Consider the following 72,089-nt stretch of genomic DNA (forward strand, 5'->3'; position numbering starts at 1 on the left):
GATGTGCCTGGTCTTCTTGTGAAACCTGGGCTCCTTGGCAAGGGCAATAGCTCCAGTGTTGTCACAGAAGAGTTTGATCGGCCCCGACGCATTGGGTATGACTCCTAGGTCGCTGATGAACTCCTTCACCCAGATTGCTTCATGTGCTGCCTCCGAGGCTGCCATGTACTCCGCTTCACATGTAGATCCCGCCACGACGCTCAGCTTGTAGCTGCACCATCTTACTGCCCCACCATTCAATATATACACGTATCCGGTTTGTGACTTAGAGTCATCCAGATATGTGTCGAAGCTAGCGTCGACGTAACCCTTTACGACGAGCTCTTCGTCACCTCCATAAACGAGAAACATGTCCTTTGTCCTTTTCAGGTACTTCAAGATATTCTTGACCGCTGTCCAGTGTTCCTTGCCGGGATTACTTTGGTACCTTCCTACCAAACTTACGGCAAGGTTTACATCAGGTCTGGTACACAGCATGGCATACATAATAGATCCTATGGGTGAGGCATAGGGGATGACTCTCATCTCTTCTTTATCTTTTGCCGCGGTCGGGCATTGAGCCGAGCTCAATTTCACACCTTGCAATACATGCAAGAACCCTTTCTTGGACTGATCCATTTTGAACTTCTTCAAAATCTTATCAAGGTATGTGCTTTCTGAAAGACCTATGAGGCGTCTCGATCTATCCCTATAGATCTTGATGCCTAATATGTAAGCAGCTTCTCCAAGGTCCTTCATTGAAAAACACTTATTCAAGTAGGCCTTAATGCTGTCCAAGAATTCTATATCATTTTCCATCAAAAGTATGTCATCTACATATAATATGAGAAATGCTACAGAGCTCCCACTCACTTTCTTGTAAACGCAGGCTTCTCCATATGTCTGCATAAACCCAAATGCTTTGATCATCTCATCAAAGCAAATGTTCCAACTCCTAGATGCTTGCACCAGCCCATAAATGGATCGCTGGAGCTTGCATACTTTGTTAGCATTCTTAGGATCGACAAAACCTTCCGGCTGCATCATATATAGCTCTTCCTTAAGATAACCGTTAAGGAATGCCGTTTTGACGTCCATCTGCCATATCTCATAATCATAGTATGCGGCAATTGCTAACATGATTCGGACGGACTTAAGCTTCGCTACGGGAGAGAAAGTCTCATCATAGTCAATCCCTTGAACTTGTCTATAACCCTTAGCGACAAGTAGAGCTTTATAGATGGTGACATTACCATCCGCGTCCGTCTTCTTCTTAAAGATCCATTTGTTTTCTATCGCTCGCCGATCATCGGGCAAGTCAGTCAAAGTCCATACTTTGTTTTCATACATGGATTCTATCTCGGATTGCATGGCTTCTAGCCATTTGTTGGAATCTGGGCCCGCCATTGCTTCTTCATAGTTCGAAGGTTCACCATTGTCTAACAACATGATTTCCAGGACAGGGTTGCCATACCACTCTAGTGTGGAACGTGTCCTTGTGGACCTACGAAGTTCAGTACCAACTTGATCCGAAGTACCTTGATCATCACCATTAATTTCCTGTCCAGTCGGTGTAGGCACCACAGGAACATTTTCCTGAGCTGCACTACTTTCCGGTTAGGTAGTACTTCATCGAGTTCTACTTTCCTCCCACTTACTCCTTTCGAGAGAAAATCTTTTTCCAGAAAGGATCCGTTCTTGGCAATAAAGATCTTGCCTTCGGATCTAAGGTATAAGGTATACCCAATGGTTTCCTTAGGGTATCCTATGAAGACGCATTTTTCCGACTTGGGTTCGAGCTTTTTAGGTTGAAGTTTCTTGACATAAGCATCGCATCCCCAAACTTTTAGAAACGACATATTAGGTTTCTTCCCAAACCATTATTCATATGGTGTCGTCTCAACGGATTTAGACGGTGCCCTATTTAAAGTGAATGTGGCTGTCTCTAGAGCATATCCCCAAAATGATAGCGGTAAATCGGTAAGAGACATCATAGATCGCACCATATCCAATAGAGTGCGATTACGACGTTCGGACACACCGTTACGCTGAGGTGTTCTAGGCGGCGTGAGTTGTGAAACGATTCCACATTTCCTTAAGTGTGTACCAAATTCGTGACTTAAATATTCTCCTCCATGATCCGATCGTAAGAATTTTATCTTTCGGTCACGTTGATTCTCTACTTCATTCTGAAATTCCTTGAACTTTTCAAAGGTCTCAGACTTGTGTTTCATCAAGTAGACATACCCATATCTACTTAAGTCATCAGTGAGATTGAGAACATAACAGTATCCTCCGCGAGCCTCAACGCTCATTGGACCACACACATCAGTATGTATGATTTCCAATAAGTTAGTTGCTCGCTCCATTGTTCCGGAGAATGGAGTCTTGGTCATTTTTCCGATGAGGCATGGTTCGCATGTGTCAAATGATTCATAATCGAGAGACTCTAAAAGTCCATCAGCATGGAGCTTCTTCATGCGCTTGACACCAATGTGACCAAGGCGGCAGTGCCACAAGTATGTGGGACTATCATTATCAACTTTACATCTTTTGGTATTCACACTATGAATATGTGTAACATTACGTTCGAGATTCATTAAGAATAAACCATTGACCATCGGGGCATGACCATAAAACATATCTCTCATATAAATAGAACAACCATTATTCTCGGATTTAAATGAGTAGCCATCTCGTATTAAACGAGATCCAGATACAATGTTCATGCTCAAACTTGGCACTAAATAACAATTATTGAGGTTCATAACTAATCCCGTGGGTAAATGTAGGGGTAGCGTGCCGACAGTGATCACATCGACCTTGGAACCATTTCCGACGCGCATCGTCACCTCATCCTTCGCCAATCTCCGCTTATTCCGCAGCTCCTGCTGTGAGTTACAAATATGAGCAACGGCACCGGTATCAAATACCCAGGAGTTACTACGAGTACTGGTAAGGTACACATCAATTACATGTATATCACATATACCTTTAGTGTTGCCGGCCTTCTTGTCCGCTAAGTATTTGGGGCAGTTCCGCTTCCAGTGACCCTTCCCTTTGCAATAAAAGCACTCAGTCTCAGGCTTGGGTCCATTCTTTGACTTCTTCCTGGCAACTGGCTTACCGGGCGCGGAAACATCTTTGCCGTCCTTCTTGAAGTTCTTCTTACCCTTGCCCTTCTTGAACTTAGTGGTCTTATTGACCATCAACACTTGATGTTCTTTCTTGATTTCAACCTCTGCTGACTTTAGCATTGAAAATACTTCAGGAATGGTCTTCACCATCCCCTGCATATTGTAGTTCAACACAAAGCTCTTATAGCTCGGTGGGAGCGACTGAAGGATTCTGTCAATGACCGGCTCGTCCGGGAGGTTGATCTCCAGCTGGGGCAGGAGGTTGTGCAACCCAGACATTTTGAGTATGTGCTCACTGACAGAACAGTTTTCCTCCATCTTACAACTACAGAACTTGTCGGAGAATTCATATCTCTCGACCCGAGCATGAGCTTGAAAAATCATTTTTAGCTCCTCGAACATCTCATATGCTCCGTGTCGCTCAAAACGCTTTTGAAGCCCCGGTTCTAAGCTGTAAAGCATGCTGCACTGAACGAGGTAGTAATCATCAGCACATGACTGCCAAGCATTCATAATGTCTTGGTTCTCTGGGATGGGTGCTTCACCTAGCGGTGCTTCTAGGACATAATCTTTCTTGGCTGCTATGAGGATGATCCTCAGGTTCCGGACCCAGTCGGAATAGTTGCTGCCATCATCTTTCAGCTTGGTTTTCTCTAGGAACGCGTTGAAGTTCATGTTGACATGAGCGTTGGCCATTTGATCTACAAGACATATTTTGCAAAGGTTTTAGACTAAGTTCATGATAATTTAGTTCATCTAATCAAATTATTTAATGAACTCCCACTCAGATTGACATCCCTCTAGTCATCTAAGTGTTACATGATCCGAGTCGACTAGGCCGTGTCCGATCATCACGTGAGACGGACTAGTCATCATCGGTGAACATCCCCATGTTGATCGCATCTTCCATACGACTCATGTTCGACCTTTCGGTCTCTTGTGTTCCGAGGCCATGTCTGTACATGCTAGGCTCGTCAAGTTAACCCAAAGTGTTTCTGCATGTGTAAAACTGTCTTACACCCATTGTATGTGAACGTAAGGATCTATCACACCCGATCATCGCGTGGTGCTTCGAAACGACGAACTTTAGCAACGGCGCACAGTTAGGGGGAACACATTCTTGAAATTATTATAAGGGATCATCATATTTACTACCGTCGTTCTAAGTAAACAAGATGCATAAACATAATAAACATCACATGCAATTATATAATAGTGACATGATATGGCCAATATCATATAGCTCCTTTGATCTCCATCTTCGGGGCTCCATGATCATCTTCGTCACTGGCATGACACCATGATCTCCATCATCATGATCTCCATCATCGTGTCTTCATGAAGTTGTCACGCCAATGACTACTTCTACTTTTATGGCTAACGCATTTAGCAATAAAGTAAAGTAATTTACATGGCGTTCTTCAATGACACGCAGGTCATACAAAAATAAAGACAACTCCTATGGCTCCTGCCGGTTTTCATACTCATCGACATGCAAGTCATGATTCCTATTACAAGAACATGATCTCATACATCACAATATATCATTCATCATTCATCACAACTTCTGGCCAGATCACATCACATGACAATTGCTGCAAAAACAAGTTAGACGTCCTCTAATTGTTGTTGCATCTTTTACGTGGCTGCAATTGGGTTCTAGCAAGAATGTTTTCTTACCTACGAATAACCACAACGTGATTTTGTCAACTTCTATTTACCCTTCATAAGGACCCTTTTCGTCGAATCCGCTCCAACTAAAGTAGGAGAGACAGACACCCGCTAGCCACCTTATGCAACTAGTGCATGTCAGTCGGTGGAACCTGTCTCACGTAAGCGTACGTGTAAGGTCGGTCCCGGCCGCTTCATCCCACAATACCGCTGAAGCAAGAAAAGACTATTAGTGGCAAGCAAGTTGACAAGATCTATGCCCACAACAAAATTGTGTTCTACTCGTGCAATAGAGAACTACGCATAGACCTAGCTCATGATGCCACTGTTGGGGAACATTGCAGAAAATAAAAAATTTCCTACGGTTTCACCAAGATCCATCTATGAGTTCATCTAAGCAAAGAGTCATCAGAGAGGGATTGCATCTACATACCACTTGTAGATCGCATGCGGAAGCGTTCACCAGAACGGTGATGATGAAGTCGTACTCGCCGTGATCCAAATCACCGATGACCAAGTGCCAAACGGACAACACCTCCACGTTCAACACACGTACGGAGCGGATGACATCTCCTCCTTCTTGATCCAGCAAGGGGAAGGAGAGGTTGATGAAGATCCAGTAGCACAACGGCGTGGTGGTGGATGCAGCAGGACTCCGGCAGGGCTTCGCCAAGCTGCTGCGGGAGGAGGAAGAGTTGTAGCAGGGGAAGGGAGGCGCCAAGTGTCGGTGTACTAGAGTAGGGGTACCCTAGTATCCCGAACTTGTGCACGGGCAGTCGCAGCACCCCGCGGCAAGGCTTGCCGGGTGACCGCCAAGATCCTCCGTGGTTCTTTTGGAGCCATTCAAGAACAAAGTATTCAAGCCAAGGAGACAAGGCCCCGGCAAGAGGAGCTTGCCGGGAAGGCCAACCAAGGCATCTCAAGGAACTTGCCGCGACGCGCCACGCGTCCCGGCAAGGCCCAGTGAGCGACAAGCTTCCGGACGCAACAAGACAACGACCACGGCAAGGCGCTTGCCGCAGCAAGCTACCACTCTGTACCCGCGCTCCAGCACATCCACCAATGTGTCGCCCTGGGGCCTTTCCAGGCGCGCGTGGCAAGAGGCTGTGCAGCTAGCGGTGCACGGTGGCAAGCGACGCTGACAAGACTGCCATCGTGGCGAGCGGTGGCGTCCCTGATGGTCCCTTTTTGCACTATTTGGGCGACACAGACGGGCATTTAATGCCTTTGTCCCCTGCCGTCAGGGTTAGGTATGATACACTGTACAGGTAGTTGTACCAACCGCAATTCCTTTTCCATTTTTACCCTTGTCTACGTTGCCACCTGTCGGAGACCCCTTTAGCATATAAAAGGAGGCCCATGCGCAACGTAGAGGGGGGTTCGAAGGCAGAAAAACACTCACGCTCGGTCTCGTTGGCAGCTACTGTGTACTGTAGCACTCAGCGCTCCCGAGCAAGAACTCAATATACTCAGACATGCAGCAGTAGGAGTGTTATCTCTCCGGAGAGCTCCGAAGCTGGGTAAACTGCTCGTGTGCTCCGCCTCGATCCGCTCTTCGTGCGATCTCCGCCCCCCGCCGAACCGAAAGGGGCTCGGTCCGCCGGTCCCATAGGTGTTCGTGGATCAGTTTCCCCGACATCTTTGGCGCGCCAGGTAGGGGGCGTCGAGGTTGTGTGAACCTGATCCGGCATTCACATGAGCTAGATCTTCATTTTCTTCATCGACATGCCACCGAAGAAGAAGGCTTCGACGGCAGTTGTTCCGTCCACGTCGATCCCACCACCACCGGAGCAAACGGGTAGTGGGGTAGACGCCAGCGGAAGAACGGACGTCGACGAGGGAGCTCACGGTGCTGCCAGGTCCAAGGACAAGGCCGCGCAGACCTCGGCGTCCATGCATGCGCCGCGCCCATCTCAGGAGGCGCAGGACCGACAGCGTCATGGTATTCGCAGTGACATACGTTTGTTGGACCAAGATCGAGCTGGTGGATCTCGGGGTGCTCGAGACCAGCATGCACGCCAACATGCTGGCACGAGCGAGACAAGGTCGCCTGGACGGGGTACTGCTCCTTCTAACATAGTTAGAAGTCCGAGCATATCCCGCTCCTCACACCGTTCGCCACTGCCACCCACCACTCCAGCAGAAGCTTTGGCGCGAGCTCAACTACTCCTGGATTACCCTCCAACAGCAGACAAGATCGATGGATGGAGGGCCAGCATTCAGAGTCTCATCAGCTTTGCCAACGGCGACACTCCGCGGTAGCCGAGTACATCGCTGCCGTGGCAGGACTGCCAGGCACGAGCCGATGGTGATGAAACCGGTGGGGGTGCAACCACCATGCACTCTCCACCCCGAAGGCCAAGATCGCCGACTCGCCGGATCCATCTGGACAGCGACTCCACCGCATCATCAGATCCACGAGCTCGTCGCGATCAGCGCCAAGTTCTCCACGAACGACAGCAAGAAGACGCTCGTACTCGCATCGAGCGCCAAAGAGAAGCGCGGCGTCAATCGGACCAGCGCGTTGGGCCCTCTGTCGACATGCATGCGCCAGGGGAACCAGGCAACTTGCCGTACGCGGTAGGTTGCCCTGCGTTCACTCGTGAGCTGCGGCAAGTCCAGTGGCCCAGCATGAAGAATTTCAAGCCAGATGTACCAGAGAAGTACGACGGCAAGTCGCATCCGTCGGAGTTCCTCAGCATCTACACCATCGCGGTGCAAGCTGCCGGGGGGCGGGACGACAAGATCCTGGCCAACTACTTCCCGCTGGTGCTCAAGCCCAATGTCAGATCCTGGCTCATGCACTTGCCGGACAACTCCATATCCTCCTGGGCAGACCTATGCCATCAGTTTGTCGGTGCCTTTACAGGCGGCCACAAGCCTCATGGCCAAGAGAGCGACCTTCATCTGCTCGCCCAGAAGGAAGGAGAGCCCCTGCGCAAGTACATTCAGAGATTCAGCCGCGTACAGCACAACATCCCAGATGTCCACCCTGCCGCGGTAATCAGCGCGTTCCATCAGAACGTGCGAAACCGCAGGATGCGGGAGGAGATGGCGATGTGCAAGATCAGAGGCGTCAGTGAGCTATATGCCCTGGCCGACAAGTGTGCGCGTGCTGAGGAAGGGAGGAAACTCCCCAGAGAGAATACAGGAGCAGGAGGATCTGATAGTGAGGAGGCTGCCCCGGCAAAGAAAGACTGGCGGCGGAACAACACGAAGGCAGAAAAACACTCACGCTCGGTCTCGTTAGCAGCTAGTGTGTACTGTAGCACTCAGCGCTCCCGAGCAAGAACTCAATACACTCAGACATGCAGCAGTAGGAGTGTTATCTCTCCGGAGAGCTCCGAAGCTGGGTAAACTTCTCGTGTGCTTCGCCTCGATCCGCTCTTCGTGTGATCTCCGCCCCCCGCCGAACCGAAAGGGGCTCGGTCCGCTGGTCCCATAGGTGTTCATGGATCAGTTTCCCCGACATCATGCGAAACCGCAGGATGCGGGAGGAGATGGCGATGTGCAAGATCAGAGGCGTCAGTGAGCTATATGCCCTGGCCGACAAGTGTGCGCATGCTGAGGAAGGGAGGAACTCCCCGGAGAGAATACAGGAGCAGGAGGATCTGATAGTGAGGAGGCTGCCCCGGCAAAGAAAAACCGGCGGCGGAACAACAGGAAGAAGAAAGGCAAAGATGTGCTAGTCGTTGAGCAGTCCGGCAATGGAGGTGGCGCCAAGAAAGCCAAAGCTGGTAGCTCCGGCGAGGAGATTGTGGCGGTCACCGACAAGCAGGACGGCACCAACAAGCAGTACTGCAAGATCCACCGCACCAAGGGCCATGACCTCCAGAGCTGCAAGAAGGTCGAGCAGCTTGTCGAGCAGCAAAAGGCTGAATACGAGCGACGCGACAAGGAGAAAGCCCAGGAAGGTGCTAGAGGAGCCGGCAAGAAACGCCCCAGCCGAGGGGGATGCCACGGCAAGGCCAAGCAGCGGCAAGGAGACAGACCTCCCCGCGGCCGCGACAAAGATCAAGATGACGACGACGATGAAGATATGGATGATGATGAGACCGACGAGCAGGAGTTCCAGAAAGCCACAGAGATCCTGTGCGTTGACGGCGGTGCTTCTCTGCATACTTCACACTTCCAGCTCAAGCAGTGGGTGCGGGAAGTCAATGCGGCAGAACCACCCGTCGAGTCACGCAAGCCTCTGAAATGGTCCAGCACGCCTATCATCTTTGATATTGAGGACCACCCTGATCGCATAACTGCGGTCGGGTGCTTGCCGATGTTGGTTTCACCAACCATCCGCAACCTCAAGGTCACTAAGATGCTAGTTGACGGCGGGGCCGGCTTGAACCTGATCTCCTCCGCGGTACTCCAGAAACTCCAGATCCCTGATGGCGAGTTCGAAGAGACCGGCACATTCCAAGGAATCAATCCGGGAAGGAGCAAGCCGAAGGGAAAGATCACGTTGTCGGTGACATTTGGCAGCGAGTTGAACTTCAGGACTGAGAGGGTCACTTTTGACGTTGCTGACTTTCCATTGCCTTACAATGGGATACTCGGCCGTCCAGCACTCGCCAAATTCATGGCAGCCTCTCACTATGCATACAACATGCTGAAGATGCCAGGCCCGATGAGTGTCATCTCTGTCCCTGGCGACAAGAAGGATGCTCTTATCTGCGCCGACAAGATCTACCGAGAAGCAGCAGCCGCAACAGATCACAAGTCACTTGCCGTTGAAGCTCCCGGGGCGAAGAAGAAGACCAAGTCCGGCAAGAGTTCTGATGCCCACTCCGACAAGCGCACCTCTTCGGAGTGCTGCGCTACCGTCGAGGACGCACCATCGAGCTCCACCGGCAAGTGTAAGAAGACAATGGCAGCTCCACCGGAGACCAAGGGAGTGTCCGCCAAGGAGGATAGCACTGGTGGTACCTTCACCATCAGTGCCACTCTCGACCCTAAATAGGAAAGCGCGCTCGTTGCTTTCCTGCGGGCGGACGTCAACGTATTTGCGTGGCAGCCGTCTGACATCCCCGGTGTTCCCAGGAAAGTAATCGAGCACCATCTTTCCGTCTGTCCTCATGCGTGGCCCGTCAAGCAGAAAGTCAGGAAACAGGCAGTGGAGCGCCAAGAATTCATCGCAGAAGAAATCAAGAAATTGGAAGCAGCAGGCCTTGTCAGAGGAGTGCTCCATCCTACGTGGTTGGCCAACCCTGTAGTCATGCGCAAGGCAAACGGGAAATGGAGGCTTTGTATCGACTTTACCGATGTCAATAAAGCTTGTCCCAAAGACCCATTTCCCTTGCCGCGCATCGACCAGATTGTTGACTCCACGGCCGGATGTGACTTGCTTTCATTTCTTGATGCATACTCAGGATACCATCAGATCTTCATGGCAGAAGAGGATGAGGAGAAGACCGCATTCATCACCCCATGTGGCACATACTGTTTCGTACGGATGCCTTTCAGTTTAAAGAATGCTGGTTCAACATTTGCAAGGGTAGTCCATGACGCTTTTGAGCCGCAAATACACAGAAATGTGGAAGCCTACATGGATGACATAGTGGTCAAGAGCAAGGACAAGGCAACTCTGATTCAAGATTTAGATGAAACCTTTGCAAATCTGCGCAAGATCAACCTCAAGCTTAACCCCGAGAAGTGTGTGTTTGGAGTCCCCTCCGGCAAGCTTCTCGGGTTCTTCATGTCTCAGCGGGGAATTGAAGCCAATCCCGACAAGATCAAGGCCATTAAGCAGATTGAAGCACCAAAGCGTGTCAAGGATGTACGAAGACTTGCCGGTTGCGTAGCTGCTCTCAGCAGGTTTATCTCTAGGTCTGCTGAGCGCGCCCTGCCATTTTTCAAAATATTGAAAAAGGCAGGTCCAATGAAATGGACTCCGGAAGCGGAGGTTGCACTGCAGGACTTAAAGAGATACCTGTCCTCCACTCCAACACTTGCCGCACCTAAGCCACAATAGAAGTTGCTGTTGTATATAGCGGCAACCAATCAAGTGGTTAGTGCTGCGTTAGTAGCGGAGAGGGAGGCGGATGATGAGCCAGCAACCACGGCAGATGCATCCAGCGACAAGCAGGAGACTTCGCCGGCAAGCTCTGGTCCCGACAAAGATGGATCTGCGCAGGAGCGTGAGAAGATGCAGAAAAGAATGGTGCAGCGCCCAGTTTACTTTGTCAGTTCCCTTCTGCAGGGAGCTAGGTCAAGGTACTCTGGTGTGCAGAAATTGCTTTTCGGCCTTCTCATGGCCTCGAGAAAGCTGCGCCATTACTTCCAAGCACATGAGATCACAGTCGTCACTCGTTTTCCGCTGAAGAGGATACTGCAAAATCCAGAAGCAACAGGCAGGATTGTCGAGTGGGCACTGGAACTGTCAAGCTTTGGCCTCAAGTTTGGGAGCACTTCAACTATCCAAAGCAGAGCATTGGCGGAGTTCATAGCAGAATGGACACCAACACAAGATGAAGAAATTCCAGAAACGAGCATCCCCGTCAAGGAGGCAAGCAAAGAGTGGCTAATGTACTTTGATGGTGCCTTCTCGCTACAAGGCGCCGGTGCGGGCGTGCTACTTGTTGCACCACTGGACAGCACCTCAAGTACGTAGTCCAGATGCACTTTCCCAAGGAGCAAGCAACGAACAATACCATAGAGTATGAAGGTTTGCTTGCCGGTCTCAGGATCGCAGCAGACCTTGGGATCAAGAAGCTCATTGTCAGGGGTGACTCACAGCTTGTCGTCCGCCAAGTGAACAAGAATTATCAGAGTCCGTTGATGGAAGCTTACGTTGATGAAGTGAGAAAGTTAGAAGAGCACTTTGACGGCCTACAAATGGAACATGTTCCAAGAGCTCAGAACGACATTGTCGATGGCCTGTCGAAGTGCGCCGCACTTAAGTTACCTGTGGAACCAGGGATCTTTGTGCTCAAACTGACTCAACCGTCTGTAACGCCATCAACTGGACAAAGCAAGAAGAGGAAGTTGATTTTTGGTGACTATTTTCCGGCAGAGCTCCCTGAAGCCGCCGCCAAGAAGGTCCTCAAAATCAACACCAAGGGTGCTGAGGAGCAGTCTGCTCCGGCAAGCCCTAGGGTTTGTTCCGTTGAAGCAGATGCTCCCGACAAGTTTTGCTCCGGCAAGCTTGCCGGGGAACGTCAAGCTCCGGCTGAGCCGCAGGTTCTCGCCGTAGAAGCGGATGTTCCCGCAGCAGCAGATGTGCCTTTAGTCCTTGCTGTCGAGCCGCAAGCTCCAGCATGGGCACAGCAGATTGTCCGTTTCCTTCAGACAGGAGAACTTCCCTAAGAGCAAGAAGAAGCGGAAAGAGTAGCCCGGCAGTCAAGTATGTACCAGTTTGTCGACAACACACTGTACAGAAGAAGACTCAACGGCGTGAAATTGAAGTGTATTCACCGGGAAGACGGACAAAAGCTGTTGGCAGAGATACATGGAGGCATATGTGGTCACCACATTGGCGCAAGAGCACTTGCCGGCAAAGCATTCCGGCAAGGTTTCCTTTGGCTGACAGCCCTCCAGGATGCAACTGCACAAGTAACCAAGTGTGAAGCGTGCCAGTTCCATTCCAAGCAGATACACCAGCCAGCTCAAGCTCTCCAGACGATCCCTTTATCCTGGCCATTTTCGGTCTGGGGGCTCGACATCCTCGGCCCCTTTCCCCGAGCTGTCGGGGGCTTTGAGTACTTGTACGTCGCAATCGACAAGTTCACAAAGTGGCCGGAAGTGGAACCAGTGAGGAAGGTGACAGCACAGTAAGCAGTCAAGTTCTTTAGGTCGATTGTTTGCCGTTTCGGGATCCCTAACAGGATCGTCACCGATAACGGCACACAATTCACGAGCCGCACCTTCATGCAGTACGTCCAAGATCTTGGCGCCAAGGTCTGCTTCACTTATGTTGCTCATCCGAGAAGCAACAGTCAAGTGGAGAGGGCAAATGCTGAAGTGCTGCGAGGGCTCAAGACCAAGACTTTCGACAGGCTGCGCAAGTGCGGAAGGAACTGGATAGAGGAGCTGCCGGTGGTTCTTTGGTCGATCAGGACGACGCCAAATCGAGCCACTGGCCAGACACCTTTCGCTCTAGTCTATGGAGCAGAGGCAGTTCTCCCCATGGAACTCGTATACGGGTCACCTCGAGTGCTCGCTTATGATGAGCTTGAGCAAGAGCAGCTGCGACAAGATGACGCGCTGCTCCTTGAGGAGGACCGTCTTCAGGCTGTTGTACGAGCTACTCGATACCAGCAAGCTTTGCACCGCTACCATAGCCGCAAAGTTAATGCCAGAAGTTTCGAGGAAGGCGACCTTGTTCTTCGGCGCGTTCAGTCCGCCAAGAATTCCAACAAGTTGACGCCAAAGTGGGAAGGCCCTTACCGGGTGAAACGAGTCACTAGGCCTGGCGATGTCTGCCTTGAGACCGAAGATGGCATTCCGGTGAGCAACTCCTGGAACATTGAGCATCTTCGTAAGTTTTACCCGTAGGGCGCGGTTGTCGGAACCTGTTCCGGCAACCACCTTTTGTACAAGTCTTGCCGATGTTGCATATAATCCTTTGTACGAAGCCGGGCGCAGACCCCGTGCATAAGTAAAGCTCATGTGCTCCGCACATCTTGTCAATTTTATGCTTTTTTCTTTGCATGCATTATCTGACACTTTGTGCAGCGCCTACCCCCGATAAGCAATAGCGAGCCGTAAGGCTCCATATCTTTATTTTCTCTTCTTTCTTTTTCTCAAAAAGGAAAGGAAGGTTCCCTCGCCCACAAGTTTGCCGGGGGGAAAGGAGAAGATAATGGTGTGGACCAAGCGTCGTTCAAGGAAGTTTCGCCTTACCGGGAAGCAAATGACAGAAAAGCTAAGTTGCCAAAGTTTGAGAAATCAGTTAAAAATTTTAAGTTATCTTCCTCGAACGACCGTGCTTTGTATGGAAAACCTGTGCGCGGAGGAACCAACTCGTAGCTAGTTGCGCCCTTACTTTTTTTCGAGTCCGCTCTACAACTTAAGTGAGCTACGACTAGTTGCGACAAGGTTTCTTGTCGGTAGCGGCACCGCCAGCAGGCTGCTGACGTCCCGCACTCAGCGCTCGCGGCTAAGGTGCCTGCGCCGACAAGTTCCCTAAAAGCATAGGGCAAAAACATACAAAGGAAGGAATCAAGTAAAGGAAATAACATAGCAATCGCTACCCAAAATAGAGTCATATTACAAGATAGCTTGTCGCAGCTCTAACAGATTGTTCTCATAACATGACCAGCAGCGACAAGAAAAAGAGAAAACGGGCGGCCTAATCTACGCGATCGCCCTCAACCCTCTTGATCCCGCTCACCTTGTCCACAATGGGTGCGACAAGGGCCTTGAGCGCTTCCAGATCAGCATCCGGCGGCAGGGACCAGAGGACGTTGGTGAGGTTGAGGCCTGGGTTGCGGAAGGCCACCTTCACCAGCACCTTTTGAAGAGCTCCCGCGCAGATCTTGCGCGACTCGTCGGCCAGCTACTTTGGGATCTTCTCCCGGAGTCGCTGGAGGGCCGTCGCCACGCCTTTGAAGAACAAGCTGAGCTTGGCGCTGGGTTGGAGGTGCTCATCGGAGGAATACCCGAGATCCTCCATCCCCAGCTGCGCCAGCTCCCCGTGGATGGCTGCGGCAACATCCACGAGACCCTCGGTCCAGTGCTCCACATTCTCCCTAAAAGCGTTCTGGGCGGCAGCAGCACTCGCCAGCAGCGCCTCGTCGGCCTTGATCTTCTCCTTCAAGGCCACCTCCTGCTCCCTCACGGCGTCCAGCGTCTTGGTCAAAGTAGTCAGCTTCAACTCAAGATCTGCGTTGGAGTCCTTGGCGGTGCTAAGCTCTTTGCTCCTCTTAGCGAGACGACCCTGCAGCTCGCCATGAGCGGCGGCGTCCTTCTCGCGCTCACGCTTGAGAGCAGCAAGCTCCTCGCCGCTCGCCTTGAGATCGGCCTCCAGCTGCGCCATCTTCGTCTCCAGCTCCTTCTTGGCGGCCTCGGCAGCTGCGGCAGCATCCTCTGCTTCCTTGAGAGCCCCGCCAAATGTTTGCTCGCGCGCGGCAAGCTCCTCCTCGTGGCTGTCAAGGTTGACCTTGCGCTGCACCAACTCGCCGCTGTTGCTCTTCAACTTCAGCCTTCTCGAGGAGGAAGGCTTTCCGCTGCTCGGCGACTTGCTCCCGCTCCTCTGCCAGGGACCGGAGAGCTTCCTGCCTGAGACCCCGGAGCTCCTCCGCGCGCTTGTCGATGTCCACTCCCGCCTTCGCGACAAGCGCTTCTCGGGATTCCAGCTTGGCCTGTCGGGCGCGGTAAAGCGACAATAGCTTCCCCAGCATCCGCTCCTCCTCAGGCTCGTCGCTGCTGCTTCTTGGCGCGTTGAGCAGCGTCAGCCCAGCGGAGGCGAGCACCTCTCCATCCAAGATCTCTCCTTCGACCGGCGCCCTGGAGCTTGACGCCCAAGGGAGCTTGATGAAGATGCCGTCGCCGGCCTTCAAATAGGCGACGGGCTGGGGCTCTTCGGAGCCTGGCGCTGCAGCAGCGGCGGAGGGATCGGCGGTCGGCGTAGCGCCTGACGCTCCTGCGGCATCGGGGCCGTCAGTGCGATCGCCGGATCCCTCGCCGGCTTCTGCGGCGGCAGCTTAGGCAGCCTCTTCGCCGGCGGGATCATCAGCGCCGGCTTTTCCTTCGGTGGCAACGGCGTCGTCGGTATTGCTGCGCGCGTTCTCCTCGCCGGCGACCTCAGTTTCCATCGGCTCCGTGGTAGATGGATCTGACAAACGGAAAAAGAGAAAAGTCAAGCAAATATCCAAAAGGAAAATCAGAAGAAGAACCCAAGGGAAGTTTTCAAGCAAAAGGATTACCTGTACTAGGATCTGCAGTCATGGTCTCAACCACCGGAGGGTCGCCAGTGCTGTCCCTTGCCGGAGAACTGTCCCTTGCCGGAGAATTCTCCCTTGCCGGAGAACGCTCCCTTGCCGGGGAATCCTCCCTTGGCAGTGTAATCGAAGCAGATGGCATTTCGGGAGCGGCTTCCGGGCACTCCTGGTGAGGCTGCTCTGCTCCTAGACAAACCAACAGTCAGATATCAGCAAAGAAAGAGCACCCATGCGCGCCTGACAGCAGGAAGTAAACCATATACTTACACTGGGGGCTGCTTTGGGGAAAAGTTGCCGGGTCCGGCAAGGTGGTCTCGGACACGCCCCCTGCTGTCGCGGTGGGTTCGTCCTCGATGACAATCACCGGGACCTTGGCTCTCTTCGCCGCTCTCTGGGCCAGAGTCCTGAAAAGGAATGGGTTCAGAGTAAAGCAAATCAGATACAAGACAAAACAGCAAGAATTGAAGAACTACAAGTACAACAAAGAATCTTACTCTTCTTCTTCCTCGTCGGAGCTGAGCGCGGAGAGATCGAAGTCCGGCTCGCCTCCGGTGCGACGAGGCGGAGGAGTAGGTTCCCTTGTCCGCTTGGCAGGAGCAGTAGCGGTGGACCGGGAAGACCCCGCTCCAATTGCCGCAGCGGCGTGAGGCGCTCCCGCGGCAACGGTGCTTGCCGCGGTAGAGCGTGTCGCGCGGCACGGCGGCTGTTGACTCGTCTGCCGCCCCGCTACGTCCCCGGCCTTGCGGAGACGCCTTCTGGGTGGAGCTGGGGGCTCCGCTTGTGGCGAGCTGGCTGAAGGTGGGGAGGAGGAGGAGGCGATCTTCAATGAGTCGCTCGCGCCCTCGGCGGGCTCGCTCGACTCAGCTTCAGGCCCGACAAGCTCTTCCTCGCTGGCAAGCTCCTCTCGCTCGACAAGGCTTGCCGCCTCTGCTGCCTCTGCCTCCTCCACGGTGAATCCGAACTCGCCCGCAGCAGCGGCTGCCGCCGCCTCTTCCAGCCTAGTGGTGATGCGCTGCATCTCCGCATCGGTGGTGTCGCGAGTAAGGCTCTTCTGTTCATCGGGGCGGACCGGCACTTCTACCAGGCCGTCAAAGAACTCCTGCACGACGTCATCTGCAGGCTCTTGCCAAGTTGGGACAATTCCATGCGAGTCGCACAGCGGCATCATTGCACGGATGCGGTCGAGCGAGGAGTTGTTGCACAGCGGAATGACACCCCTCGGCAACATGAACGCTTCAGGATGTTGAGGATCGCGTTTGAACAGTTCCAGGATCATCGCGTCCAGTTCTAGGACAGTGAAGTTGAAGTTGAGGCCCGGGCGCAGCCTCATGATATCCGCCGCGTTCTGGAACTCCCAGGCGGGTCTCCTCCTCTCCTGCAGGGGGGCGATGCGGCGGCGAAGAAAATCTGCGCCAACGGCGCCTATGGTGAGCCCGACAAGCCTGAGGCGTAGGATCCGGGTGTCGGCAATCTTCAGTCTATCGTCTTCCGGGGCCACGTTGCTCCAATCGTTGCCGCGCGCTACTGGAGCTTGGCGCTAGGCGGTAAATGGCTGCGGGTTCTCCTCGACAATCCAGCACCATTCTGCTCTCCATTCCTCCCACTTGCTGCGGAGCTCTCCCTCCAGATAAGCTTCCTTCTTGCCAGCTCTCGAGATCCAGGCGATTCCGCCGGATAAAGGCTCCCCTCTCTCAACTCGGGGTATAAAGAAGTGGCGGAAAAGAGCTACGTTTGGATAGACTCTGACAAAGTTTTCGCAGAGATGTGCGAAAACTGCCATGGTCAGAACAGCATTGGGGGTGAAGTCAAGGAGGCAGAACCCGTAGGTGTTCATGATATCGCAGAAACATTCAGAGAAAGGCGGGCAGACCCCGTAGTAGAAGAACAGCGCGAAGAAAGGGTATCCATTCGGAGCCAGTTCCGAAGCGGCAGCTGGGAGTACCTTCGTACGCGGATGCGCTCGCGTCTCCGTCGACCAGAAGAGGTAGTAGTACTCCCTCAGCTCCTTCGCGGCGAGCTGGGGGGGAAAGATTGCCCGCTCCTTTCGCAGCACCGCGAGCCGCTGCGCCTCGGCCGACTTCACGACCTTCCCCTTGTCGGCTTTTGGAGCCATGGCAAAGGTGGTGGGGGAGATCGACGGCGTGGATGATGCTCGTGGCGATGGGGGGCGGAGCGTTGCTCTCTTTCAGCTTTGGGAAGAAGGGGGGAGCGGCGGAGATTTCTGAGATTGGAGTAGCAACCGGCGAGATGGGCAAACTGCCCCTGTTTCCCCTGCTTATAAAGAGGGAGGGGGCGGGCGTTCCGTCTTTCCGAATAAATAAACCACCCACGATCTCTCCCATGACGCCGCATTCGACGCGTGCCGTTCGGGGAGGGCGCGGTGGATACGGAGTAAGATACGGCGTAACCCAGGCCGCGCGTGCCCGTGCCCTGTTTTGGGCCTGGCCCAACAGCGCTCGGCGCCATGTGTGGCCCAGGCCCGGGGGCTCCTGTCGGTGTACTAGAGTAGGGGTACCCTAGTATCCCGAACTTGTGCATATAGTTGCAGCACCCCGCGGCAAGGCTTGCCGGGTGACCGCCAAGATCCTCCGTGGTTCTTTTGGAGCCATTCAAGAACAAAGTATTCAAGCCAAGGAGACAAGGCCCCGGCAAGAGGAGCTTGCCGGGAAGGCCAACCAAGGCATCTCAAGGAACTTGCCGCGACGCGCCACGCGTCCCTGCAAGGCCCGGTGAGCGACAAGCTTCCGGACACAACAAGACAACGACCGCGGCAAGGCGCTTGCCGCGGCAAGCTACCACTCTGTACCCGCGCTCCAGCACATCCACCAACATGTCGCCCTGGGGCCTTTCCAGGCGCGCGTGGCAAGAGGCTGTGCAGCCAGCGGTGCGCGGTGGCAAGCGACGCTGACAAGACTGCCATCATGGCGAGCGGTGGCGTCCCTGACGGTCCCTTTTTGCACTATTTAGGCGACACAGACGGGCATTTAATGCCTTTGTCCCCTGCCGTCAGGGTTAGGTATGATACACTGTACAGGTAGTTGTACCAACCGCAATTCCTTTTCCATTTTTACCCTTGTCTACGTTGCCACCTGTCGGAGACCCCTTTAGCATATAAAATGAGGCCCATGCACAACGTAGAGGGGGGTTTGAAGGCAAAAAACACTCACAATCGGTCTCGTTAGCAGCTAGTGTGTACTGTAGCACTCAACGCTCCCGAGCAAGAACTCAATACACTCAGACATGCAGCAGTAGGAGTGTTATCTCTCCGGAGAGCTCCGAAGCTGGGTAAACTGCTTGTGTGCTTCGCCTCGATCCGCTCTTCGTGCGATCTCCGCCCCCCCGCCGAACCGAAAGGGGCTCGGTCCGCCGGTCCCATAGGTGTTCGTGGATCAGTTTCCCCGACACCAAGACACAGGGTGTCGTTGCCCTACCCCTTGCCCTCCTTTATATAGGCCCCCAAGGGGAGCGCCGGCCCTGGGAGATCTAATCTCCCAAGGGGGCGGCGGCCAGGGGGGTGGAGTGCCCCCCAAGGCAAGTGGGGCGCCCCCCCCCCAACTAGGGTTTCCAACCCTAGGCGCAAGGGGGGGCCAAGGGGGGTGCACCATCCCACTAGGGGCTGGTTCCCCTCCCACTTCAGCACACGGGGCCCTCCGGGATAGGTGGCCCCACCCGGTGGACCCCAGGGCCCCTTCCGGTGGTCCCGGTACAATACCGGGTGACCCCGAAACTTTCCCGATGGCCAAAACAGCACTTCCTATATATAATTCTTTACCTCCAGACCATTACGGAACTCCTCGTGATGTCCGGGATCTCATACGGGACTCCGAACAAAATTCGGTTTGCTGCATACTCATATTCATACAACCCTAGCGTCACCGAACCTTAAGTGTGTAGACCCTACGGGTTCGGGAGACATGCAGACATGACCGAGACGGCTCTCCGGTCAATAACCAACAGCGGGATCTGGATACCCATGTTGGCTCCCACAAACTCCGCGATGATCTCATCGGATGAACCACGATGTCGAGGATTCAAGCAACCACGATCTCATCGTCAGTATCCCAATACCTCGTTCAATCTCGTTACCGGCAAGTCACTTTACTCGTATCGTAATGCTTGATCCCGTGACCAGACACTTGGTCACTTTGAGCTCATTATGATGATGCACTACCAAGTGGGCCCAGTGATACCTCTCCGTTATACGGAGTGACAAATCCCAGTCTTGATCCGTGTCAACCCAACAGACACTTTCGGAGATACCTGTAGTGCACCTTTATAGTCACCCAGTTACGTTGTGACGTTTGGTACACCCAAAGAACTCCTACGGTATCCGAGAGTTACACGATCTCATGGTCTAAGGAAGAGATACTTGACATTTGAAAAAGCTCTAGCAAAACGAACTACACGATCTTGTGCTATGCTTAGGATTGGGTCTTGTCCATCACATCATTCTCCTAATGATGTGATCCCGTTATCAACGACATCCAATGTCCATAGTCAGGAAACCATGACTATCTGTTGATCAATGAGCTAGTCAACTAGAGGCTCACTAGGGACATGTTGTGGTCTAAGTATTCACACGTGTATTACGATTTCCGGATAATACAATTATAGCATGAATAAAAGACAATTATCATGAACAAGGAAATATAATGATAATCATTTTATTATTGCCTCTAGGGCATATTTCCAACAGAAGGGCGAGACCTTCTGGCTGAAATTCATGCCGGACTTGGCGGGCACCACACCGCAGCCCAGGACCTTGTAAGTAAGGCCTTCCGTACCGGATTTTATAGGCCAACGGCCCGGGAAGACGCTCAGGACTTAGTGCAGCGATGCGTCGGTTGCCAGTTATTCGCCAACCAAAGCCACATGCCGCCTACCGCCCTACAAACTATATCCATTACCTGGCCTTTTGCGGTCTGGGGGCTTGACATGGTTGGACCCCTTAAAGGAGGAACCCACAAGCAAAAATATCTACTGGTCATGGTGGACAAATTCACCAAATGGATAGAGGCCAAGCCTGTAAAGACGGCCGAATCCGGACCGGTGATAGACTTCATATCCGGGGTCGTACACCGTTACGGTGTCCCCCACAGCATCATAACTGACAACAGCACAAACTTCACGGCCGATGAAGTTAAAGTCTGGTGCAAAAACATGGGCATTAAGCTCGACTACGCCTTAGTCTATCACCCTCAAACCAATGGTCAAGTCGAGCGAGCCAACGGTCTCATTATGAGCGGCATCAAACCCAGACTAGTGCGATCCATCAAGGAATCTAACACGCACTGGGTAGAGGATCTTGACTCCGTACTCTGGGGGCTGCGGACCACGCCGAATCGCACTACCGGATTCACACCATTTTTTATGCTATACGGCACAGAGGCAGTACTGCCATGCGACATAATTGATGACTCACCTCGAGTGCGCATGTATGAAGAAAGAGAAGCCGAGCTCGATCAGCAGGACAGCTTGGACGCATTGGAGGAGGAGCGCGATGTGGCAAAAGCTCGTTCCGCATTCTATCAACAGCAGGCTCGAAGATATCAAAGCAGAGAAGTACGAGCCAAAACTTATAACGTTGGCGAACTAGTTCTACGCCTGCCGGACAAGAAAAAGGACAAACTAAAGCCCAAATGGGAGGGTCCCTTCATAATTGACCAAGTACTGACTGGTGGAGCGTACCGTCTGCGAAACGCATCGGATAACCGACTCGAGCCGAACCCATGGAACGCAGCACGCCTACGAAGATTCTACGCCTAGCGTCGGACTACGTGTTCGTCTCCTTCCTCTGTCCCCTTTTTATTTATTTTTCATTTATTTTTTTCACATTAGCTGTCCGGGATTTCGCTCCCTCTCCCTACCTTTTTTATCCCAAGCCCTTAGGGGCTTGCATGTGCATTGTTCGCACATACTTGACGCGCCACCCGCGCTCATTTGCTTCTGTCACTCATGCCACCCACCATAAGCAAATCATGAACATATTGCAAACCCTACAGCGGGGATCGCTCACGCTTGCACAACATAGAGAGCACCATAGGACAGCACCAATAATACAACATCCAACTCAAACCAATCATAGAAATTCATCAATCACCGATAGGACAACAAAAATCTACTCAGACATCATAGGATGGCAACACATCATTGGATAATAATATGAAGCATAAAGCACCATGTTCAAGTAGAGGGTACAGCAGGTTGCGGGAGAGTGGACCACTGAATATAGATGGGGGAAGGTGATGGAGATGTTGGTGAAGATGGCGGAGGTGTTGGTGAAGATCGTGGTGATGATGATGGCCCCTGGCAGCGCTCCGACGCCACCGGAAGCAAGGGGGAGAGAGCCCCCCTTCTTCTTATACTTCCTTGACCTTCTCCCTAGAAGGGAGAAGGGTTTCCCCTCTGGTCCTTGGCTCCGATGGCTTGGGAGGGGCGAGAGCCCCTCCGATATTGGATCTATCTCTCTGTCTCTCTCAGTTTCTGCGTTCCCAGATTCTGCCCTTTCACCGTTTCTTATATTTCGGAGATCCGTAACTCCGATTAGGGTGAATCTTTCACCCAGATTTTTCTCATAAAATTAGCTTTCTTGCGGAAAAACAAGAGCGTCAACCGCCTTACGGGGTGCCCACGAGGGTCCAGGGCGTGCCTGCCCCCCTGGGGCGCGCGCCCCTGCCTCGTGGCCCCCTCGGGCACCGTCTCGCGTTGATTCTTCCTCCCAAAAATCACAAATATTCCAAAATAATTCTCCGTCCGTTTTTATCCCGTTTGGACTCCGTTTGATATTGAGTTTCTGTGAAACATAAAACATGCAACAAACAGGAACTGTCACTGGGCACTAGATCAATATGTTAGTCCCAAAAATAGTATAAAAAGTTGCCAAAAGTATATGAAAGTTGAATAATATTGGCATGGAACAATCAAAAATTATAGATACGACTGAGACGTATCACTTCTCCAATGGTACGACAATCTCTTCCTCGTATCCAACGCGTGTAGACTTGAGTTCCTCTTCTAGCTCGTTGTTTCTCTTCATCAGTTTCTTGATCTTCTTCATGTGGATAATTTGTTGATTCTCTTGTCGATGAATATGATCTCCCATCTCTTGAATGTAGGTTGCAATTGATCCATCTGTCACATCCCTAGTTCTGGTATGACCTAGGCTAGCTAGTCATTTGTGCATCATGTTTAAATTCCATTTAAATTTGAAATGGGGATTTGTGAAGCCCTCAGAATCATTTTTGGAAATGACCCAAATAAAAATTGCTCCAAAAAGTTCCAAGAAAATGCTCATGTTGCTCTCTGAAAATATTGGACAGAGATAAAAATCAAACCAATATTTTTAGGAGCTCATAAGTATTTATTTTGGGCATTTGGAATTAATGCATACTTATTTGCATTGGATATATATTTGTTATATATATAATATATGTCCAAAAATTATGCCATTTGTTGAGGAGCTCTGGAATAATACCACTAGTTCCTACAAAATTTGGCATAAGTAAATAAAATGATTTAATATTATTATTAAATCAAAACAAATGTCAGAAAAATAGAAAAGAAAAAGAAATGGAAAACCTACCTGGACTTACCTGCAGCCCCTGTGCAGCCTAGCGGCCTAGCAGGCCGGCCCAGCCAGCAGGCGACCCAGCCCAACTGACAGGAGCTTCTTCAAGCTCCTGCCAGTAGGAGCAGCTGCGTGGCCGGCATGCCGCAGCCGGGCCACCACCTCCTCCCTGCCTGCCTGTCCTCCCCCTCGTCGCTCTGGATGACCCGGACGACGCCACGCGACGCCCCGCACCTCTCTCCCTCTCTCTCATTCCTTCCTCTCCCCTGGTTTCTCTCCCACGCGCACGGCCGAACGCCATCATCGCCGCTGCTTGCCGTTATCGTAGCCACCGCCTCTCCCTCGCCTCTCCGACCAGCTCAGAAGCTCCGCCACGTCGCCGTCCACCTCACCATCGATCCACGCGACACGTGAAGCCCTGGAGAGCCGCCATCGCTGCCATCTTCGTCTCCGATCGCCGGAGATCGTCCTCGCCGCCCCGCCGACTCCAGCCGTCCCCGAGCCCGCTTCGACGCACCTCCGGCGACCATTTGGTCCACCGGGCGTGTCCATCGCCCTCACTGCATCACGCACGCACACACCAGCACTCCAACTCTCCTGCACGCGCACCACAGCGCCCCTCGTGCCTCACCCGAGCTCCGGCCGCTGCGGCCGAGCTCCTCGCTGTCGCATCCGGCCACCCCAGGCCCGGCTGGCACCACCGCCTGACGCGCGCTGGTCTGGGCTCTCGAAAGAGCCCAACCACGCTGCGGACGGGGCACCGTAGCCCGTTTCCGCGGCGCTCCGCCGTTTCGGGCCTCGCCGGCGGCTTAACACCGGTGGGGTTGACTGCCTTGACCGCGCCGGCCTGTCAGCTGGGTCCGGCTCGTCAGGTGATTAGCTTAAGCTAATCACCACCTAATCTAACCCCCTGACACTGACAGTGGGCCTCGGCGCCCTAATCTTTTAATTAGGCTTAAACTAACCGATGTGTAACCTTGAGTCACTGACGTGTGGACTCCACTGGTCAGGTTTGACCTGGTCAGCCGCAGTTGAGTCGCTGACGTCACAGTGACGCAATGCTGACGCAGTTAATTCGTTTCTGGATTTAAAATTAATCAGGAAATTCCAGAAAATGATTCAAACTTCAAAAAATCATAGAAATTCAACCGTAACTCAGATTGAAATAATTTATATATGAAAACTTATCAAAAAATGCAATCTATCCATTTGTACTAGTTTCATGCATGAAAAACCAACTTATACCTACTGTATAAGTGAAACACTAAAATGGCATATATAAGAGCTTAATTTGGAGTTGCATTTGAACCCTTGATTCAAATGGACTTCATTCAATTTGAATACTAGTTGCATTAGCTCAAACAGCATCACATCTACATGCCATGTTCATGCATCATATTGTTGCATATGTTTGTGTATTGATTGCCGACACTGTTCCTTCTCGATAGGTCCTGCTCCGGAGTCCGTTCCAGAGTACCTGTCTGAGGAGCAGTGCCTTCCTTGTTGATCTACCAGGCAAGCAAACCCCCTTGTTCATTCTGATACAATCCTACTCTCTCGCTCCTGCTCTTAGTTATTGCATTAGGACAACAACGATTCATCTGCTACTTTGTGCTGCGGTAGTTGAACCCATTCCTCTGCATGACCTGTCATTGCCACAGTAAATAGTTGAAACCCACTAGCATGTGTAGGAGTTGATTGAGCCATGTTGTGTTCCTACCATGCTATGCCTGCTATTGCTTAGAGTTGTGTCAGGTCTGATTCAATGGGAATGAATTGGAGTGTTACGATATGTTCTGATGCTGAGAGTTAAGTGTGTGAACGCGATTTGGTAAAGGTAGCGGTGAGAGGCCATGTAGGAGTACATGGTGGGTTGTCTCACTGGAACCGTCCTTAAGCACTGAGTTCTATATATGTTGTCCAATGACTCGATGCTACCACACATTGGGTTCCGGTAACTCGGCCCCTCTCGACTTATTAACCAACTGGGTCTCTGTCCAGGAGTCGCAACTAGTTTTTGGTGTTTGTAGGTAGTGTTAGTAGTCTACCAAGTGGCACCCGGCCAGGTGGGCTTGGAACAGACTAGGCACAGTGGCACGGTGTACCAAGTGGCACCTGGATGGTGGGCTTGGGAACCCTGCTCACATCATTTGGGGCCGTGAGCGACACCCCGGTCGGATCTCCTTGCGGATGGAACCCGAATAGGCGATAAACCTGGACTAGAGTCTTGTGTGGTTAGTCAGGTCGTGGCCGACTCCCTCGCCAGGCTTCCGCTTGAAGGTTGCCGAGATACATGACATGTACATGGCGGTAAGTGGCGAGAGCGTGTGTGAAGAAGTACACCCCTGCAGGGTTAACATGATCTATTCGAATAGCCGGGTCCGCGGTTATGGACTTCTTGGATGCTTACATGGTACATAGACAACTTGAAGTGGATACTCTAAAATGCTCAAGACAAGTGTGAGTGCTATGGATGGCTTACCCGTAGGAAGACGGGGATGAATCCATAGTAGTGTATTGTGTGGTGATTAGTGGACTCGTGTACGTTGTCTCACCTCAAGAAGTTTCTCGTAGTCGTAGAACAGGATAGCCACTGAGTCAAAGCTGGCTTGCTGCAACTAAACCCCACATTACCTTCTTGATACAAATGCATGTATGATAGGATCTGATGTAAGTCTTGCTGAGTACCTTTGTACTCATGTTGCTTTATTTATGTTTTTGCAGCGGAGACTTCGGTCTTACTAGTGTTCTCGTGGACTTCGACGAGTAGCTTGTACCTCAGCTACGATCTTGATCGGATGTTGTAGATAGTCAGGCTCTTTAGCCTTTTGCATTTGTAGATGTCTGTACTCAAACATGTAATGCTTCCGCTTGTTGCTTGTATGCTCTGTATGATGGGTCCTGTGACCCCTGTTTGCAATAAATGCTATGTTGGCTCTTGAGCCTTATTTATATGAGTTGTTGAGTTATGCTGTGATGCCATGTTGTACAGCACATACTTGCATGTTATGCGTATGTGTAATGTGTATTGCTATGTGTGGGATCTGACTATCTAGTTGTTTATCCTTAGTAGCCTCTCTTACCGGGAAATGTCTCCTAGTGCTTCCACTGAGCCCTGGTAGCTTGCTACTGCTCCGGAACACTTAGGCTGGCCGGCATGTGTCCTTCTTCGTTCATGTGTCTGTCCCTTTGGGGAAATGTCACGCGGTGTCTACCGGAGTCCTGTTAGCCTGCTACAGCCCGGTTTACCGGAGTCTTGCTAGCCCAGTTGCTACAGCCCGGATTCACTCGCTGATGACCGACATGTTCGATGTTGGGTCATGTATGCCTGTCCCTGTAAGTTAGTGCCACTTCGGGTTCACGACTAGCCATGTCAGCCCGGGTTCTTTGTCATATGGATGCTAGCGACACTATCATATACGTGTGCCAAAAGGCGCAAACGGTCCCGGGCATGGTAAGGCGACACCCGTGGGAATACCATGCGTGAGGCCGCAAAGTGATATGAGGTGTTACATGCTAGATCGGTGTGGCATAGAATCGGGGTCCTGACACCATCCCTCCTTGTATGAATTATCTCCCATTCTTCATCTCGGGGGCCACATATCTGATAAATGGTGTTCTCCAGCTCCTTGTGATACACCTCACATATGCGTCCAAAGGTGATATGGGCTGCCATGCTCTTTCCTATACTCCAGCTTGGTGCATCCAGGTAGAAATCAATAGGCTTCGTTGTTGGTGCAAATGTCCTCCCAGGTACCCAGACTTTGATCTTCCGGTGCTCCTCTTCCGGTATAGATGTAGAGAAAGTCCCCGTGAAGCTTGGTAATCCGATGTTCAAGTACTTAGTGACTTCCTTCAAGTGTCATCCGAAAGGGGTGTCGTCTACCGGCTGAGTTAACTTGTTCATGGGATCCGCCATCTATAGATTAGAACTAGAGGAGAATTAGAAATGAGCAGAGAAGAGAAATCATGTGGCTTATTCTAGTGGTTGCGTCCTACAGTCAGCGTGTGCTCTGATACCATCTTGTAGCGACCACGATCCGAATGGACCGAAGTCTCTGTGCATCAGTGTCATCCCTGACATGCACAGTACTCGAGGAATTATATCAGAGTTCAATCACACACTTATTACACCGAGTCCTCATCAATAGTATGATTACAAAAATATCATGCCTGAAGGCCATCTAAACTAAATAACCGCGGGAGCTTCGAAGGTAAATGAGTCCATCAACTCTAACGTCATAGTTGAGTGCAAAACAATGACCTATCACACCTTATTTGTCATCTGAGTAGTCTGCAACGTGAGACGTTGCAGCCATGTAGGTCAGCACATTGAATATCCTGGCAGAGTTACACCGTAAAGGAATGAAATGCAAGGACTATATCTACATGCAATATTTGGCTGGTGGAGGTTGTAAGTTTATGGTTTTGCATAAAGCTAGTTTTTCCCTACAACAAAGGAATACATTTATTTAACTACTCCCAAGTTGCCCAATATTTGAGAAGGTAACCCCAACTCAAATCCCAATTAAAAGTATCATCATTAACCCAATAAATTCATTAAGTAAAGTGATGATATCACATCAATTCAAATACCAGATACTCAAGATATCCATAACCAGGGACACGGCTAACCATGATTAGTTTATACACTCTGCAGAGGTTGCGCACTTTTCCCCACAAGACTCAGCCGCATCCATGATCGGATGATCGAGACATAGTCTTTCTAAAGCACTCACTCTCTACTCCGAGCGGACCGATACACCTACTTGCCCCTATATCTGCTAGTCCACCTCTTCAAGAGCTCACGCAACTTACTCAACTATGCCAGAGCCCATAATGGCTTGTGGCTGCACACGGAAGTTTCTAGCATGTATAATCTTATGATCCCTTTGAGCCTGGGTGGCCAACCAAAGGAAAAATCACACGGGTACTCCAGGATTTCCTTAAATAGGCAACACTGGGTTCCCCAGGTGCCTCAACCAATCCACCCAGATGTATACTAAAGTTGCCACCTTAATGTTATCCATGATTAAAATAACTCTCACACTTCCACGTGATAATCATGATCCAATCCCCGTCTACGAGCATGGCTAAGCAATAAATAAGCATAACGTATATTCTTGGGGTGATAAAAAGGTATTAGGTTCCTACCTCAAGCACTACAGCCAAACCACATGCTCCCAATCGTACACATGGAAATATTTGAGGGCAATACTAATGCACAGTAAAAATTGGGTATAGATGAGTATGATCAAAGTGTAACTTGCCTTGCTGATGATCTACAAACTCTAAAGATTCGTAGTAACAAGCTTCACACTCCGGGTAATCTAGCATAGACAAACAGTAGCATACATAAGCAATCACTCAAACGAAGCAACGAGAAAACCGAGAAAAGATCCAAATCAAACAAGAAACAAGCGAACGGCTTAAACTAACAAAAGTAAAACCAAATAGAATTATTATCATGTGGTTTAGATCTTAACAATAGGTATATGTGATTAGCTATGATTTGCAAAAAAGAATCAACTCAAACGGAGAAACGAAACTCGAAACACAAATGAAACAAGATCATTTACTAATCTGAACTAAACTCAAATTTTACAGTACCAAAATCATGTTCAAGTTGGTTAAATGGAAAGAACAGAACGATACAAAGATTTAGGCGCTGGTTTCATCTAATTTGGATAAACGAGTAAAAAGTTATGCTAGTTTTAAGATCAGGGGCTAAATCGCGAGATAACTATTCGCGGATAGGTCCCTTGCTGAAAATAAACTAAAAAGAAAACCTACAACGCGAACGTTCGCTAACAGAACTTATACGACGAAAACCATTTGTTAAAACGAACGAACGAACGGAAGTTCGTTAAATAGGGAAACCTAAAAAAACCGATCTAATCCACCGATCCGAAATAAACCAAAAATAAACCGAGAACCGGCCGGTTCTTACCGGTTCGACGGCATCGGTCAATGGCAAGGAGACGATGGCGGCTCTGCGTGGCTCCGGCGGGGTGATGCGGGGGCGGGATGAGGCGGCAGAGTTCGGCGGCGGCACGGCGCGGCAGCGGCAGCAGCGGCGGCGGCTTGGCGCGATGGCGCGGGGCAGGCGGCGGCGATGCGTCACGAGAGGCGGGGCTACGGCGGCGGTGGTGCGAGACGAGGGCAGAGGGGGTTGCGTCCGACCCTTTTAAAGAGGGGGGTACCCCGAGCCGGTGGCGGCGGCGCGGAGTCCTTCGGGACTCCGGCGGCGTGTCCGCGCCGGACTCCGAGCGAGAGGCGGTGGCGGCGCGAAGGGCCGGCTGGGCTGCGGCCCCGTCCGCTCGGAAGTTTTTTTAAAACTATTTCGCCGCGAAGGGAAAACCCTAATAAATATAAAAAAATCTAAAAGCTCCAGAAACAATTTTCACCATCCAAACCTAATATTTAGGACCATATGAACATTTTTCTGGACTAAGATGCAATTTTCAAGAATGCAATATTTTTCTAATTCAAATAACATACCAATAAAATAATGATTTGATTTTAAAATTCTTTCTCCAATATTTCACTTGGGTTGAAGAAGTCATATTATCTTCTCTCATTTATTTTTAATATTGGAAATAATTGGAGAAAAATATAATAAAATCAAATTGATCCTTTCTTCAAATTTGAATTAAATTCGAATATGAATTTTGTGAAACCTCCAACTGTCTCCTTGGGTCCTTGAGTTGCTTAAGATTTCTAGAATCACAGCAAAATGCAAGAATAAATATGATATGCATATGATGATCTATGTATAACATCCAAATTGAAAATTGGGATGTTACACATTCAATGTTTGGGGCTTTGATTATATGGGGTCTTTTCCTTCCTCTAATGGGTATACACATATTTTAGTTGTTGCTGATTATGTTACTAAGTGGGTAGAAGCTATTCCAACTAGTAGTGCTGATCATAACACTTCTATTAAAATGCTTAAAGAAGTTATTTTTCTGAGGTTTGGAGTCCCTAGATACTTAATGACTGATGGTGGTTCACACTTTATTCATGGTGCTTTCCGTAAATTGCTTGCTAAATATGATGTCAACCATAGAATTGCATCTCCTTATCATCCTCAGTCTAGTGGTAAGGTAGAACTAAGCAATAGAGAAATTAAATTGATCCTGCAAAAGACTGTTAATAGATCTAGAAAGAGTTGGTCTAAGAAACTGGATGATGCATTATGGGCTTATAGAACTACTTATAAAAATCCTATGGGTATGTCTCCATATAAAATGGTTTACAGAAAAGCATGTCACTTACCTCTTGAACTAGAACATAAAGCTTATTGGGAAATTAAAGAGCTCAACTATGATTTCAAACTTGACGGAGAAAAGAGGTTATTTGACATAAGCTCACTTGATGAATGGAGAACCCAAGCTTATGAAAATGCCAACTTATTTAAAGAAAAGGTTAAAAGATGGCATGACAAAAGGATACAAAAGAGTGAATTCAATGTAGGTGACCATGTCTTGCTATACAATTCTCGTTTAAGATTTTTTGCTGGAAAGCTTCTCTCTAAATGGGAAGGGCCTTACATTACCGAGGAGGTTTATCGTTCTGGTGCCATCAAGATTAACAACGCCGAAGGCAATAACCCGAAGGTGGTAAACAGATAAAGAATCAAACATTACATCTTAGGTACTCCCATAAATGTTGAAACCAATATTATTAATACCATAACACCGGAGGAGTACATAAGGGAAACCTACCAGAATGTTCTGGACTCCGGAAAGGAATAGGTATGTGGTACGGTAAGTAAACCAACTCCAAAACTTTTCCAATGGCAATTTTACTCTGTTTTGGAATATTTAAAAATTAGGAAAATAAAAAGTAGTCCGAAAAGTGCACAAGGAGGCGACAAGCCTTGGGGCGCGCCTCCCAGGCTTGTGGCCACCTCGTGTGCCCTCCGGACTCCGTTTTCTTGCAGAATACTTCTTTTGGTCGGTAAAAATTCATTATATAATCTCCCAAAGGTTTTGACCACCGAACCACGGAAAAATTCTCTGTTCTTGTGTTTAGCTAATTTTGCAACAGATTTGGAGCAAGATGTCTTCGCAAGAGTCGGTCGGGGAGAGTCGTGTCTCTCACCCGGCACGGGACCCAATGGCCTACAGCAATGCTGAACCCTTTGGGTGGTCAACGGAGGATGAGATGGAGGCCGACCTAAAAAGAGTAGATGCCATGGAGGAGGATCAAGAAGTCACTTCTCACCCTCAACCTGGATTCATACTGGAGGAACTCCAGAGCTCATCAATACCGAATTCGGTCATACCTCCTAATGCTAGATTTTGCTCTTATGATAACATGAAAAAGAATGTTGTCTTTTCTCCCACATCCAGCAAGCATCCATGGGTGGTCGGAACCCTGGCCATCATAGGCAAACGTCGTAAGGAAATAATGGATCTCAAACAGCAAGTCAATAGGCTCGAGGAAGAAAATCATGTCCTGAAGGGTATTATTGCCAAGAACATTGCACCACCACCTCCGAAGAAAGAGATCTAAATATATGGGTATGGGCACTCCCCTTGACTGGTGCCAAGCCTTGTGGAGGTGTCCCAGTATCGTATCACCATCACATCTTTACCTTTATCATTTTTCTTAGTTCGATCATTTCGGTTACATCTTTATCTAGTAGAATAAAAGTTTTTGGTATGATCTAGCTTTGTGTTTTGCTTTATGTTCCCTCTATGTAATTGAGTCCGAGAGTTATATAATAAAGATTAGTTTTGAGTTGAGGGCTTTGCTTTCTTGCTATGATCTTGAGAAAAGAAATATAAAGAGAATAAAAGAAGTAAAAAGATTATATAATGATCTTATGGAGAGTGATGACTTCACATGTAAAGAGTATCATGAATAAAATTTGTTGGGAGTTGAAAAACATAGTTTTGGTCATTGTTGCAATTAATAGGAAGTAATAAAGAAAGAGAGGTCTTACATATAAATATATTATCTTGGGCATCTTTTGTGATTGTGATCACTCATTAAAATATGACATGCTAAAAGGTTGATGTGGGAGAAGGAAGACAACATAATGGGTTATGTTTTCTTATATCCTAATAGAAGTTATATTGTCATGGATCATCCAACATGTTGAGCTTGCTTTCTCTCTTATGCTAGCCAAATCTTTTGCACAAAGTAGAGATACTACTGGTGCATCCAAACATCCTTCAAACCAGTTTTGCCATGAGAGTCCACTATATCTACCTATGGATTGAGTAAGATCCTTCAAGTAAGTTGTCATCGGTGCAAGCAATAAAAATTGCTCTCTAAATATGTATGAGAAAGTAAACTTTATACAAACTTGTGATATGGACGAAATAAAAGCGACGGACTGCATAATAAAGTTCTTTATCACAAGCGGCAATATAAAGTGCGTTCTTTTGCATTAAGATTGTGTGCATCCAACCATAAAAACGCATGACAACCTCTGCTTCCCTCTGCGAAGGGCATATCTTTTACTTTTACTTTCTTCCCTTATACAAGAGTCATGGTGGTCTTCACCTTTCCTTTTTACACTTTTTCCTTTTGGCAAGCACTATATGTTGGGGAAGATCCAGATATATATATCCACTCGGATGTAGGTTATCATAAAGTATTATTGTTGACATTACCCTTGAGGTAATAGGTTGGGAGGCGAAATTATAAGCCCCTATCTTTCTCTGTGTCTGACTCAGGCTTTGAACTCATAAGTATCACATGAGTGTTAGCAATTATAAAAGAAGATGGTTGAGTATGTTGACTTGCTATACAAAAGCTCTTACATTGACTCTTTCCGATATTGTGATAAATTGCAATTGCTTCAATAACTGAGATCGTAGTTTGTTAGTTTTCAATAAAGTTTCTGATTTATACTTTACCTTGTGAATGAATTGTCACTTTAGCATAAGAAATTATATGACAATATATATTGTTGTTTTGAAGATGATCATGATGCCCTCATGTCCGTATTTTATTTTATCTACACCTCTATCTCTAAACATGTGGACATGATTATCGATTTCGGCTTTCACTTGAGGACAAGCAAGGTCTAAGCTTGGGGGAGTTGATACGTCCATTTTGCATCATGCTTTTATATTGATATTTGTTGCATTATGGGTTGTTATTACACATTATAGTACAATACTTATGCCTTTTCTCTCTTATTTTACAAGGTTTACATAAATAGGGAGAATGTCGGCAGCTGGAATTCTGAACGAGAAAGGAGCAAATCTGAGAGACCTATTTTGCACAACTCCATAAGTCCTGAAAATTTACGGAGAATTATTTTGGAATATATAAAAATATTGGGCGAAGGAAATACCTGAGGAGACCCACTAGGTGGCCAGAAGCCTGGAGGCGCGCCCTACCCCCCTGGGCGCACCCCTAGGGCTTGTGGGCCCCCTGGCAGGCCTCCAGTACCCATCTTCTACTATATGATGTCTTTAGACCAGGAAAAATCAGAAGGAAGCTTTCAGGACGAAGCGTCGCCATCTCGAGGCGGAACCTGGGCAGAACCAATCTAGGGCTCGGACGGAGTTGTTCTGCCGGGGAAACTTCCCTTCTGGAGGGGGAAATCGAAGCCATCGTCATCACCAATGATCCTCTCATCGGGAGGGAGTCAATCTCCATCAACATCTTCACCAGCACCATCTTCTCTCAAACCCTAGTTCATCTCTTGTATCCGATCTTTGTCTCAAAACCTCAGATTGGTACATGTGGGTTGCTAGTAGTGTTGATTACTCCTTATAGTTGATGCTAGTTGGTTTATTCGGTGGAAGATCATATGTTCATATGCTTAATGATATTCAATACCCCTCTAATCTTGAACATTAATATGCTTTGTGAGTAGTTTCGTTTGTTCCTGAGGACATGAGAGAAGTCTTGTTATAAGTAATCATGTGAATTTGGTACTTGTTCGATATTTTGATGAGATGTATGTTGTCTTTCCCCTAGTGGTGTTATGTGAATGTCGACTACGTGACACTTCACCATGATTTGGGCCTAGGGGAAGGCATTGGGAAGTAATAAGTAGATGATGGGTTGCTAGGGTGACAGAAGTTTAAACCCTAGTTTATGCATTACTTCGTAAGGGGATGATTTGGATCCACATGTTTCATGCTATGGTTAGATTTATCTTATTTCTTCTTTTCTAGTTGTGGATGATTGCGAGAGGGGTTAATCATAAGTGGGAGGCTTGTCCAAGTAAGGGCATCACCCAAGCACCAGTCCATGCACGTATCAAATTATCAACGTAACGAACGTGAATCATATGAGCATGATGAAAACTAGCTTGACAATAATCCCATGTGTCCTCGTGAGCGCTTTGCTTTATATAAGAGTTTGTCTAGGTTTGTCCTTTGCTACAAAAAGGATTGGGCCACCTTGCTGCACCTTTGTTACATTTGTTACTTGTTACCCATTATGAATTATCTTATCACAAAACTACGTGTTACCGATAATTTCAGTGCTTGCAAAAAATACCTTGCTGAAAACCGCTTGTCATTTCCTTCTTCTCCTCATTGGGTTCGACACTCTTACTTATCGAAAGGACTACGATAGATCCCCTATACTTGTGGGTCATCATTTATCAACTGAACTATTTGAGGACAAGCAAAGGTTTAACCTTGGGGGAGTTGATACGTCTCCATCGTATCTACTTTTCCCAATGCTTTTACTCTTGTTTTGGACTCTAATTTGCATGATTTGAATGAAACTAACCTAGACCAACGTTGTTTTCAGCAGAAGTACCATGGTGTTGTTTTTGTGCGGAAATAAAAAAATTCGGAATGGAACAAAACTTTTTGGGGAATTTTAATATAATAAAAGAAAAATACTGGAGCCAAGAACCACCGGAGGAGGGTCCCTGGGGGAGCACAACCCACCAGGGCGCGCCCCCCTCCTGGCGCGCCCAGGTGGGTTGTGCCCACCTGGTGGCCCCGCTGTGACGCCCCGAGACCGGTGCTCCAGATGCCTTTGAAAGCACAAGTGCTCCCTGGGTGATTTTGGTAATTAATGTTAACATATCTCTTGTTGGACTAATACTTCTACCTAGTATATTTTAGATGAGTTCGACAGTGGAGTGGCAGGACAAGAGGATGTGGAACCCCTTCAAGATGCTAAGGACAAATATTGGCGAAAGCTCAAGACTCTACATTTTCATTTTAGTGATCCAAGATCACATTGAGTCCATAGGAAATCCAATACTATTAAAAGGGGATGAGGTTTTGCTTAATGGCTTGCTTGCTCAAAGTGCTTAGTGATATGCTCCAAAGACCTCAATCACTTTCTCATTTCCACATATGTCCTAAACCTAAAGTCAAACTTGGCCCCACCGATGTGATTCATCCGGCGCCACCGAGTTAACTTGACATAGCCATTGCCACAAACCCTAATCAGTTCGATCTCACCGATGGGATCTAGGTCTCACTGAGATGGCATAGCAAACTCTCTGATACCTATTGCAGTTATTTCGGTCTCACCGAGATACGCAGTCGATCCCGCCGAGTTTGCTTGACCAAGTCTCAGTTTGCTTAATGATGAAACCGGTCTCACCGAGTTCATGCAATCGGTCTCATCGAGATGAGGTTTTTCCCTAACCCTAGCACATCGGTCTTACCGGGTTGACCTTATCGGTCCCACTAAAAACTCTAACGTTCATATTTTCAACCATATCGGTCTGACCGAGTTTCACTATTCGGTCCCACCGAGTTTGGAAGGCTGTGTGTAACAGCTAGATTTTGTGTGGAGGCTATATATATACCCCTCCACCCCCTTCTCCATGTGTGAGAGAGCCATCAGAACGTGCTACACTTCCACTACTCATTTTCTGAGAGATAACCACCTACACATGTGTTGAGACCAAGACATTTCAATCCAACCACAAGAGTCTTGATCTCTAGCCTTCCCCAAGTTGCTTTCCCCTCAAATCATCTTTCCACCATAGCCAAATCTGTGAGAGAGAGTTGAGTGTTGGGGAGACTATCATTTGAGGCATAAGAGCAAGGAGTTCATCGTCAACACACCATCTATTACCTTTCGGAGAGTGGTGTCTCCTAGATTGGTTAGGTGTCACTTGGGAGCCTCCGTCAAGATTGTGGAGTTGAACCAAGGATTTTGTAAGGGCAAGGAGATCTCCTACTTCGTGAAGATTTACCCTAGTGGGGCAAGTCATTCGTGGGCGATGGCCATGGTGGGATAGACAAGGTTGCTTCGTTGTGGACCTTCCGTGGGTGGAGCCCTCCATGGACTCGCGCAGCCGTTACCCTTCATGGGTTGAAGTCTCCACCAATGTGGATGTACGATAGCACCACCTATCGGAACCACGCCAAAAATCTCCGTATCTCCAATTGCGTTTGCACACTCCAATCCCATCCCTTTAATTCCTTGCAAGTTGCATGCTTTACTTTCTGCTGCTCATATACTCTTTGCATGCTTGCTTGAATTATATTGTGAATGCTTGAAATTATGCTAATTTGCAACCTCAACTTGAAAATCCTAAAAACTGCTATCTTTACTTGTTGAGGTCTAATCACCCCCCCCCCCTCTAGACACCTCTTCTCGATCCATTCAGCCTTCCATTTATTTCGTTGTCGGTGTGTGTTTCAACTGTTTGTTGCCATGATCATGTTGAGTGCTTCATCATATCTTTTCTTCTTGCACCCTCCTCATCTCACTTGTTATGTTGCATTGTGCCCTTGTCATTTTGCATTTCATCATGCTCATCATCTGCATTGTGAGATTCAGCTTGTTGTTTTACTTGCTCTATGTGTGTGTTGATATTCAACAACTTGTTTCCTCTGTCAACCTATCAAAGCACCATCATCTCCTCCTTCCTTCTTCTTTCATTCATTTTTTGCAAGTGACATTTTTATTCCACCATAAATGTCCAATATTTTCCTAGAAATATTAGACCATGTCACTTACCTTTCTGGAGAATCTCATCTATTTTGGAGTTGTCTTGGTTGGGTTCAAAATTGCATCAAGTTTGAAATTAGTTCAAACTTGGTTTATTTTTCTACCTCTAAAAATGCCAAAGCAATTTATTAAAATATTGCATAACTCCAGGAGCTCCTATTAATTCTCATCCTAGCTCCTACCTTCTCCATACTCTCTGTGCTTTTCTGTAATTATTTCTTGTTTGAAGGAATTAAGGAAAAGAAAAGGCATGAGCTTAGCGGTGCAGCCCATCCAGCTTCGGCGCAGGCCAACTACAGCAACAGCAACCTGTAGCCCAGCCCGCGCCTAGCCTTTCTCCTCTGTCCCATGGCAATTTTAACTCAATGCACCCCATCGGGCCCGCATGTCATTCCCTCACTCCTCAAGGGATGTCACGAAGCTACAGTGAAATGCGTGTGTAAAACAAAGAAGGGATGTCAGGGTTACTGTAGCAACCACTGTGCGTATTTACTGTAGCATGTACGAAAATAAATAAATAAATAAATTTATTGCACCATAATTTTGTTTGTATGTAATTTTTGTAAATGTATACAATAGATTTGTAATTTACAAATTAATTATAATCACTTTAGGCTTAACCATATGGATATGAAGGAGGGATGGCACGGTTACTATAGCTTACATGACATTCCTTGAGGATGTTAGAGGATTCGGTTCCCTTTTCCTCCTCACGGTCTCTCTCACACAGTAAAAACACAGGAGCACATGGCCGCGGTGGCGAGCCAGCCGTGCTCGTGTCCCCTATAAAGCACCAGCTGCGCTCCCTAGGGTTTCCTTGCCTCGCGCCGCCAGCAGGTAAGGCCACCTCCTATGCGCCAGCACGCCGTCGCCCGTCCCCATGGCTGAAGCGAGCCGGAGCTCGTCTCCGGTGTAGCTCACCCCAGCGGTGCCCCTCCTTCCTCTCGGGCCTTTGAGACACTGCCACGACTATCGGTGTCAAAATCGGCGGATCTCGGGTAGGGGGTCCCGATCTGTGCGTCTAAGGCTGATGGTAACAGGAGGCAAGGGACACAATGTTTTACCCAGGTTCGGGCCCTCTCGACGAAGGTAAAACCCTACTTCCTGCTTGATTGATATTGACGATATGGGTGTTACAAGAGTTGATCTACCACGAGATCATAGAGGCTAAACCCTAGAAGCTAGCCTATGATGATTATGATTGTGATCATCCCTCTAAGGACTAAACCCTCTGGTTTATATAGACACTGGAGGGGGCTAGGGTTTACATGGAGTTGGTTACAAAGAAGGAAATATAATATCTGGATCGCCAAGCTTGTCTTCCACGCAAAGGAGAGTCACATCCGGACACGGGACGAAGTCTTGAGTCTTGTATCTTCACGGTCCAACAGTCCGGCCAAGGTATATAGTCTGGCTGTCCGGATACCCCCTAATCCAGGACTCCCTCAGTGGCCCATGAACCAGGCTTCAATGACGATGAGTCCAGTGTGCAGTTTGTCTTCGACATTGGAAGGCGGGTTCCATCTCCGAATACTCCAAAGTACATGTCGCAACAAACAGTGTCCGGCTTCCCATCAATGTTGTACCCATCGGCTTCTGTGCTTCAATAATGACCATCTCCACGTGTCGAGCGAATACGAGGAGTTGAGGCATTTTTGCATTTGCCACCTCCGGTCTGGCAGGAAAAACCATCTATTTGAAGAGACAGGGATTCTCATATCCAAACCTCACTCTCTTCCCTTGAGCAAGCATCCAACAGAGTGCTCCGGAGAAAACCATTCCAACATGGCCGGTCGCCGCAGCTCTTCTCCTCGTTCCCCTCGCTCCAAGCCAGGCAACTCGGAAGAGTGTTCAGTTCCTCAAAGCCGCTTAATAAAGCTGCAGATCCAAGGGTTTCTTCCACCGGCGTTCATGGTCTCCGTCCGAGCCGGACTAGCCACCTATAATGGCGGGGAGCAAGCGGAGAGATCTCCTAATCTATCCCCGGGGGAGCGAATATGCCTCATCCCGCATCTGCTGAGAGGCGTCGGGTTTCCAATCCACCCATTCCTTCGCGGGCTCCTGGAGTTCTACGGCCTCCAGTTGCACAACTTCACCCCTGCCTCCATGCTGCACATAGCAGGATACGTCGCCCTTTGTGAACTATTTCTGGGCTGCGAGGCTCACTTCGGGTTATGGAAGAAGTTGTTCTGCCTCGTCCCTCGCAACCAGGGGGAATCCATATGTCAAGTGGGCGGAGCCGAAGTATGGCGCGTCAGCGAGATCGGATACCTATCCGGTACTCCCAAGAAGGCACCAGAGAACTGGCCCTCGGAGTGGTTTTATGTCGATGACATTCCCCTTCCGGATCCAGTCCGGACGGGTCTCCCTGAGTTTAGTAATGCTCCATCGAAGGCACGCCGAAGTTGGCACCCTCGGGGCCCCCAAGAGAAGGGTACCAAAGAAATACACTTCCGGATGAGTAGGATAAAGTTACTGGCCAAATCAGGGCTGACAATAGTCGAGGTTATGGCAATATGCATAATGCAGGGAGTGCAGCCGCTTCAATATCGGGGGAAGCCCATGTGTCACTACAACGGGGAAGATGATGCCACCCGCTGTGGTCGTAAGGGTTCGGACTCCGCCACTGCTCTGGCGAGGATTTTGTCCGATTTGTATAAAGGAGAAGAAGAAGAATTCCTTCATATTAAACCGTGGGATGGGTTTTCTATGTACAACCCCCCAAGCTGGGTAAGTCGTCACTCTTTCCCCTGCTTCACTCATTCTGGCGTTCTTCGTCAAGATTATTTACCTCGATATTTTCGGGCAGGAACTGAGGAGGGTCGTAGAAGGAATCTCCAGCCCCTCCTCGCAGCCAGAGGACCCCGGAAGGGCCTTCGATCCAGGACTCGAAGAAGATCCTGATATTACTGTGGAGCTTGTCAACGGGATATTTTATCAGGCGAGCTACGATGGCGCCTCAGTATCTATTATCGCTGACTATCCCGGACTGCTACCTACATCGTGTGTAAGCCAAGCCAAAATACCCTATCCTCCGAAGAGGACTCCTTTCTGATGCCATGCCTTACACCTGAAGTGTCGTATTTTTGCAGAGACGACAATCAGAGCGCGGCGCCGAGCCCCTGGGGACTCGTTGGCAAAGGGCGTCCAGATCGGGCAGGCTTAAGAGGAAGGCGGTTAGGGCTAAAACGCCGCTACAGAGGTATGGTATAAACCTGCTTTATTGTGTTTGAAATGTAACAGCGTCCTTCGTGTCCTGGCAGAAAGAGGAGTAGCCGGACTATATCCGGAGATCCTGCCAATCACGCCTCCACCAGCCGGATTCCAGAACCAGCTTCGAGAGAGGAGGCGGACGCGGGGCCGATGCCGAATTGTCCTCTGACAGAGGATGCGGATATGCTCTCCGCCACGAATTCCGAAGTAGAGAGCGCCATGAATCACCGGCGCCGACGGGCCGTACTTTGCAACAACATCTTTTCCAAAGAGGCGTTTAATGCTTTCAATTCGGGAGACGCATACATCCGAGATTCTCAAGGCGGGCTTGCCCGAGCGACGAACCAGTATGCCAAAGATATACGGGTAAGAAAATTTAATAAGCATGTATAGCAGTAGCCCCTGAGACTTGAAACGGTTGGAACAACTGTTTTAAGGATCAATTTATGCACAGGTCCTTGTAGATAAGAATGCCCAATTGTCTCGAGAGCTGGAGGAGTGCAAGACCCAGCTGAGGGCCACGGCTGCCAAGTTAGAGGAATCCCAGGAGGCCTCATCTGGTAACATTTGTCTCGATTGTACAGAAATGTACCAGTTAGTAAGTGGCTTGTATGATGAGTCTAACAGAAAATTCTGCAGACAATCCCGGGGTGAATCCGGAGTTCGTAAGAGATAACGAGTCACATCTCCAAAGGCAGCTAAAAGCTGGCAAGCGTGTTCTTACGCAAGTTAGGCAAGAGAAGAACAATCTTCAAGATGCCAACATCCGGCTGGGCGTCGAATTAAAAGATGTTCACGCTTAGCTGGCGGACTCCATGAAGGAGAACAAAAGGCTTCCTCGCGGCATTTATGGTAAGTGCCTAGACGAACTGTATTACAGCTCGGCGAGGAGGCATAGTGCACGAATTTTTATTCTGTTGGTATGCTGACAGGCTGCCCTAAAGAAGAGATGCCCACGTCTGCAGGCGGTTTGCTGCAAGACCTCTCACAACTGCACGAGCGAGCTCGGCAGGTGATGGAGGCTATTATCCAGGCCTTTTGGCCATCAAGCTTCCTGCCGAAAGGCATGGGGGAGCTCGTGGATATGCTCCAAGGAGCGCGGCGGCGCTTCCGATTGTGGAAGGTGTCAGCCTGCCGACAAGGTGCAAGAGAAGCCTAGGCTATGGTGAAGACGCGCTACACCAAGCTTGACCCAAACCATATGGCCGAAGTCGGACCGGCGGGGCCAGATGGGCAAGAAATTCCCGTGAGTCTGGTGTATGACCAGGTAGCGTTAGCCGCAAAGTATTCCCAATAGGATTGTAAGCTAGTTAGCCTGTTGGATGGTAAAGAGTAAGAATATAGTCAGTCCAAGTGACTATGTAATTCAATGGACATATGTAGTCCCTAGCTATATTAAAATCATTTGTCATGGCGGACCTTTTCGCTTCAGCCCCTGGATCCGACAGTCCGGGGTGTATCCGAATACCCGCTCAGTTATACAGAATCGGGGTATGCGTGGAAACCAGGCGTAGGGGTCATAAGTGCTTGAAAAGACAAGTACCCAACTAGTTATGTTATATTACATGGATAGTAAGAACATCTTCCAGGGAGAATAGTTCCGTTAGGGGTTCCTTTCCCTTGGTACGCATGCATCGATGTACATGTCCGGACTGCGAACAGAGACGCAGGATACAAAAACTTCTGGGGATTCATATTGTAATAAACGAAAAACATCTTTTGTTCACCGACCGAATGTTCCCTTAAGAACGCTAGCTTTCGGCTTCACCCAGTCTGAGGTACACATCCGGCTGAACCGGCAGTAACAATCGCAGAGGTGCTCCCCTTATGCCCTAGCCGAATTAACGGGAACGTTGGGCATAAACATAAGAGCCAGGCAACCCAGCATGGCCACATCTTAAGTCATATCGATGCATATAATGGTGAAGAAAAGGCACATATGGAAAAAGAACGCATATGTGATAGGCAAAAAGCCATTAAAGTAATTATATTTAGCTTCCGTATAAGAAGCCCCCAGGTATGGCTTACACACATAGTGCGGCCGGAGTGATCCGAGCGTCCACACTATATTGAGTAATTTGTGTGAAGAAGGAAAAAGGTCGAGAAAGGAAAAAGGAGGGAACATAATTAAAAAGGAGGGAGTAAGGAGACGAACACTGAGTTCGACGCTAGGCGTAGAAACTCCGGAGTCTGGCCGCGTTCCATGGGTTCGGCTCGAGTCTGTTATCGGATGCATTATGTAGGTGGGACGCTCCTCCGGTGAGAACTTTATCAATAACGAAGGGACCCTCCCACTTAGGTTTGAGTTTGTCCTTCTTCTTCTCTGGTAGGCGTAGAATGAGTTCACCAATATTATAAGTTTTGGCCCGTACTTCTCTGCTTTGGTACCGTCGGGCCTGCTGCTGATAGAATGCGGAACAGGCTTTTGCGACGTCGCGCTCCTCCTCCAGGGCATCTAAGTTGTCCTGCCGATCCAACTCGGCTTCCTTCTCTTCGTACATGCATACGCGAGGCGAATCATGTATTATGTCGCAGGGTAGTACGGCTTCTGCACCGTGCACCATAAAAAATGGTGTATATCCGGTGGTGTGATTCGGCGTGGTTGCAGCCCCTAGAGTACGGAGTCGAGCTCCTCGACCCAGTGCGTGTCCGATTCTGTCAAGGATCGCACTAGTCTGGGTTTGATGCCAGTCATTATGAGACCCTTTGCACGTTCGACCTGGCCGTTTGTTTGGGGATGGTAGATGGAGGCATAATCGAGCTTAATGCCCATGTTGCCGCACCAAGTTTTCACTTCATCGCCTGTGAAGTTTGTGTTGGGGAACGTAGTAATTTCAAAAAAAAACCTAAGCACACGCAAGATCATGGTGATGCATAGCAACGAGCGGGAAGAGTGTGTCCACATACCCTCGTAGACCAAAAGCGGAAGCGTTAGAACAACGCGGTTGATGTAGTCGTACGTCTTCACGGCCCGACCGATCAAGCACCGAAACTACGGCACCTCCGAGTTCTAGCACACGTTCAGCTCGATGACGTCCCTCGAACTCCGATCCAGCCGAGTGTCAAGGGAGAGTTCCGTCAGCATGACGGCGTGGTGACGATCTTGATGTTCTACCGTCACAGGGCTTCGCCTAAGCACCGCTACAATATTATCGAGGAGGACTATGGTGGAGGGGGGCACCACACACGGCTAATAGATCTCAAGGATCAATTGTTGTTATTTGGGGTGCCCCCCTGCCCCCATATATATAGGAGCAAGGGGGGAGGCGGCCGGCCTATGGAGGAGGCGCACCAAGGGGGGAGTCCTACTCTCACCGGGAGTAGGACTCCTCCTTTCCTTGTTGGAGAAGAAAAGAGGAGCAGAGGGAGAAGGAAAAAGGGGCTGCCCCCTTTGTCCACTTCGGACCAGAGGGGGGCGCAGGCCTCCTTCCTTTTGGCCTCTCTCCTCTATTCCCGTATGGCCCAATAAGGCCCATATACTCCTCGGCGAATTCCCGTAACTCTCCGGTACTCCGAAAAATACCCGAATCACTCGGAACCTTTCTGAACTCCGAATATAGTCGTCCAATATATCGATCTTTACGTCTCGACCATTTCGAGACTCCTCGTCATGTCCCCGATCTCATCTGGGACTCCGAACTCCTTCGGTACATCAAAACTCATAAACTCATAATATAATTGTCATCGAAACCTTAAGCGTGCGGACCCTACGGGTTCGAGAACAATGTAGACATGACCTAGAATTATTCTCGGTCAATAACCAATAACGGAACCTGGATGCTCATATTGGCTCCTACATATTCTGTGAAGATCTTTATCGGTCAAACCGCATAACAACATATGTTATTCCCTTTGTCATCGGTATGTTACTTGCCCGAGATTCGATCGTCGGTATCCAATACCTAGTTCAATCTCGTTACTGGCAAGTCTCTTTACTCGTTACGTAATGCATCATTCCGTAACTAACTCATTAGCTACATTGCTTGCAAGGCTTATAGTGATGCGCATTACCGACAGGGCCCAGAGATACCTCTCCGACAATCGGAGTGACAAAACCTAATCTCGAAATACGCCAACCCAACATGTACCTTTGGAGACACCTGTAGAGCTCCTTTATAATTACCCAGTTACGTTGTGACGTTTGGTATCACACAAAGTGTTCCTCCAGTAAACGGGAGTTGCATAATCTCATAGTTGTAGGAACTTTGTATAAGTCATGAAGAAAGCAACAGCAACATACTAAACGATCAAGTGCTAAGCTAACAGATGGGTCAAGTCAATCACATCATTCTCCTAATGGTGTGATCCCGTTAATCAAATGACAACTCATGTATATGGTTAGGAAACTTAACCATCTTTGATTAACGAGCTAGTCAAGTAGAGGCATACTAGTGACACTATGTTTGTCTATGTATTCACACATGTATTATGTTTCCGGTTAATACAATTCTAGCATGAATAATAAACATTTATCATGATATAAGGAAATAAATAATAACTTTATTATTGCCTCTAGGGCATATTTCCTTCAGTCTCCCACTTGCACTAGAGTCAATAATCTAGTTCACATCATCATGTGATTTAACACCAATATTCACATCTGTATGTGATTAATACCCATAGTTCACATCGTCATGTGATCAACACCGAAAAGGTTTACTAGAGTCAATAATCTAGTTCACATCGCTATGTGATTAACACCCAAAGAGTACTAAGGTATGATCATGTTTTGCTCGTGAGAGAAGTTTAGTCAACGGGTCTGTCATATTACAGAGTCGTATGTATTGTGCAAATATTCTATGTCTACAATGCTTTGCACGGAGCTACTCTAGCTAATTGCTCCCACTTTCAATATGTATCCAGATTGGGACTTAGAGTCATCTGGATCGGTGTAAAAGCTTGCATCGATGTAACTCTTTACGACGAACTCTTTTATCACCTCCATAATCGAGAAACATATCCTTATTCTACTAAGGATAATTTTGACCAATGTCCAGTGATCTACTCCTAGATCACTATTGTACTCCCTTGCCAAACCAGGGCAGAGTATACAATAGGTCTGGTCCATAGCATGGCATACTTTTATAGAACCTATGACTGATGCATAGGGAATGACTTTCATTCTCTTTCTATTTTCTGCCGTGGTCGGGTCTTGAGTCTTACTCAATTTCACACCTTTGCAACACAGGCAAGAACTCTTTCTTTGACTGTTCCATTTTGAACTATTTCAAAATCTTGACAAGGTATGTACTTATTGAAAAACTTATCAAGCGTCTTGATCTATCTCAATAGATCTTGATGCTCAATATGTAAGCAGCTTCACCGAGGTCTTTCATTGAAAAACTTTTTATTCAAGTATCCTTTTATGCTATCCAGAAATTCTATATCATTTCCAATCAACAATATGTCTTGCACATATAATATCAGAAATGCTACAGAGCTCCCACTCACTTTCTTGTAAATACAGGCCTTTCCAAAAGTCTGTATAAAACCATATGCTTTGATCAACTCATCAAAGCATATATTCCAACTCCGAGATGCTTGCACCAGTCCATTGATGGATTGCTGGAGCTTGCACACTTTGTTAGCATCTTTAGGATTGATAAAAACTTTCTGGTTGCATCATATACAACTCTTCTTTAATAAATCCATTAAGGAATGCAGTTTTGACATCCATTTGCCAGATTTCATAAAATGTGGCAATTGCTAACATGATTCAGACAGACTTAAGCTTCGATACGAGTGAGAAAATCTCATCGTATTCAATATCTTGAACTTGTTGAAAACCTTTCGCAACAAGTCGAGCTTAGTAGATAGTAACACTACTATCAGTGTCCGTCTTCCTCTTGAAGATCCATTTATTTAACATGGCTTGCTGATCATCGAGCAAGTCAATCAAAGTCTACATGGATCATATCTCAGATTTTATGGCCTCAAGCCATTTCGTGGAATCTGGGCTCATCATCGCTTCCTCATAGTTCGTAGGTTCATCATGGTCTAGTAACATGACTTCTAGAACGGGATTACCGTACCACTTTGGTGCGGATCTTATTCTGGAAGACCTACGAGGTTCGGTAGTAACTTGATCTGAAGCTTCATGATCATCATCATTAACTTCCTCACTAATCGGTGTAGGCATCACTGGAACTGATTTCTGTGATGAACTACTTTCCAATTTGGGAGAAGGTACAATTACCTTATCAAGTTCTACTTTCCTCCCACTCACTTCTTTCGAGAGAAACTCCTTCTCTGGAAAGGATCCACCTTAGCAACGAACCTTGCTTTCAGATCTGTGATAGAAGGTGTACCCAATAGTTACCTTTGGGTATTCTATGAAGACGCACTTCTCCGATTTGGGTTCGAGCTTATCAGGTGAAAACTTTTTCACATAAGCATCGCAGCCCCAAACTTTTAAGAAACGACAACTTTGGTTTCTTGCCAAACCACAGTTCATAAGGCATCGTCTCAATGGATTTTGATGGTGCCCTATTTAACGTGAATGCATCTGTCTCTAAAGCATAACCCCAAAACGATAGTGGTAAACCGATAAGAGACATCATAGATCGCACCATATCTAGTAAAGTACGATTACGACATTCGGACACACCAGTACGTTGTGGTGTTCCAAATGGCGTGAGTTGCGAAACTATTTCACATTGTTTCAAATGAAGACCAAACTCATAACTCAAATATTCGTATCCACGATCAGATTGTAGAAATTTTATTTTTCTTGTTACGATGATTTTTCCACTTCACTCTGAATTTTTTTGAACTTTTCAACTATTTCAGACTTATGTTTCATCAAGTAGATATACCCATATCTGCTCAAATCATTTGTGAAGGTTAGAAAATAACGATACTTGCCACGAACCTTAACACTCATCGGATCGCATACATCGGTATGTATTATTTCCAATAAGTCAGTGGCTCGTTCCATTGTTCCGGAGAACGGAATTTTAGTCATCTTGCCGAAAAGGCACGGTTCGCAGGCATAAAATGATTCATAACCAAGTGATTCCGAAAATCCATCTTTATGGAATTTCTTCATGCGCTTTACACCGATATGACCCAAACGACAGTGCCACAAATAAGTTGCACTATCATTATTAACTTTGCATCTTTTGGCATCAATATTATGAATATGTGTATCACTACGATCGAGATCCAACAAACTATTTTATTGGGTGTATGACCATTGAAGGTTTTATTCATGTAAACAGAACAACAATTATTCTTTGACTTTAAATGAATAACCGTATCGCAATAAACATGATCAAATCATATTCATGTTCAACGCAAATGCCAAATAACATTTATTTAGGTTTAACGCTAATCCCGAAAGTGTAGGGAGTGTGCGAGGATGATCATATCAGTCTTGGAACCACTTCCAACACACATCGTCACTTCATCCTCAACTAGTTTCTGTTTATTCTGTAACTCCTGTTTCGAGTTACTAATCTTAGCAACCGAACAAGTATCAAATACTCTTGGGTTACTATAAACACTAGTAAGGTACACATCAAATATACCCTTGTTCACTTTGCCATCCTTCTTATCCACCACATATTCAGGGCATTTTTGCTTCCAGTGACCATTTCCTTTGCAGTAGAAGCACTTAGTTTCAGGCTTTGGTCCAGCTTTGGGCTTCTTCACGGGAGTGACAACTTGCTTGTCATTCTTAGATGAAGTTCCCTTTCTTTCCCTTTGCCCTTTTCTTGAAACTAGTGGTCTTGTCAATCATCAACACTTGATGCTCTTTTCTTGATTTCTACCTTCGTCGATTTCAGCATCACGAAGAGCTTGGGAATTGTTTTCGTCATCCCTTGCATTATAGTTCATCACGAAGTTCCAGTAACTTGGTAATGGTGACTAGAGAACTCTGTCAATCACTATCTTATCTGGAAGATTAACTCCCACTTGATTCAAGTGATTGTAGTACTTAGACAATCTAAGCACTTGCTCACTAGTTGAGCGATTCTCCTCCATCTTTTAGCTATAGAACTTGTTGGAGACTTCATATCTCTCAACTCGGGTATTTGCTTGAAATATTAACTTCAACTCCTGGAACATCTCATATGGTCCATGACGTTCAAAACGTCTTTGAAGTCCCAATTCTAAGCCGTTTAAGCATGGTGCACTAAACTATCAAGTAGTCATCATTTTGAGCTAGCCAAACGTTCATAACGTCTGCATCTGCTCCTGCAATAGGTTTGTCACCTAGCGGTGCATTAAGGACATAATTCTTCTGTGCAGCAATGAGGATAAACCTCAGATCACGGATCCAATCCGCATCATTGCTACTAACATCTTTCAATACAATTTTCTCTAGGAACATATCAAAATAAACATATGAAAGCAACAACGCAAGCTATTGATCTACAACATAATTTGCAAAATACTACCAGGACTAAGTTCATGATAAATTAAAGTTCAATTAATCATATTACTTAAGAACTCCCACTTAGATAGACATCCCTCTAATCCTCTAAGTGATTACGTGATCCATATCAACTACACCATGTCCAATCGTCACGTGAGATGGAGTAGTTTCAACGGTGAACATCAATATGTTGATCATATCTACTATATGGTTCACACTCGACCTTTCGGTCTCCGTGTTCCGAGGCCGTATCTGTTATATGCTAGGCTCGTCAAGTTTAACCTGAGTATTCTGCGTGTGCAACTGTTTTGCACCCGTTGTATTTGAACGTAGAGCCTATCACACCCAATCATCACGTGGTGTCTCAGCACGAAGAACTTTCGCAACGGTGCATACTCAGGGAGAACACTTCTTGATAATTTAGTGAGAGATCATCTTAAAATGCTACCGTCTATCAAAGCAAGATAAGATGCATAAAGGATAAACATCACATGCAATCAATATAAGTGATATGATATGGCCATCATCATCTTGTGCTTGTGATCTCCATCTTCGAAGCACCGTCGTGATCACCATCGTCACAGGCGCGACACCTTGATCTCCATCGTAGCATCGTTGTCGTTATGCCATCTATTGCTTCTACGACTATCGCTACCGTTTAGTGATAAAGTAAAGCAATTACAGGGCGTTTGCATTTCATACAATAAAGCGACAACCATATGGCTCCTGCCAGTTACCGATAACTTCGGTTACAAAACATGATCATCTCATACAATAAAATATAGCATCACGTCTTGACCATATCACATCACAACATGCCCTGCAAAAACAAGTTAGACGTCCTCTACTTTGTTGTTGCAAATTTTACGTGGCTGCTACGGGCTTAGCAAGAACCGTTCTTACCTACGCATCAAAACCACAATGATAGTTCGTCAAGTTAGTGTTGTTTTAACCTTCTCAAGGACCGGGCGTAGCCACACTCGGTTCAACTAAAGTTGGAGAAACAGACACCCGCTAGTCACCTGTGTGCGAAGCACGGCGGTAAAACCAGTATCGCGTAAGTGTACGCGTAATGTCGGTCCAGGCCGCTTCATCCAACAATACCGCTGAACCAAAGTATGACATGCTGGTAAGCAGTATGACTTGTATCGCCCACAACTCACTTGTGTTCTACTCGTGCAAATAACATCAACGCATAAAACCTAGGCTCTGATACCACTGTTGGGTAACGTAGTAATTTCAAAAAAATTCCTACGCACACGCAAGATCATGGTGATGCATAGCAACGAGCGGGAAGAGTGTGTCCACGTACCCTCGTAGACCGAAAGCGGAAGCGTTAGAACAACGCGGTTGATGTAGTCGTACGTCTTCATGGCCCGACCGATCAAGCACGGAAACTACGGCACCTCCGAGTTCTAGAACACGTTCAGCTCGATGACGTCCCTCGAACTCCGATCCAGCTGAGTGTCGAGGGAGAGTTCCGTCAGCACGACGGCGTGGTGACGATCTTGATGTTCTACTGTTGCAGGGCTTTGCCTAAGCACCACTACAATATTATCGAGGAGGACTATGGTGGAGGGGGGCACCGCACACGGCTAATAGATCTCAAGGATCAATTGTTGTTATTTGGGGTGCCCCCCTACCCCCATATATATAGGAGCAAGGGGGGAGGCGGCCGGCCTATGGAGGAGGCGCACCAAGGGGGGAATCCTACTCTCACCGGGAGTAGGACTCCTCCTTTCCTTGTTGGAGAAGAAAAGAGGAGGAGAGGGAGAAGGAAAAAGGGGCTGCCCCCTTTGTCCAATTCGGACCAGAGGGGGGAGCAGGCCTCCTTCCTTTTGGCCTCTCTCCTCTATTCCCGTATGGCCCAATAAGGCCCATATACTCCCCGGCGAATTCCCGTAACTCTCCGGTACTCCGAAAAATACCCGAATCACTCGGAACCTTTCTGAACTCCGAATATAGTCGTCCAATATATCGATCTTTACGTCTCGACCATTTCGAGACTCCTCGTCATGTCCCCGATCTCATTCGGGACTCCGAACTCCTTCGGTACATCAAAACTCATAAACTTATAATATAACTATCATTGAAACCTTAAGCGTGCGGACCCTACGGGTTCGAGAACAATGTAGACATGACCTAGAACTATTCTTGGTCAATAACCAATAGCGGAACCTGGATGCTCATATTGGCTCCTACATATTCTGCGAAGATCTTTATCGGTTAAACCGCATAACAACATACATTATTCCCTTTGTCATCGGTATGTTACTTGCCCGAGATTCGATCGTCGGTATCCAATACCTAGTTCAATCTTGTTACTGGCAAGTCTCTTTACTCGTTACATAATGCATAATTCCCTAAATAACTCATTAGCTACATTGCTTGCAAGGCTTATAGTGATGTGCATTACCGAGAGGGCCCAGAGATACCTCTCCGACAATCGGAGTGACAAAACCTAATCTCGAAATACGCCAACCCAACATGTACCTTTGGAGACACCTGTAGAGCTCCTTTATAATCACCCAGTTATGTTGTGACGTTTGGTAGCACACAAAGTGTTCCTCCGGTAAACGGGAGTTGCATAATCTCATAGTTGTAGGAACTTTGTATAAGTCATGAAGAAAGCAACAGCAACATACTAAACGATCAAGTGCTAAGCTAACAGAATGGGTCAAGTCAATCACATCATTCTCCTAATGATGTGATCCCGTTAATCAAATGACAACTCATGTCTATGGTTAGGAAACTTAACCATCTTTGATTAACGAGCTAGTCAAGTAGAGGCATACTAGTGACACTATGTTTGTCTATGTATTCACACATGTATTATGTTTCCGGTTAATACAATTCTAGCATGAATAATAAACATTTATCATGATATAAGGAAATAAATAATAACTTTATTATTGCCTCTAGGGCATATTTCCTTCAGTTTGAGCCATTGTCAGTGATAATGATGTGGGGGACGCCGTATCGATGTACAACCCCGGATATGAAGTCTATCACTGTCCGGACTCGGCCGTCTTTACTGGTTTAGCTTCTATCCATTTGGTGAACTTGTCCACCATGACCAATAAGTATTTTTTCTTATGGCTTCCCCCCCTTAAGGGGTCTGACCATGTCCAGCCCCCAGAACGCGAAGGGCCAAGTGATGGGGATTGCTTGGAGAGCGGTAGGGGGCATGTGGCTCTGATTGGCAAAGAGCTGGCAACCGACGCAGTGTTGGACAAGGTCTTGTGCGTCTGCTCAGGCTGTTGGCCAATAAAAGCCTGTGCGGAAGGCCTTGCTGACAAGCACCCGAGCCACAGTGTGGTGTCCATCGAGTCCGGCATGGATTTCAGCCAAGAGCTGCCGCCCTTCCTCTTTGGAGATGCATCTTTGGAGCACTCCGGTCGCACTTTTCTTATAGAGTTCCCCCTCATGGACCTTGTAGGCTTTGGAACGTCGCACAATGCAACGTGCTTCATTTTGGTCCTCGGGGAGCTCCTGCCTATTTAGGTAGGCCAAGAAAGGCTCAGTCCACGAGGCAATTACAGCCATGATTTCGTGGGCCGAAGGTGTTATTTCGGTGGCGGAGCCTCCGATTACGTCTGAAGGTTCGGAATCTGGGGATGTATTCGGATCCGTGCTAGTGTTGCCGGACTCCCCTTCCCATACTACGGATGGCTTGAACAGTCTTTCCAGGAATATGTTAGGTGGGATAGGGTCGCGTTTAGCGCCGATGCGGGTGAGGATATCCGCCACTTGATTGTTTTCTCGAGCCACATGGTGGAATTCGAGCCCCTCGAACCGAGCTGAAATTTTGAGGACGCCATTACGGTAGGCCGCCATTTTCGGATCCTTGGCATCAAAGTCTTCGTTTATTTGTGATATTGCGAGATTTGAATCCCCACGCACCTCCAGGCGTTGAATGCCCATAGAGACTGCCATCCGAAGACCGTGCAACAGAGCCTCGTATTCAGCTGCGTTGTTGGAGTCTGTGTATAATATTTGGAGTACGTATTGGACCGTGTCTCTGGTGCGAGACGTCAGGACTACCCCTGCTCCCAATCTGGCCAGCATTTTAGAGCCGTCGAAGTGCATGATCCAGTTAGAGTACGCGCCATACTCTTTACGGAATTCGGCTTCTGTCCATTCGGAGACAAAGTCAGCCAGTACTTGCGACTTGATGGCCCGCCGTGGTTTGTATGTTATGTCGAACGGAAGGAGCTCGATGGCCCATTTAGCAATCCGGCCCGTACAGTCGCGGTTATTTATTATGTCATTGAGTGGTACTTTGGAGGCCACCATAATCGAACACTCTTGAAAGTAGTGTCGTAGCTTCCGGGATGCCATGAAGACCGTGTATGCTATCTTTTGATAGTGTGGGTATCGGGATTTGCATGGGGTGAGGACCATGGATACGTAATATACCGGCTTCTAGAGCGGGAATTTGTACCCGTCAGCCTCTCGTTTGACGACAAGCACTGCGCTTACAACTTGATGTGTTGCAGCTATGTACAATAGCATAGGTTCGACAGTATTTGGCGATGTTAGGACTGGATTACTGGCCAGCAAGGTCTTTATTTCGTCCAGTCCGGCCGTGGCTGCATCCGTCCACACAAAGTGTTCGGTGCGCCGAAGAAGGCGGTAAAGAGGTAATGCCTTTTCTCCTAACCGGGATATAAAGCGGCTTAAGGCAGCTACGCATCCAGCTAGTTTCTGGATATGCTTGAGGTCTGTTGGGATAGCCAACTGCGACAGAGCTCGGATTTTTGCCGGATTCGCCTCAATTCCTCTATTGGAAACAATGAAGCCGAGCAACTTCCCAGAGGGCACACCGAAAACACATTTTCCGGGTTTAGCTTGATGTCGTATGTTCGGAGGTTGTCGAACGTAAGCCTCAAGTCGTCTATTAGGGTTTCGACGTGTCTTGTTTTTATGACCACATCGTCCACATATGCCTCCACTGTCTTGCCGATTTGCTTTTCCAGGCATGTTTGAATCATGCGTTGATAGGTTGCGCCGGCATTTTTAAGCCTGAAAGGCATAGTGTTGAAGCAGAAAGGACCATATGGCGTTATGAAAGCCGTTGCAACTTGGTCGGACTCTACCATCTTTATTTGATGGTATCTAGTGTATGCGTCGAGGAAACATAGCGAGTCGTGTCCTGCAGTGGTGTCGATGATTTGGTTGATGTGAGGGAGGGGGAAGGGATCCTTGGGGCAAGCCTTGTTGAGGTCTTTGAAGTCGACGCATAGCCGCCAGGATTTGTCCTTATTTGGTACCATTACCAGATTTGCCGGCCAATCCGAATGCTTGATATCTTTGATGAATCCGGCCTCGAGTAGCTTGGCTAGCTCTTCCCCCATGGCTTGCCATTTGGGCTCTGAAAAGCGCCTTAGAGTCTGTTTGATAGGCTTGTATCCTTTTAGTATATTGAGGCTGTGTTCGGCCAGTCTGCGTGGGATGCCCGGCATGTCCGAGGGGTGCCAGGAGAAAATGTCCCAATTCTTGCATAGGAAGTCTCGCAGTGCAGCGTCCATTGTGGGGCTCAACTGTGTCCCGATGGAAGCTGTCTTCATGGGGTCCGTTGGATGGACCTGGAATTTGATTATCTTGTCTGCGGGTTTAAATGAGGTGGACTTGGGTCGCTTGTCAAGTATCACGTTGTCCCTGTCCACGATGGCATGCAGCATTGTTAGTTCTTCGGCTGCTAGAGCTTCGGATAATGCTTCCAGAGCTAGTGCCGCGGTTTTGTTTTCGGCGCGAAGTGCAATGTCCGGATCACTGGCTAGAGTGATGATTCCATTGGGTCCGGGCATTTTAAGCTTCGTGTACCCGTAATGTGGTATAGCTTGAAAGCTTGTAAACACGTCCCGCCCTAAAAGGGCGTGGTATCCACTGCTGAAAGGAGCCACTTGGAATGTGATTTCTTCGGACCTGTAATTCTCTGGAGTGCCGAATACCACATCAAGTGTGATTTTTCCCGCACACCGAGCTTCCCGCCTAGGGATGATTCCCCTGAAGGTTGTGCCGCTTTGCTCAATGCGGCTTTTATCAATTTCCATCTTGTTGAGTGTTTCTTCGTAGATCAAGTTTAATCCGCTTCCATCGTCCATGAGTACTTTAGTGAGCCGAAAGCCGTCCACGATTGGGCTAAGGACCAAAGCGGCTGGTGCCCGGACTATCTGGAATTGAGGCTCATCAGTGGCACTGAAAGTTGTAGCAGTGTCGTTCCACGGATTTATTGTTGCCACGTGAAAAATTTCAGCGAAATTTTGATGAGCTCGCTTGCGCCTATTGTTTGAGGCGAAAGTCTCAATGACTGTTAGTACCGTATTGTATTCTTTGGCGGGATGTTGTTCTGCTTTATGTCTTACAAGAAGATCCTCGCCACTTTTTGCTACCTGCCAGTATCCAACATGCTCTAAGGCTATGTGTTGGTGTAGTGTTTGGCATGCTGTGGAGTTTACATGGCCCATTGAGCCATTCTTCCAATACGGTTCCACGCCCTGGGGTGGGTTTGGTTTCTTGGGGATTGGATCGAGTGACTTACGAGAGTTCGCCCGTTTAGTTCGGACAAACGTTTTAGTGAGAGCGGGGCTATCCCAAAATTCTACTTGGGTTTTCCAGGCGCTCTCCATCACATAGTACTTCTGTACTATGGCTGCTAAGTCAGCAAAGTGTGCTATGTCACGGCGACTTATAGCATTAAGCATCCCTTTGTTCATGCAGTTTTTGCAGAAAAGTGAGATTGCGTCCTCCTCACGACAGTCTTTTACCTTGTTTAGCACAAGGAGGAATCTGGCCCAATAGCGATGTACTATCTCTTGGGGCTCTTATCTGATACGGGAGAGATGGTTTAAGTCTGGGTGGGTGGGTGTAGCTAAATCTCGATTCTGGTCCGATCTAAAGCCCAGGGGCAGAGGAGCTTCCGGGCTTGATAGCTCGGGATCCGGAGTGCTGCCTGATTTTTCCGGCCCGATACCCGATTCTAAATCCGGGGTCTGGGTCATGTTTTCCCGCGAGCGGGTATCCGGCTCAGAGAGCTCGGTAATCCGGACATAATTTGTCCTCAAAATAGAGGGATAATCCATATGCGGCTCCTCCACTACCGCTATCTCGTGGGTGATCGGTGGGGATTTAATATCCCTCTCGTCGGGTTTAAGCCCGACCCGATCATAGTCTGTAGCGACTCCCAAAGCGGCGATGCGATCCAAGAGCTCATTGAAGGAGGAGAGCTCTATTGGATTCATCTGTTCGGCGAGTTCTGAATTGATGTGGAGGCTGTTTTTGATGACTTGAGAGGTCATCGTCGGCGTGGAAGCCGATCGGGCGGCCATGACGAAGCCGCCTAATCGGAGAGTCTGGCCTACCGCCAGCGCTCCCCAAGAGGTGATGTTGTCCTTGACAACGAGACGGGCCATCAAGCCTCGTAGCAACGGCACAGAGGAACTCTCAATGAAAGCACCAATGTCGGTGTCAAAACTGGCGGATCTCGGGTAGGGGGTCCCGATCTGTGCGTCTAAGGCTGATGGTAACAGGAGGCAAGGGACTCAATGTTTTACCCAGGTTCGGGCCCTCTCGATGGAGGTGAAACCCTACTTCCTGATTGATTGATATTGACGATATGGGTGTTACAAGAGTTGATCTACCACGAGATCGTAGAGGCTAAATCCTAGAAGCTAGCCTATGATGATTATGATTGTGATCGTCCCTCTAAGGACTAAACCTTGCGGTTTATATAGACACCGGAAGGGGCTAGAGTTTACATGGAGTCGGTTTCAAAGAAGGAAATATAATATCCGGATCACCAAGCTTGTCTTCCACGCAAAGGAGAGTCCCATCTCGACATGGGACAAAGTCTTGAGTCTTGTATCTTCACGGTCCAACTGTCCGGCCAAGGTATATAGTCCGGCTGTCCGGATACCCCCTAATCTAGGACTCCCTCAACGACCCCGTTCCCGCTATGATCCAAAGCCGGAGCCACCAAGTTCCTCGACGTCATCTTCCTCTGCTTCCTCTGCTTCACAGACCCGACCGCCTCCGTCGATCATCGCGACCTCCCACCATTTCCGATCACCGACGAGCTTGATCGACTTCAGCAGCACCCCCACGGTGAATCTCCACTCCTCCCCATCTCTCTCTGGTGTAAGTTGTCCGTGTATTCGCCGATCCGCACGAACCCGAGTTCATCCTCCATGGACGACCTCGAGTTCAGCTCGTGTTCATTCGGTTGCTCTGCTCGATGATCCACACGTATCCATTCATGCGCACGCCCACAGCACACGCAGCTCGCGGCCCACGTCCGTGCTGCACGCCCGCGTCGCCACTTTGCCAAGCACCATAGCCCATGCCTCGCCGTGCCCGAGACGAGCTCAAGCTCGAACTCGAGCGCTAGCCTTCCCACGCCCTTGAATCAGCATTGCTGCCCCTTCCCGCACGCCCGTCGTTGTCTTCTAGCCGCAGTCGCTGCCGTGTTTGCTCGCCGACGACACCTCCAAGTACCTCGTGTGTTCGCTGGAGAAGAAGGCCAGGCCTTTTGCCTCAAAAGGATCATGGCCCCTTTCTACCCGTAACAAGCAGCTAGCGCAGTGGCTAGTAGCGATGCATCGATCTGTGTGGTCCTGGGTTCAATCCCAGCCCCCTCCCTTTTCTTTTCTTTTGTTGTTTCAGTTATTCCACATGCACACTCACCCTTGCTGCATCAGCAAGTTCCGCTGCTTGTTTGTGTCCAGCCATGACCACGGATTGTTTCAGTTATTCCACATGCACACTCACCCTTGCTGCATCAGCAAGTTCCACTGCTCGTTTGTGTCCAGCCACGGCCACAGATCAAGCCATCTCTTATTCCGTTTTTAGTTTCGTCATATCAACGCCAGGGTATGATTCATCTCGAGGATAAGGCACTTCTTAGCAGAGTTCCATCATAACAGCGCATGCACTTATCCAAGGGGTCTGGGGTTCGAATCCCAGGTTCCCATATATATATTTGCCTTGTTCCTTTTTCATCTATGTACACCCCAGCCACATGGGCCTGAAGCCTCGTTGGCCACACTATTCCAACTAAATTCAACCCAGTGCTCTCTGGAATTCTTTCTTTCTTTTTGTTTTATTTGTGTTGGGGCAGATTTGTTTCCCATTTGTAACATGTTCATATCTTTAAATTGGTGCATCCAAATAAAACATGTCATATATGTAATGTTTAGAATTTCATATAGTTTCACAATTTCCAAATTTCATCTGTTAGAGTTATATTGATGATGGCCATTGGCCTTTTGTATTCTAGCTTCTTGGTATTCTCTTTTACATATGATGGCTTCAGATCAACGCTTCATCGGATTGTATGGGTTGTCGGCTTGGTAAGCAGATTCAACTACCCTATCATCACAGCGAGTTAGTGTCCGAGCGTCCTTTCGATCTTGTTCACTCTAATGTTTGGGGTCCGGCTCCCTTCACTTCGAAAGGGGTTCATCGCTACTATATTATCTTTATAGATGACTTTTCTCGGTACACTTGGATATATTTCATGTCTTCTCGTAGTGAGGTCTTATCTATATACAAAAAAATTGCTGCCATGTTAAATTGTTTAAAAAATTTATTTGTAATCATTTGCATAAATGACTTGTGAAAATGGTTTATTTCATAACTAAATAACCATAGCTCCGAATTAAATAAACTATATATGTAAATGGTCTAGAAAAATGTATAGATTACCATAGTGCACTTTATTTTGCTACTTAACAATATTAAAATCATGTATAGGGCATAACAGTAGCAATTTCGAAAATTGCATACGGAGATTTTCCGGAATTGTTGTTTGTTGTTTCTGGCCTCATTTAAAGTGCCTAGATAGGTAGTTTTATTGTGCATGATTTCTTGCCATGAGTAAGAACATTTAATCTTGTCATGCATCATACTCGGTTGTGCATCATGCCATGCTTATGTGTTGTGTCTTTACCGTGTTGTTTGCTTCTTTTCAATTGTGCTTCTTCTCAATAGTTCCTATACCGTTGCAATTGTGAGGATTCGTTCGACTATGTTGGTTCGACTACTTCATGGACTCGATCTTCTTCCGAGCGGGATTTCAGGCAAGATGATCATTATCCTGGATACCACTACTATCTTTGCTTTGCTAGTTGTCTCGATGCTATTGCTATGTCGTGCTACCTACCACTTGTTTATCAAGCCTCCCAATTGCCATGAAATGACCTCTAACCTTTTCACCCTCCCAGCAAACTGTTGTTTGGCTATGTTACCGCTTTCCTCGGCCCCACTTATAGTGTTGCTAGCTGCAGGCGCAGTTGCAGGTTGTTCCATGTTTGGACATGAATATTATGGGATATCATAATATCTCTTATTTAATTAATGCATATATATACTTGGTAAAGGGTGGAAGGCTCGGCCTTTTGCTTGGTGTTTTGTGTTGGGGAACATAGCATGTAATTTTAGAAAAATTCCTATGCTCACGCAAGATCTATCTAGGAGAAGCATAGCAACGAGAGGGGGAGAGCATCTTCATACCCTTCAAGATCGCTAAGCGGAAGTGTTTATCAATGCGGTTGATGTAGTCGTACACCTTTACGATCCGTCCCGATCAAGTACCGAACATACGGCACCTCCGCATTTAGCACATGTTCAGCTTGATGATGTCCTCGCCTTCTTAATCCAGCAAGACGGGCGAAGTAGTAGATGAGTTCCGGCAGCACGACGGCGTGGTGACGGTGTTGGTGAAGAACAATCTCCGGAGGGCTTCGCCTAAGCACTACGGAAACTATGACGGAGGATAAACTAGAGGGGACGGGGTTGCCGGCACATGGCTTGGTGAATCTTGATGTGTCTTTTGTGCTAGCCCTGCCCCTCTATTTATATGTTGAGCCCTGGGGTCGAAACTTGGAGCAAAAGCCTCCTCAAAGTCGGTTTTTCTCGAAAGGCAAGAGTCCCACTTGGACTCTAGGACCAAATGCCACAATCCTTGGCTTTTGGCCCAGACGCCATGGGCCTCGGGTCTGGCCCAGGGCCAGACGCCAGGTTCTCCGGCGTTTGGCCTCTGACCTCCGCAAAACTTTTTCTTTTTGCACCGACCTATAGCCCCGTGGGCCTGACCCCTTGGCCTAACCATATCATCCCTGTCGGTGTACAAAAGTATGGGCTCTTCTGTACCCCTTACTTGTGCACGGGCAGTTGTAGCCACACCCGCGGCAAGGCTTGGCAGAGCAGCAAAAGGCAAAATACAAGACTACCAAGACAACATTTGAGCCAGTAACCAAAGAGCAGAAGACTAGCTGCACTTCCCCCGGCAACATACTTGCAGGGACGGCTTGCATAGCCCCGGCGAGACCCTTGCCAGGGTAGCCTGCAAAGCACCAGCAAGGCCAGCACCCCTGAGGCTGAGAGCTCTGACATCATCGACAACGTCAAGGCCAAGACTCAGGGACGCGTGCATAGTAGCATGTAGATCTTTGTGAAAGACTAATGGCATGCGGATCTACGTGGAGACCAGAAGGCGAAAACCCCCGGCAAGGCCCTTGCCGGGGGAGACTGCAAGGCCCCCGGCAAGACGCATGCCGGGGACAATGGCGGGGCCATAGCCAGGCCCGCACCCGACAAGGTTTCGCCACCTCACGGACATTCCAGCACGACGACCAGCTTGCCAACTAGGCAGATGCCTACGTGGCGGTATGCAGATCTTCGTGGAGGCTCTACCACAGCGCCAGCACAACGGTTAGCCAGCCAGCCTGGCACTGCATGCCTCGTCAGCCTGGACGCGTGTCGGAATGGGTGAGGCGGCAACGGACGGGACTGGCTCTGTTGCCGTCCCCGATAAAGTTGAAGGGAACATAGGTAGTGCATTTAATGCGTTTATCCTACGATGTCAGTGATAAGCTTGTACACTGTAGATACTTTCCACCTCATGTGTGCCACTATGGCGACCCCTTTGACATATAAAAGGAGGCCCGAGGTGTACTGGAGAAGGATTCGGACTTTTTTGGACTGGCCATGCATAATAGCTAGTCTAAGAACTCAAGAACAAAAAATATACACTCAAGCAGGAATAGGGTTTTATGCTCCATTGCGGCCCGAACCTGGGTAAAAATCCCTCGTGCTAATCACTAGACCTACTCTTTGCGGAGCTCTCTCCCCGCCAACCGTAGAAGGGATCCTCGTGATCCCATAGGTGTTATTTCCCCAACATCTTTGGCACGCCAGGTAGGGGATGGAAGTTGCTCAAATCTGGTCTTGTAGTTAGTACGTCAGCTTCTTCATCGCCATGGCTCCGAAGAATAAGACGATCACGGCGATCGGTTCATCTGGAGCCGGTCCACCCGTGCCAGCGCGGACGGGCGACATGGCAGACGTAGAGCAAGATCATCCATGCCACCATGATACTAGAAGCCACGCGAGCGGCATCGTCCGTAGAGGCGACGACGACCCGCCCGCCACCGCATCCAAGGACGGACCCATGCTGCCCACGGGCGCTGCGGGGACCTCCAAGGGTAGGAAGACGACCCCGCCGACGCACACACCTCAGCCCTCCCAGGTCATGCACCACAAACAGCGCCTCGACGTTGGTAACCCCGGGCGTCGTTGTCGGATTTCGGGTTCCGGTAGACCTTCTAGATTCGAACACTGGGGTGCGCGCGGAGATTTCACCCTCTGCCTACCTGCACCTCACCGCCTCGCTATGATCTAAGCAATCAAAGGAACAACACAAGAGACACAGAGTTTATACTGGTTCAGGCCATCATTGTGGTGTAATACCCTACTCCAGTGTGTGATGTGGTGGATTGCCTCTTGGGCTGATGATGAACAATACAGGGGAGAACAGCCTCGCGAGGGTCTATTCTTGGCTGGTGCGATGAACTTCTGGGGGGAGTTCAGTCGCTCTCTGGATGGATCTCTAGATGCCACTACCTTGTGGGTGGCTAGTCCTATTTATAGGCAAAGGCCCTGGGCCTCTTCCCAAATATTAAGCGGGCAGGGCGCCAACAATTGGCCATTTTGAAGGGGAACATCTAGTACACTTATCCTAACTAAAGTTGGTCCTCGCCTGCGAAAGGCTCTGGTGGTGACGCCAATTTGGGCTCCATGATGACCTCCATCCTACCGTTCTGCTGGTCTTGGTCTTGTTGCACCGAAATGGATGCCTTTGCTTGATGCTCTCGCCTGTTCTTGCTCCCTTTGCACCAAAGAGGAAACAAGGACTCTGCGCAGGCCGGCGCCTGCATGGTGCCTGCCTGGCTGCCTTGGTCGTCATGGCTTGCGTCATGGGCACCTCGTGAGGTACCCCGCCTTGATCTCTCCGCCTCCTCGCGAGCCAGCCTGACGAGGCCGCTCCTGAGGAAGCCTATTGTCGTTCGCCCCGCGAGGCTTGGCCCCTCGCAAGGGTCTTGAGCTCGTGCTGATGAAGATGGGCCATGCTGGGCCGCCCCTTGAGCCACGCCGCAGGCCGCAGGCAGGAAAGTCTGGGGACCCCCGTTCCCAGAACGCTGACAGTAGCCTCCAGGCCCAAGGCGCGCCCGAACTTGGCTGAGCAGAGAGGCAAAGGGGCGAGTGTGAAGTGCCGCGGGCCCTAACAGCCTGCGGCCTCAGGCACCACGTGGCGATTGATTGGACGTGGGTGGCCCTGCTTCTCCACGCCTCCTCATTTTGCGCCCAGCTAGGCGGACCCGCGGTTGCACACAGTCTTTCCTCTTTTCGCCGCTCGACCGTCCCCTGCTCTTCCTCATCTCGAGCTCCAGTCTCTGCTTCCAATCCAATCTCAAATCCTCCCTCTTCCCGTCGCCATGGCTCCGACGAAGAAGGGAAAAGGGAAGAACCGGTGCCTCCGCCTCGCTCGCCGTCGGCGGCGGCCCCCGTCGTCGATCGGTCGATCATACTCAACCGAGAAGGCTTGGGCAAGGTCAGCTCTGCTCTTGCCACCGTCTTCAACGAGTGCGGGAGGACGACAGTCTGGCCCACATCCCACTTCTCCATCGACAGGGTGGTCACCGAGGTCCAGTACTTTGCCGACGCCCTGTGGGCGGGATTGGTTCCCCCCTTTTCCGATTTCTTCAATGTTGTGCTTTCCCATTACCAGATCCATATGATGCATTTGGGTCCTGAATCCATTACTCTTCTTGCCGTCTTCGCCTTCGTCTGTGAGGCGATGATGGGCGTCCCTCCTTCGGTTGCCTTGCTGCGCCACTTCTTCTCTCTGCGCCTCGTTGATCCCACCCAATGCTCCGGGTGCGTGAGCTTCATTGCCACACCAGAAACAGCGGCTTCAGGGATTGATTTCAGCCTTCCTCCGTCCGTGCCTGGGTTCCGCGAGCGGTGGCTGTTCGTGGACGTAGGGGTGCCCAGCCCTCTGCTTTTGGAGCCAAAGTCGCCCGCTGTCCCCAATTCAGGCTAGGGCCAGGAGACGCTCACGAGCCCCCGGTTCACCTTCGTCTGGCATCACTTCGCGCTCTTGAGGGCGCTCGGTGTGACGGCACCCAAGGTGATGAAAGAGTTCCTGCTATGCCGCATTGCTCCTCTCCAGCGCCACTCCCACCGGATGTGGTCCTTCAGCGGGCGTGAAGATCGCATGAGGCTCCAGGAGGAGGACCTGACGCCCGAAGCAGTGAGGAAGGTGCTCTTGGTCTTGACTAGGGACCCTTCCCCCGGCAGCATCCGGCATGGGGGGCTTTGCTGTATCTTTGCTCGAACAGGGGCGACTTTGTGAAGCAGATGCCCGGCTTTGACGAATGGGGGTTGCGCCCCACTGGCCTCCGGGGTCCTCACGAGAACCCAGTGATGGTGACTGCCCTCCCAGTCGCCCATGGCGGTCCTTCCTCGAGTGGTGGAGCAGGGAGGCATGGGCCGCCGGAGGCTGAGGGGGCCCCCGCCGGAGTGACGACGCCAGGCAGCACTCCTGAGGGGGCAGCTCCTGAGGCCCGTACTGCTGCGGCTGGAGGCACTGAGCCAGTGCCCACGGCGCCTGTGGTTGAGGCCCCTGGGGGCCCAGCTATCCTTCTTGGTGAGACGACTGGCGGCATGCATCAGAACGACGCACCAGATGTTGGGCATCTTGCCGCTTCTTCCTCGTCGCAGGCTGACCCCTACGCTCAACTCCTGGGTCGCTTCTGCGTGGACTTCAAGGGTCTCCGGAAGAAAAGGGAGGCTTTGGGTGACGATTACCCTTACCACCTGCTGAAGCGCCAGAAGTATTTCGCCATTGATGAGTAAGCCTTCCCCTTCCCTAGCTCCTGATCCTCCCGATGCTTTGGCTGATCCTTGCTCTGCAGGGCCCTTCCTGCCGAGCTCATGGAGATGGCTGAGGATCCACCCTCTCCACCACCTTTGAGTGCTCCGAGTTCCAGCAGAACCCTCGCGGTGAGGCCGGCCGGAGAGGTGAGCCATCCTGTGGTGCATCGCGGCCCTGCGCGCCTCGCGACCCTCCTTCGCGAGCCTTCTTGGGGCATAGCCAGCCTGCCTTGGGCCTCGCGTCTGATCATGGATGGCGATTGGCTGAGGTCGGCCCTGCGCTCTTCATTTGGGGAGGAGCTGGCTCCTGGCCGGGCTTCTGTCGGGGCGTGCCCGGTCATCACGAGGGCGCCAACCCCCAACCCCCTGCCCAAAGGGGGAGTGCTCATTCGCGCCCCCGTGCTTACTTGTGGCGAAGGACGACACAGAAGACGTGCTTGAGCGCGCCCCGAGGCGTCGCGCTCTTAGCCAAGAGTTTCTCCGGAAGGCGGCTGACGTGGTGAGCCAGCTTGGTGAAGAGCTTGATGATGAAGACGCGCGCCTCGGGGCTGAGGGCATGCGCCTGGCTGAAGAGAGGCGCAAGCTGGAGGCGGCCGTTGCCCTTGCGCGCCACCAGCGTGACCTCGACAATGAGGAGGCCGAGGCGTTGCTGGCAGCCTCTCGGGAGACCCGTTCCCGGGCCGTCGAGGAGGCCCGAGAGGCTGATCGGCGGCATGAGGCGGTGGATGAGCGGTCGCGGGAACTCCTTGCCCGGTGCCACTCCCTGGAGCAGCAGGTGGAGCTGCATGAGATGGCCCTTGCGTCGATGAAGGTGGCTTCGGTCGACCAGGCAGAGCTCCTGAGGCGTGAGGAGGCGCTGACGCTGGAAGCTGCTGAGCGCGCACGTGACACAGGCGGAGGATGATGTTGCAGCGCGCGAGGCCCATGTCCTGGAAGAGGTTGAACGCGGGGTGACGACGGCTCGCTTGAACCTTGAGCGCGAGCTCGAGGAGAGGCTGGGGTTGATCCGGGTCGAGGCTGAAGGCAAGACCGCCGCCTGAGGGCCAAGCTGGAGGAAGCGACACAGCGGGCGACGCCTCCCGGGCCACCCTCGACGCGGCGCAGGAGGAGCTAGCTACCTCCCGCGCTGAGGCGCTTCTTCTCCACCGGCGGGTGGACGAGGCTGAGGCCGTTGCGTGGCAGAACGAGGACGAGATACGCCAGCGGCGGATTCTGGAGCACGAGCACAGCCCCATGCTCGCCAGGCTCCGGGAGAGAGCCAACGCGGCCTTGGGTAACATCTGTGAGGCGGCTGTTGTCCAGCCCCACGCAGTCAACTATGCTGGCAATCTTCGGTTCTTCACCAACGCGGTGACGCAGCTGGAGGCGCGCTCGGTCGGAGCCAACAGGCTGGTGGAGGAGAGGAGCCGCGCCCTGCTCAGGCGCGCATTCTCTCGTGTCTTCAGCCACCTTCAGAACATGTTCCTCAACTTCGACTTTGACACCGCCATCGCTCCAGTACCCCAGGCCGTCCGGGGCGACCTGGCGCGCTGGGTGGAAGACAACGTGGATGCCCTTGTCAGCACCTTCGATTCTGATAACGACAACGCGGTCGTGGCCGCTGATGAAGGTGACGTGGTGAACGGCCCTGGCACCGCTGCCGGCAATGCGGAGGACGATGGCGAGGCCAGCGATGCCAGCGATGATTCAGGAGGCGCCCCCGAGGATGCATTGGGGGATTTATCCGACTGACCGTGTGTTGCCCCTGCTTCCTTACCCTTCGACCCGCGTGGGCCTCGAGTTAGCCTGCGGAGGGCTGTGGTGTCTCGAGCGTTTCCTGAACGAGCCCATCGAACCTGTAATGAAAACCTCCTGAGAGAGCGCGGCAATGGCAGTCTGGGCTGCACGCAAGCTAGGCCTGGCCCGGCTCACGAGGGGCTCACGAGGGGAGGCAGCTGAGGCAAAGCGGTAATCGGAACGCGAGAGATTGCTCGAACGAGACTAAACACCCCTTCCCCGAACACACGCAAATCCTCGAGCTCAAATCCAACTTAAATTCAACGGGGGGAAACGACGACCAAGGGGGAGAAGCAACGAAAGTAGAAAAAAGGCCGCGTCCGGCACCTAGTCTAGTCTTGGACGTCTTCTCACCAGCGCGGAGCTAAGTGCTGCCACTGGGCGTGGGAGGGAGCCCCAGGGCCTGAGGCCGGCACCCCTGAGACTCCGGGGCGTGTACATCCCCACTCATTATTACGTGAGAGTGTCACGGGGCGGCGAGCTTCACAGGCACTGGGCCTTCTTCACAGGTACCGGCCTTGCTTCATATCGCCAGACGAGGGCCCCGCCTTGCGCCGCACTCTAGTGCCACCGACGACGGCCGGAAACCAGGACGCCGCTGATGGGGTAGAGCGGTCGCCAGCGGTTCCCCCGACGACCTCAGGTCCTCTACCAGGGGCGGGCTCTGGGGCACCTCCCCAGCAGAGGGCCTACCTCCTGAGGACACCTTGCTCCGAACTCCGCGGTGGTGATGTCGGATCTTGGCCCCTCTCCTGCAGCTCCCGGCGCCCTCCTCCTGAGGGGTAGGAAGCTGCGGGAGTGGGGCAGCTGCCCGTTGTCGTGACATGCACCTCCTGCGATCCATGGTTGGCGTATGCCTGCTCCTGAGGAATTAGTGGTACCTGATACCCGTTGTTTCCAGCGTAGCCGACGGGGCCTTCTCGGGGTTCCTGGAAGAGTTCAGCTTCTGGCGTCTCGTCCCCCCAGCTTGGGCCGAGGAGCGAGCCTTGTTCATCCTCATGTGTGCGCCCTTGGTCCATCATGTGGGGTACATACTCTTCTGGGGTCGCCATCCCGAAGGCCGCGCCGTAGCGCTCTGCGTGCCACGCAGTTCTGCTTGATGTGCTTGCCTGGGGGTGATCGCGCGGCAGCCCATCGAGGCCGCGGGTTGTGGCGAGTCCTTCTTCGATGGCCGGGGGCGGAGGCAGCGCCGCTGCTGGCCCGGGGCTGACGACCTGGCCGGGGTTGGGGTGGCCTTGGAGTCCGCTTGGGGCCGCACAGGCGTGCACGGAGCCCCCGTGCGGGCCACCCTGGACCTGAGGTGGGAGTTGGGTGCAGAAGGGGGGAGCCCCCGAGGCGGCGAATCCCAGGAGCTCCGCCACCCGCTCTAGCAGCACGTCGTGACCGCCTTCCAGCAGCCTGCACTACAGCAGCTCTCGGGCCACGGTGAGCGTGGCCCTCGAGTTTGCCTGCTCCCGTCGGGTGTACGGCGCCGTAGCCGCAGCATGGTGGGAGGCCCTCGCTGCCGACCGTGCCTGCCGCGTCGAAAGAGCTATCGCTGCCTGTCCGCGTCGCCCGCGGCCCGCAGTGCCCTTCGGACCGCGAGCTGCCTAGGGCGTTGGTTGCTCGGGGCGAGCGGTTCTGCGTGGGTGGGCCAGGCCGCCCAAGGATCAGGGTTGCCTGCCTGGTTGCCGGACATGATGATGATGATGCGACGGGACGCGAAGCGGCACAAGGTGGATTCCGGCGCACCCCTACCTAGCGCGCCAAATGTCAGATTTCGGGTTCCGGCAGACCCTCTAGATTCGAACACTCGGGTGCGCGTGGAGATTTCACCCTCTGCCTACCTGCACCTCACCGCCTCGCTATGATCTAAGCAATCAAAGGAACAACACAAGAGACACATAGTTTATACTGGTTCAGGCCACCATTGTGGTGTAGTACCCTACTCCAGTGTGTGATGTGGTGGATTGCCTCTTGGGTTGATGATGAACAATACAGGGGAGAACATCCTCGCGAGGGTCTATTCTTGGCTGGTGCGATGAACTTCTGGGGGGAGTTCAGTCGCTCTCTGGATGGATCTCTAGATGCCACTACCTTGTGGGTGGCTAGTCCTATTTATAGGCAAAGGCCTTGGGCCTCTTCCCAAATATTGAGCGGGAAGGGCGCCAACAATTTGCCATTTTGAAGGGGAACATCTAGTACACTTATCCTGACAAAAGTTGGTCCTTGCCTGCGAAAGGCTCTGGTGGTGACGCCGGTTTGGGCTCCACGATGACCTCCATCCTGCCGTTCTGCTGGTCTTGGTCTTGTTGCACCAAAATGGATACCTTTGCTTGATGCTCTCGCCTGTGCTTGCTCCCTTTGCACCAAAGAGGAAACAACGACTCTGCGCAGGTCGGCACCCGCATGGCGCCCGCCTGGCTGCCTTGGTCGTCATGGCTTGCATCATGGGCACCTCATGAGGTACCCCGCCTTGATCTCTCCGCCTCCTCGCGAGCCAGCCTGACAAGGCCGCTCTTAAGGAAGCCTCCTGTCGTCCGCCCCGCGAGACTTGGCCCCTCGCGAGGGTCTTGAGCTCGTGCTGATGAAGATGGGCCATGCTGGGCCGCCCCTTGAACCACGCCGCAGGCTGCAGGCAGGCAAGTCTGGGGACCCCCATTCCCAGAATGCCAACAGTCGTCGCAGCAAGAGCCCTCAGCATCATTCTCAAGATGTGCATGGCCGACATGCACACCATGATGCTGGTGAAAAAGGCGCGCGGCCGCGGAACCGTGAAGGAACTCCTTCTAACATAGTTAGGAGTCTGAGCTCCTCCCGTTCCTCGCGCTTGTCGCTGCCACCAACGCGAGCAGAAGCGTTGGCACGAGTGGAGCTACTCCTTGACTTTCCTCTTGCTGCGGAGAAGCAAGAAGAGTGGAGAGATGCTATCCAAAGCCTTATTGGCCACGCCAACAGGGACGACCACCAGGAGGCAAGTCCCTCGAGGTGCCGGACCACTGAGCCGGCGTGCGTTGACAGTGGAAGGGGTGGAGGCGCCGCAACCACAGTGCACTCCCCTCCGCCGCAGTAGTGGCGGTCTCCGGCTCGTCGGGTTGACGCCCGTGATAACGTGTCCACGGTGCCGTCTGATCCATGAGCACGTCGCGACCAACGTCAAGTTCTTCATGAGCGGCTCAAGGAGGACGCCCGGACCACCATCGAGCGGCGACGGGAGGCGCGCCACCAATCTGATAGGCGTGTTGGGCCCACTGCGCACAGGCCTATCTTGGAGGATGTTGACGACTTGCCCTATGCAATAACCTGTCCAGCGTTTACCCATGAGCTATGGCACTTCCAGTGGCCCACCACCCGCACGTTCAAACCAGAGGTCCCGGAGAAGTACGACGGCAAGACTCATCCGTCTGAGTTCTTGGGCGTTTACACCATCCCGATGCAAGCCATCGGAGCTCAAGACAGAAAGGTACTCGCTAACTATTTCCCGTTGGTGCTCAAGCCCAACGTCAGGTCATGGTTGATGCACCTGCCGATAGATTCCATCTCCTCTTGGTCGGATTTGTGCCACGAGTTTGTTGGTGCCTTTACTGGCGGCCACGTAGCTCCTAGCCAGGCAAGTGATTTGCATGTGATCCCTCAGAGGGACGGCTAATGCTTGCGCAAATACATACAAAGATTCAGTCGTGTGCAGTACAACATCCCCGATGTTCATCCCGCCGTTGTCATCGGCGCGTTCCATCAAAACATGCGCAATCATAAGATGCATGAAGAGCTGGGGATGAACAAGGTTAGGGATGTTACCGAGCTTTATGTTCTAGCCGATAGATGTGCCCGAGCTGAAGAAGGAAGGAAGGAAGTACCCCAGCGAGGACGCTGACGCGGGAAGTGACTCTGAAGATGAGGATGTCGTCACCCCGGCGAAGAAAGGCCGACGACGAAACAGGAAGCGCAAAGGCAAGACCGTGCTTGCTGTCGAGGAATCCGGCGACCCCGACACCGCCAAGAAGGCCAAGGTTGACAACCCCGGCAAGGAGATTGCGTGATGCGATGCCTGTCGAGCCTTGGTGGCTGCCGGCAAGCCAAAGGACTCCAAAAGGCAATATTGCAAGATTCACCGCACCAAAGGCCATGACCTCCAAAACTGCCATCAAGTTGAGCAGCCGATGGAGAAACAGAGGGTTGGATACAAAAGATGAGATAAAGAGAAGGGCCAGGGTGGTGCGGTGGGATCCGGCAAGAAGCGCGGTGCTCAAGGGGGACGCCACGACAAGGATAAGCAACAAGAGAGGCCTGCTCGAGGCCGCGACAAGAAAGAGGGAGATGATGATCATGACGATGATGACGAGTCCACTGAGCATGAGTTTCAGAAGGCAACGGAAGTCATGTGTGTTGATGGAGGTGCCTCATTGCATTCTTCCCACCACCAACTTAAATAGTGGGCGCGTGAGATTAACGCGACGGAGCCAATGATCGATGCCCAGAAGCCACTGAAATGGTCGAACACGCCTATCATTTTTTACGTCGAGGATCGCCCTGATCTCACAACCGCGGTTGGGTGTTTGCCAGTGTTGGTTTCACCAACAACACACAACCTCAAGGTGACAAAACTTCTAGTTGACAGTGGGGCCGGTCTGAACTTGATCTCGCCCAACTTAATCAAGAGGTTGCAGATCCCTAATGAAGATCTCGAAGAAACAGATACGTTCCAAGGGATCAATTCAGGGAGAAGCCGGCCCAAAGGAAAGGTCACACTACAAGTTACGTTTGGTGGCGACCTGAACTATAGGACAGAGAGGATCGTTTTTTATGTCGCCGAGATCCCGTTTCCATGTAACGGGATCCTTGGCCGTCCAGCACTGGCCAAGCTCATGGCGGTGTCACACTACGCGTACAACAAGCTGAAGATTCCTGGCCCAATGAGCATCATCACTGTTGGTTGTGACAAGAGGGATGCGCTCATTTGTGCCGACCAACTCTACCGAGAGGCAGACGCAGCATCTGCCGCCGAGACACTTGCTCCTGCCACTGAAAAAAGACTGGCAAGGCCTCGGTCGTCGGCAAGACCTCAACCACCAGCAAGACTTCTAGCCCCGGCAAGGACTCCTGCACCCACTCCGGCAAACGTGCCTCCTCGGAGTGTTGCGTTCCCGTTGAGGACGTGCCAGAGAGCTCCATCGGCAAGAGCAAGAGATCCAAGGCAGCACCACCGGAAACCAAGAGGGTACCCGTCAAGGAGGATGGCACAGGCGGAGCTTTTACCATAAGCTCCACCCTTGACAGCAAATAGAAAAGCGCGCTCGTCGCCTTCCTATGGGTGAATGTCGATGTGTTTGCATGGCAAGCATCTGACATCCCCGGCATTCCCAGGGAGGTGATTGAGCACCACCTTGTTGTCTGTCCTCATGCGCGACCCATCAAGTAGAAGGTTAGGAAGGAAGCTTTGGACCGACAAGTGTTCATCATTGAGGAGATCAGGAAGTTGCAAGCGGCAGGCCTATTCAGAGGAGTGCTCCACCCAACATGGTTGGCCAATCCAGTGGTGGAGCGCAAGGCAAATGGGAAATGGAGGCTGTGTATTGACTATACAGATATCAATAAAGCCTGTCCAAAGGAACCTTTCCCTTTGCCACGCGTTGACCAGATAGTGGACTCCACTACCGGGTGCAACCTGATGTCGTTCCTCGACGCCTACTCAGGATACCACCAAATCTTCATGAAGAAGGAAGATGAAGAAAAGACCGCGTCCATCACCCCATGTGGTACATACTATTTTGTACGAATGCCTTTTGGGTTGAAAAGCGCTGGTTCAACATTTTCTCGAGCGGTCCAAATTGGTTTTGAGCCCCGGCTATATAGAGATATGGAAGCTTATATGGATGATATAGTGGTCAAAACCAAGAACAAGGCCACGCTCGTGCAAGATCTGGAGGAAACATTTGCAAATTTGCGCAAGATCAACCTCAAGCTCAACCCTGAGAAGTGTTTGTTCGGCGTCCCATCCGGCAAACTTCTTGGGTTCTTTGTGTCTCAATGTGGAATCGAGGCAAATCCCGACAAGATCAAAGCAATTGAGCAGATTGAGGCGCCGAAACGAGTCAAGGATGTCCGTAGGCTTGCTGGCTGTGTTGCTGCCCTGAGTAGGTTCATCTCCAAATCCGCTGAGCGCGCCCTACCCTTTTTGAAAATTTTGAAAAAGGTAGGTCCAATGAAATGGACTTCGGAAGCGGAGGCAGCGCTGCAAGATTTGAAGAGGATTTGAAGAGGTACCTCTCCTCTACGCCAATACTAGTCGCGGCTAAACCGCAAGAGTTGTTGCTGCTATATCTAGCAGCGACGAATCAAGTGGTTAGTGCTACGCTAGTAGCACAGGGAGAAGTTGAGGA

Source organism: Triticum dicoccoides, chromosome 7B, assembly GCF_002162155.2.
Source record: "Triticum dicoccoides isolate Atlit2015 ecotype Zavitan chromosome 7B, WEW_v2.0, whole genome shotgun sequence".
NCBI lineage: Eukaryota > Viridiplantae > Streptophyta > Magnoliopsida > Poales > Poaceae > Triticum > Triticum dicoccoides.